A 72089-nucleotide genomic window follows, 5' to 3' on the forward strand; every position below is an offset into this window, starting at 1 on the left:
TGAGGCTGTGGCATAGACCGCAATGGTATCTCATGTCTGGGGGGAAATGTGTTCCATCCACATGGAGTACGGTAGAATGCCGGTGCAAGCACCTTAGCCCACTCTTCTGCAAAATTCAGTGCCTGGTCCTTCGGCACTGTGTGTACGAAAGCAGGGAGGATTTCTTCCTCCCCTCGTGGAGCTGACAGAGCGAAGGGTGGGGGTCATTCAGCCTCCACTAACAAAATGTCATAGGTAGTAGTCAGATTTTCCCAAAATACCCCTTTTATAATACGTTGTATGTCACCTTCAATTAAAAGGACTATTTCATAAAGTCTTATAGGGGGAGCCACTCTAGTGTCAGCTGTCTCAACAGTAACGAACGTGCCAGTTGCTGTCACCTTCAGAAACGGACGCAATGCTTCCCGCACTACTGTAATTTCTGCTGTGCTGCCTAACAGCATCAGCGCCCCTGTCAGGTTCCGAAGCTGTGTTCTCACTATCCGTGGCATACCTCGCTGTTAAAGCTGCAACTTTCTTCTTCTGAAACTGGGTTCTTTGACGCGGTGATTCATTTCACTTGTCTTTACTGTCGGTCTTGCAGGGCTTCTCTCTTCTTTGCTGGGCACCCCGACCTTTGCCGCAGTCTCCTCCACTGGTGGGTGAGACCAATGAATCCTGCAAAGAGCGAGGAGAACGTTGATCAGGAACCTGAAAACGATCAGGTGACCTAATACTAGTGCAGTTGCACAAATCATATGGGCGCTCAGTAGACTCAGGTATTGGCGAAGCAGGACGTGACCCGTTTCTGTTGCTTTTTTTCCCTGTTTTTTATTCTTATTCCAATTCTGCTCTGAAAATGAGCGGCGTTCATCTTTTTCACCTTAGTTTGCTTCTGCGCTGCTGTTTTAGCAAAAGGCTTAACACCCTAACTATTGTGGCCAATGGTTTTATAAGCATCAGCAATGATTTTCCGTAACTGCCGGGGCTTATCGGGGACTTCGCACAAAGCATTCGACACTTGGAAGTTCACTGCATCTCCCTTAACATTAGCAAGGACGAGATCGGAAACAACCTCAAACGCTCCAACGAGTCTCATTCCCAATTCAAAAGCCACCTCCGCCTCGTGTTCATCTTGGACACACTTAATGGCAGAGGGTAGGATAGCCATGGATGGAGTGCCGAAGCACTTAGTATAGACCGTCGCAAATATCTTACCCCACGTCTCACAATCAGCAACCTCTGGTATTAAGTCTTTCTGCAAACTAATCGTTCGAATCCTGTGTTTCTCAACAGGAGTCATATTAGGAAATACTGTTTCAAGCTGGTCAAATTTCTCAGCAAGCCAAAGAGGCAAATCATCCTTTTCTTGGGGTCGCTAGCCCATAACCGAATTAACCATGATGGGATTAATTTTCATCCGGGCCGGTCCAGCTGGTTGCCAAGCACCAGCACCTAGCAACTAGCACCAGGCGGCCCTGCCTGGACATGGCGGGAAACGTGTTGCACTAAAGCCTTAATATCCCCTACAGCAGAGGTGTAAAGGACTCTTAGTTCCCCAACAGGAACTGCCAGTAATGCGGCTGCCGAGTAAACCCGGCCAAAACAGACCAAGTGGCTCCAGGGATGGACAAAGGACCTAATCGAACCGCCTTTACGGAGTGGAGAAGGGCGCCATTAAACCAAACTCGATGCTGCCAAGCAGAAATCCGAATCTCCTGTGTCCTATAAGGAGTATACTCCATAGGAACGGCAGTGTGAGTGTAAACATGAAACGTTTTGCTATCAGCATTCACCGCAGGGAATGTAACCCATGAGTAGAAAATCTCAAACGCTTAAGCCGCCTCAGCACTCACCACAAAATCTACTGTCATGCCCTCCAAGGGGATGGCAGACGTCTGCAAATGATTGCAGACAGCCATCCGACTATGCTGGGGTATTTCAACGTCACCCATAACGACACAGTAGAGAAAAGTACAATGCAAAAGAATTGTAGCACAAATGGGTAGTAATTCAAAGAAGGAACCTTTTTAAATCATCAAGCTTGGAAGAACCTATGTAACTATATGTAAATGTATTTGAGCTTATATAGCGCACAGCTACCCGCAGTGGGTTTCCCGGCGCTTGCTTACGGAACCCGTCCTGGTATTCCCCTGTGAGATAACCCCGGCAGGGTATCCACAAGGTGAAAGCCAGGCATCCCGCCGCGAGGGGCCGTTGTGGAGATTAAGCAAGCTATTGCCCGGAGTCGCAGAGTGTGAACCTGTGAGTCGAGAAGGCACCGGAGCGAGAATTATCGAGTCCGTGGAATTTTTAGCCCAAGACCCGCCGAGGTGGGGAATTGAACCCTGGTCCAGGGCCGATCTCAGCTTCCGGGTCTGCCGCCTCTAACCCCTGAGCCACACTTCTCCTCTATGTAGGTTATTCCGTCACCAGTGTCAACCAGAAACAGTAACAAGGGTGTCGTGGACTGTTATAAGCACTACTCGAGAGTCTCAAAAATAAGACCACTACGTTAGGTGCACCATGTTGCAGGGATTCTGCTCATACACAGAACTGTGCACAGAGACCCAGGACATCAGTGAATTGTGGAGGACCAACAAACTCCCCTCAGTACCCAGAACCCCTTAACTGACTAGCATCAGTGTCACATTAGCTCTTCGTCCTATTGCAAAGGTACCAATGATTAGACAACCCAGAACATGCGACTTAGGTTACTCTCAGGAATGGTGGGAATCAAGAACACTCTTACGTTATATTCACGTACCAGTCCACGACATGGGTAAAGAAAGAGAGACGATAAAGTTTAAAATATGTATTTTAACGATGTGCTCTAAGATGCAGTTTTTTTGCGAGCGATTTAAAATAATACGATCAGCAATGTTACAATTCCATAAAACACAAAAGGAGAAATCATATTATAATGATGGTGGGAACAGGTTATTCAGCACCTTGTATGCCACCCTCCCAAGCTAGGAACTATGTATTATTATATATAGAAGGTCTCTTAGGCTTGAATGAGGAACCCCATACCTCCAAGATCAGTAGAAGTGAATCACATCTGGATCTGCAATAGCTGTCTGTCTTTTTGGAAACGTGCTTTCTTTAGAGTGTCCCAATCACGCATGCATGCAGTGTGATGTTAAAGACGCCAGAATTTCAGCTAGCTGCAGCTGCATGCATGTTATGAGCCGATCAGCCAGAACAACACCTAACATTGCTATGATAACTTTGGAGGCTTCAGCACTCACTGTGCAGACTAAGGTTGAGCTGTAAGTCTAGGGATGTTGAAAACAAGCCATTCTCATGTGAAGCAATTCACGCAACAACAATTACATATAGTGTTGTGTGCAAAAGCAGCAAAAGGGTAAAATGGCATTTAAACTTCTAATAAGCCTATGCTATCATAGCAATGTGCGCAAGTAATGCCCTGCCTTAACTACAGGATTGAATGCAGGACACCTGTAGTCCCACTGGTTGAACACTTCAAAGTGCAGAAAGTTTGAGGTGGTGGATACTGGAGAAAATAACTCCCAACCCGAGAGTAGGGGACTTCCAGTCTAGGCTTAATAGCTGTGAGTGTAGATGGATACATATGCTTGACTCAGTAACACAGGGTTTAAATTAATCTGAGGAAATCAACAGACAGAGGTTATTATCATGGTTCGATTCGCCGTCTTTTGGCTTTAAAAGTAAAAAAAGCGGCGATAATTTCATCTCTCTATTTACAATGCGGCGCTAACATGCATTAACACATGTTAGCAGCAGTTTTTGTACCACATCTCATTCCATCGATGAACATCGCTAAGGTGATACAAAGTAGGCGTGCTGTCGAAGTTACAACGTGTAAGAGAGCACTAACACAACAGCGCTGTATTAACAAGATTTGCAAGGCGATATTGAAACCCCGCTAACCGCGGGTATCCCCAGATCCATACGTCTCCTCAAAACCTGGATTAACCGTGTAGTGTATGGGAGGTGGATTGGCAGGTTAAATCCACACTCCCATATTTACAAGCTAATTATTAGCGCTCACAAATTATTGCTGTTTTTCACACAATATTGGCGCTTTTCGCTGCTATCTCTGGATTTCTTATCGCCTTTGGGAAAAGCGTTGGTATTACCGCTCTAACTCTGCGAAGAAATCCAGCGATAGCCGGCGATAGGAAGAACAGTAATTTGCGCGCTTTGCGCTCATTATCGCAATTTGTTGCTGATATGCCCCAGATTTCATTACTGTGAGGTTGTTTTCTGCATACTGAATTTGACCGACTATGTGGTGCCATGCTGACCATTGTATTTGTATTAGGAGTAGAGTTTCAGAAACAGTACTCTGTAAGGTGTAATCACTGATGTAATCATGCGCAAATGTTAAATGCACCATCATTAATATAACTCTGTTACAGATGTTGGTATTGATAATAGTGTTTTAAAGGAGGAATCTATAAGCTATAATGTTATGACTTTTGTTATAGTGTATACTCATCAATATAACTCTGTTATAGATGTTGTTACTGATTATATTGGTGGAAATGGTACATGCTGTAATTAGGCTTGGGCAGTAAATTCCGTTCCGTTCGCAGATTTTGCGGAATTTGGTTAATTTTGCGTTCCCCGGAGAACGCGAAGTTGCCCAAAGTTCTGCATTCTGCGGCTCTGCGAAATTTTCTGCTTGTTCGCGATCTCAAAATGTGTGTTAGTGGAGTATTTCCCCTGAGCACGCAACAGCGATTGCGAACAGGAAAAAAGCATCGCGAACAAGCAATTCCGCTTGTTCGCTGAATTTCTGCGTGTTTGCTGAGATTTTTTACCGTTTCGCAAAGATTTGCTTAACTCAATTACGCAAATTCCACCCAACCCTAGCTGTAATGCCTTGATTGTTGTTGTCTGAATACACACAGAGACTTTGCCGGTAAAATGTACTAACTATGCAATCATTGTCAAATCTTAACAAGCTGGCAAAATAAGCCCCACCCCTTCCCCCTTCACCTTCCCCCTTCACCTTCCCCCCACACCCCCACATCTTCTCTTGAATCACTAACATGAATATTGTGAAGTCACACCCCTGCTCTGGTCCTGCAGGGTCCATACTTCAACTTCTTGACTTGCACCTACAAAAGCACCATTTCATCGACACATACCAGGGATTCCATCGAGACGTGCATGCTAAGGGAGCGGCTGTCTTTCTTCCGGTTCTTTAGAAAGGCACACGGGCAGTCAGCATTCCTCCGATTCATTTTCCCAGTCAGTGCCAGACTACGAGAGGTGACTTCCAGTCTAGGCTGAATATCTTTGAATGTAGATGGATACACTGCCTTCTTGTCATGCATAGTCACCCATTTTTAGGTCTTGCGTATGCAGCGCGCATGCGCTGAATAGAAAAAAGACCTTTAGCAATCAATTCACTTTTGCAGGTGTTGCATTGCTTTGAATGGCAACGTGTGCACGGTTGGCGATTCACTTGCGGGAGCGAGCTTTCAAACCATCTGTTTGTAATTAACAGATGTTCCTGCTCTCTCCCGCAAGGGAAACAAGCGCAGGCCCCCTCCTACTATCACCATTACTACTGTTATTATGACCGCTAGGATTTGGGCCACTACTATTGTTTTACTACTACTGTCATCAGTGTTACTATTTTTACAATTAGCGCTACTATTTTTCTGTCCCCGATTTCGCTGACACCATTACTACTGTTAATATTACTATTCCTAATTGTATGACTACTACATACAACTACTACTATTGCTGCGTTTACTGGTACCTCCTCTGCTCTTTTTGTAGTACAACCACTACCACGCAACCAATATTACACAAGTTGTTAATAATGACAACTTTTGTTTTCTATATAGCGCCTGCTATCACACTCGAGCTTTCACTGCACTGCAGTGAATTGCTTCTACAGTAGTAGCCTGCATTCCACAGCAGAGCAGTAACAGTGATTCACCTACCTGGCTGAGGCTCTTGCCCTTATTGTGCGTGGCTCCATGGAAGGCGCCAGTGATTCTGTTGGAGACATCCGGGGTGGGGGGGTGCCATTTCAGGATAGACTTGATGAAATTGTCCTTAGACCTGGTGCTGCCCAGCTGCGAGCCCTCCCCAGGCAGCATCTGCAGTGTTGACTGCACCCGCTGCCTTCGAACCACAGCATGGTCTTCGCCTCGGGGGAGGTCACAGAGCAGAGTAGACAGAGGGAGAAAATAGCTCTTTCAGGACTAGCACGACACTCACACTGCCCAAGGAGTCCACTCCGTGTGAGGACGGGAGAGCGCCGAAAGCTCTGCGGATGGTAGCTTAGAACATTCCTACAGCTGCACATTTGCCAGTAGGATAGCACAGCAGTTTGAAGGCTAGATGAAGTGATTATGGCGCATTTGCAGCTTTGCAGGTCTGAATGCGAGCCATCTGACTCAGCTATTCATCTTTCCAACTTGAATCAAATGCGGGCCAATTATGATTGTACGTAAGTGTATTTACAAATATTCTATGTGCAATACTTTTGATGAAACCGCTGTATTAAGTATTGTTTTCACAAATTCTGTTCAGGGTGCTGGTAAATCTGGGGGCACAGCGTCAATAAGTGTCTTTAGCCAAAAGGAGCACTGTGACTCCTGTGTTTGACAAACGGGGAAATTCTCCAGAGGTTGAGGTCAATGAATGGAGTCACACTGTAGGCGCTTTTACGCTGAAGTTACCCTGCACATTCATCACAGGTCCAAGGGAGATGGTCCACTTTGGATGTCTGCAGAACATATGTGGACAAGATGCAGACTTGGTTTGGCGTCTTCCTCACTGCTGCTGCCCTGGTCCCCTCCCTTCCTCTCTGCATAATTGTCACTACTTCACTTTTTTCTTTCTCGTTCATTCTCTCTCGCTCTCTCTCTCATTTTTCTTTTCCATCCTTTCAATTTATCTTCCCCTTTAACCTTTTGCTGTTCTCTTTTTTCTCCTTGTTCTGCTCTCTCCTCTTTTTAGGTCTCGCCTGCCGATGCGCTTGTGCATTCAAGCTGGCGAGAGTATAGGGGCTTTCCAGAGTTTAACCAGACTGGCGATTTGATGCAGTGCATGTGCGCTTTTAGCTCAATGCGCAAGCGCAATGAGTTAAAATGCGCGTGCACAGCATCACATATCCAGCCATCGCCATCTGTTCCCCAGCTTGGTGCCGCCAGCACCGCCCCTCTCTCTCCCCGCACACAGCCTTACTCGCATTTCTCCTCCCCCTCCCCAGTCGCCAGCCGCCAGCACCTCCCCTCTCTCTCCCTGCACACACGCTCTGACTCAGTACTTTAAGTTTCACGGCCGCCAGGCCGTGTCTCCTTTTATTTTTTTCGGTCTCAGTATCCAGCTCTTGTTTTTTTAACCTTTTTTTTAATTGATCCGCCTCTTCTCCCCGACGCTTCAGATCGGGTACTTTCAGCTTGTTATTTCCATCACACTGTGCCCAAACAGTTTTCTTGTTTAAAAAAAACTCGGCTGCAGAGAACATGACATTCTCTTAAACTTGCGCAGTGCTGCACACCACCACTTTAAGTTTCGCAATAACGTTCTGATTAAACGTACCCCAAACAAGTAAGGTACATGGGCCATTTTGTCACTACAGAACGCCACCCCGCCCTCCCACCTTTCCTTCCCCGGAGCCCTCGTTGAATTCCGGCTGACACTTCAAAGGAATGCGCCCCCCGCAATGCCGAGGGCATTTCCCATCCGGCTGCTTCTACTTTCATTTCGCTCCAGTATCCTGCTACACTTCACGGCCGCCAGGCCGTGACTCGCATTTCTTTTTGCTAGCAGCTTGTTATTTCCATCACACTGTGAACAAACAGTTTTATCGTTTAAAAAAACCCTCGGCTGCAGAGAACATGACATTCTCTTAAATTTGGGCAGTGCTGCACACCACCACTTTAAGTTTCGCAATAACGTTCTGATTAAACGTACCCCAAACAAGTAAGGTACATGGGCCATTTTGTCACTAGAAAACACCACCCCGCCCTCCCACCTTTCTCTCCCTGGAGCCCTCGTTGAATTCTGGTGAAAATTATGAAGCTGTTCAATGCTCTTTTAATACAATCATCCACTGAGGCCTCTAATTGAATTACTTTGTATTTGCTCAGCCAGTGCCTGCCCATTTTGCAAACTGCAGTTTGGATGGATGCACATGTCTTTTTCAGAAGTTGAAAATGTTGATCCATTTTACCCCTGCACCTTCCATTATTTATCCAACTTCACACTTTAGTATAGCGCCAAGTATTCTAAAGTAGAAGGCGCTTTTCTAAAATTCGTTATCGCTAGTCCGCATTTTGGAAGACTTCGGTGTCTTTTATTATTAAACTAAGCAAACAGTCTCAAGTCTCGTCACCCTTTCAGCCCAAACATGCCTTTCCATTTTCCTCTGCTTTCCTTAGCCCAGGCAACTACACTTACTGGCTCGTAGCTCCCTTATGTGCAACAGGTACAGTGCCACCGTCTATGACTCACTCTCAGACCCACATTCGGCTGTAGCAGTCACTAATGGAAGTTGCTTGTTTTTTAAAGCAACCAAAACTATATGTAGCAATATACGGTTCAGTGCCATTTCCACTTTAGGGACAGGTCTATTTTTTATTTCTATCCCACTGTGCCCAAACAGTTTTATCGTTTAAAAACTCGGCTGCAGAGAACATGACATTCTCTTAAACTTGCGCACCTAGTCATCCGGTGACTTCCCCGTGTGTTCTTGTGGCCGTGTTTGGTAATGAGCCACTGTAATGAACTGTTCACAATAACACATAGACCACTACACAGATCTTTCTGTGTCATGCAAACAATTGTAAATCCCGTGTGAGCCATCTCTGCATTTCATCCTTACTTGGTAGTTGCTTTTTTGACCGGTTATTTTGTACGGCAAGCAGAATTATGCTACATAGTCAGCCTGTGTTAAATATTCTGTCCGTATGCTGGTGATACACACATCTGGCTTCATAACCTCCCCTGAGAAGTTAAAATTCTTAATAAATCTGCAAAAATTGCAAGACTGTCCGACCGGCCACCCCTTGAAACACAATATTTTAAAATTAGAGTTTCTCCTCATCGAGCCGTCTCAAACGACATTGCCTGTACGATATTGGCTTGATTAATGTGTCGAACTGGATTGCAAACAGGCAGTCTTTGGCAGGGTTTCCTCCAGGGCAAAAGACCCCATGTGCAGTTTCAAGTGAAGGATTTCTAAAAATCTGCACTTTTAGCTAATATTTCTCTGGAGGCTTCGTTGATGTATTCCTTAGCAGGCCCTCCAAATCCTCGTCCAATCTCTTGTGTTACAAGATGCTTCCAATGGGAATTATCCTCTGACTGGTCTTCCCTAAATATATCTAGCCCCTTAAGGCAGTTTTACATGTAGTGGTTTGCTTCCGCAAATGGACCAAATAAATGTGGTTTCACGGCCGCTTCTCCATCCCACAGGAAGCCATCTGTTTGTCCCCCCACCCCCCTCAGTTTCCTAGTTCTCTTTCTTCCTTTCCCCCACCCAGGCCCTTGCGTAATAGATATAATCACACCCTCATGCTCTCCGGTGACTTCCCCGTGTATTCTTGAGGCCGTGTTTGCTTTAGATACTTGTTTTCTTCTTCATTCTTTTTAGCATCCTATGCCCAATTGAAGCGTAATGCAGCGTGGCTGCGTGTGCGTTGTATGCACCCGGTCAAAAAAACACTTATGTTATGGGATGGAACAAAGCTAGAGGCCGTGTCCAACTTCAAGTACTTGGGCTTCTACTTTGATAATCGACAAAGCCATCAGCAGCAAATGTCGTACATTGCTCAGAGATCAAACTCTCTCTCATTCGCTTTTAGATCTTTGGCCAAAAAGCTCACGGGGCCATCATATAAACCTCTACTGGCAACAATAAAAGCAAAAGTTCTTCCAACCCTATCATATGGCAGCGCAGGAATGCATGGGAAGGATGCGGACCTGCTTAACAAAATACAGAGATCTATCTTCAAATCCACCTTCCAAATACAACAGGGAGCCTCACCAGCTCAGACGAGGTTAGAATTTGGAATAATAAATGAAATACTGGGAAGAAAATACGCAAATATCAAGTACTGGTATACACTAAAACAGAATACCTCTGCCTCGGAACTGCACCAAGCACTATGGGAAGAAATAAGATCCGATGCTAAGTCCCCATATAATCAGTATCTTGAAAAGGCCATAACTGAGACTGGAACAAGATGGGAACTCAATCTGCCTTACCCGGCGTTTAAACACGCTATAAACAAGTCGACAAAACTCCACTCCCTCTTAGTTGATAAAGCGACGTTCAGTACCAGAAAACACGCATAGATGGTCATATCAAACTACAAATCACTCGTGGCAGCCCCATACCTAACAATCACATTCACAGCTCATAGAAAACAAAAATTAATGGGACTCCGTTTGGGGAAACTTCCATCGATTATGGACCAACCAATCTGGGTGCACGACGGACCCAAAATATGTAGACTATGTGGGAAGAGCAATGAGGACTTTATTCATCTTGTCTGTATCTGCCCGAACCTAGCTCAAGCTCGAATCTCTCTTTTAAAAATGTCTATGAACAAGCGGGGGATAAGAACGTGCAGATCTGCAATCATGGCAACCTTAAACCCAACAGACACGCGATTGAACTGTCTACTGCTAAAGTTCCTTGCAGCCCACTCCCAAGCGCTAAAACATAACTTGGCACCCTGTCCACAAAAGGATAACACGACAGTGGTAGCTCGGGGAGAGGGCTCTCCGGAACCTAACAGAGGAAAAAACCAAGAACTTTTGAACTAAGTTAGACAGACTGTATTTTAATTTCACTTCATTCTATTTTAAACACTGTACTAGACTGAGAATGTTTTAGAACTTACTAACAGAGATTGCACTTATATATTAAGAAACTTTGAAAACATTAGTAAATTCCTTGAAATGTATTGTTGTGGTTTTAATAAACTGAAACAATAAAACAAAATTCATTTCATAATAATAATTTCATTTCACTTATGTTATGGTGTACATCAGTGCAGCGCAGCGCATTATGCAGACTTACAGTTCTTCCCTGTCCTTCTATGAAATCATCTAAAATGGCACGTCATGTACTGACTTTGTTAGGCTACTAGGGTGAATTAAGTGTTGTAAATAGTTAAACAAATTAGAATAATTAGCCAGCATGAAATGTGTTCACATGTCGCATGGCAGTGCATTGTCACAAAACTAAACGTTTGTATACAAGCCTGTTTCTTTTTATAGTCATGTAAATACAACACATATTACACTACAAATGCTATAGGTGTCACGTTTGCAAAAAGTTAAAACTATTGGCATTGTAAATGACAAAGCTATTAATATTGCTATTTTCAAGACCAACACATAAAAAAAATTGTCATATGAGAAGTTGGCCTGATATATGATGTCCACAGTTCTGTGGGCACCTTGTATCAGTCCAAACAATCCCTTATGGTGGTGGTTGTAAGACAACCTTATAGACAAGCTATCCTAGGGGTAGCATGGACTAAGCAGCCTTCAGGCTAAACTCAAGAGGGCATGTGAAGCCAGCTGTTTTACCAAATGCAATCCTGTAATATCAAATGAAAGGACACCACACAAGTTGTGCTGTTTAACGTTCAAAGACAATTATGGGGAAGGGACGGGACCTCAAGTGTTCGTTCCACCTTCAAAAAACCTTTGTTGAAGAAAATGAACCCTAGCCAATGATTGGGTGTTATTAATAATTCTGTGTCTTTAATAAAACCGTAAACCATTTTTTTTTACAAGACTCACCTCAAGCCTCAGAGGTCACAAGTCAAATCACTGTATTCATATGAGAACAAAAACCAAACACGGGGATAAACCTCTGTTAGCAAAAAACAATTCCATTAATTATTAATTATAAATACGACCTACTTCCAATCACTGGTTTCAGATATGTCAAAAGGTCCCACACCAACTATTAATTAAATCTCCTCAGAACACCGACTTCATCTAGGTGCACACTGAGCTTGGGCGTGCTCGTTCTGCCATTACCGAGCCTAATTAAATACAAGAAAACCGGGTCTCCACACCTTAACCATTCTGTTTATATGCGTACAATTACCTTACCTACAGCGTGTATTCAGTCTATGGGAGCACAAACATCAACTGAGTGCTTCGAAAAGATCAAGCGTACTCGTCCTAATTGCTGTGAAGAAAGTAGTAAATCCAATTAAAATCCATCACCAGCAAATCAGGGCTCAGTGGATATAGAAAGACCCATATTGAATCTAATCCTTACCTACAACATGACCGTTATTTGGGATTAATGGTAAAATGCCTCTCTCGTCAGAGCCGGCGTCCCGAGTGAAAAGCTCGATCAGCTTGTGAACGTGACTGAAGGCGTGTACCAAAGGCGCAGCCTCAGTGGTTCCACGGAATCATTGTCATTTCTTCTCACATTTGTTAATGTATGGAACCACCCCATTCACTGTATATATTTGCTGACATTAGCACATTGCGCAATTCTCGTCTGCTGACCACAAATTGTCACTTCGGTCGCCAATATTTGTGTCTCCTACACAACCAAGCACCAAGTTCAATTTGGATTGTTCACGCATTCTTGCTTACAGTGCTGTTATAACTGTATCTTTATTTCTGTTCTTAAATACATGGTGCTGAATGCACATTCCTTAAAAAATCAGCCCAGAGTCTTCCGGTCTCTCCTTTCGTGTAAAGTACTGTACTTGCATGCCTAAACGTCCTCCTTAACTATACCAGTTGAGATATTGTTTTTTGCTTTACGTACCTACCCTAATCTCAACATGGTTTACAGGTTACACTCCTGTTGTAAAAGACTTGCTAATAACCCTATCATTCTGTTTCAGAGCTAATTAGCTCATTCTTTCCTCTTTGGTGATATTGCGTTTTATATATTTGAGCCTCTCAAATAATTGAAGCACATCTCTGAGGACAACCTGTTCAAAGGCAATAATCTTATCTGACATCTAGTGTATAGGTGGAATGAAAGTAGAGGGTAACCTGAGTGTTGTGGTTGGGCTCCTCATTTCATGCATGGGGTTAGTATTCTTAAAGAAAAAATGACTCAGATTTACTTTCCTAAAGAACCGCTGAAGTTCAATTTTAGTGTCAAAGCTACTACACGGAGAGGTCGGTACAAAACTCAGCCCCTTAGAGCACAGAAATTTCAGTGGATGTTAATTCATTATTGGAAAGATTTATTATGGGGTTACTAGTATCAAGAACACCAGTGTGTTCAATTGTCTGAGATTGTGGTTGAGGCAGGGAAACAGTTATGTCCAAAAGGGGTTCAGTTACCACCTGTATGTTTGTCTCCAGGTAGATATCTCCCCATGTGTCTGGGGATAAAATTTCAACTTCAGGTTGTTGAGAATTACACTCAGATTTCAGGTGATCACACCAAACAAATATCTAAACTCATACATCAACTGACTATGAAGGGTCTAGATGAGGGATACCTAAGTGATTAGGAGTTTGGATATTTGAATCAAAAGGAACCACAGATTCCTACAATATATACCCTGCCAAAGGTTCATAAGAATCAAGATAAACCGCGGGGCAGACCTATTGTGTCCGGTTGTGGTTCGATTCTCAAACCTCTATGTCAATACATAGACATTTTCTTACAACCCTGGGTACCTTTGACTAGATCTTTCATAAGGGACTCCATGGAAGTAATTAATTCAGTAGAGGACTTCCCATTTGACAAAAGTAAACAACTGCTTGTGACTATGGATGTGTCCTCTCTGTACATGAGCATTACACAGAGAGAAGCTTTAGAAGTAGCTAGCAATGTCCTGGAATGCAGAGACAGACCACATGCTGTCCCCACTGATTTCATAACAGATTTATTAGAAGTAGTTATGACCAAGAACCTCTTTGTGTTCCATAAGAAACGTTATTATCAGACTAAGGGAGTAGCTATGGGGGCTGGCTTTGCCCCAGACATAGCTAAACAATACATGGATGACTCTGAAGCTAAGTTCATCTATAACGTCGATAACCCTTTAACAGTGAACATCACACTGTGGAAGAGGTATATTGAAGATGTTTTCATGGTCTGGACGGGAAACTCTCAGACAGTAGAGGAATTCTGCAATTGGCTGAATGATAGATTCAGAGATATCAACTTTACAATGAAATACAGCTGTGAGTAGATTGATTTCCTGGATCTAACCATTAAACATGATGGGAACAAGCTATATACCACACTATATCGAAAACCTCTGGAACTGAGCACTTTGTTGGGTTATGCTAGTCATCAACCCCGCAGTTTTAGGGATAATCTCCCCTGTGGGCAGTTTCTCAGATTGTGGAGGAATTGTTCCCATAGGGCAGATTTTTTCTGTGAATCTGATTCACTGATTATGAGACTCAGAGAACATGGTTACCCGCACAGTCTTTTGAAAAAATCTAGAACAAGAGCATGGTATTGTAACAGGGAAATAATACTAGAGGTCAATACCAACAAAAATAAAATCAATGAAAGGATAGTCTGTGTTTCCACCTTCTGTGACAGAAGTAATGAAATAAAGAAAATCATAAACAGGAACTGCTCTCTAATAACAGATAAAATAGGAACACAAGATCCTCCTCTATTTGCTTTTAAGAGGGGTCGGAACATAAAGGATCAGGTGGTAAGTTCATATCTGAGATCACCTTCACCACCAGACTTGCGTACACAACTTATGTTGCCACCACTACAGGGTCCCTATAGGTGTAGTACCTGTAAAGCTTGTGAGTTGACTATTGAGCAGAAGGAGTTTACATATGAACAGATACACTATCAATTGAAACACCATACCAATTGTAACTCTACTGATGTTATTTATATCATTAAATGTCCTTGTGAAATGGTATATGTATGCCAAACTAGACAAAAGGTAAAGGCTAGAATACTTCAGCACTGCTCTCACATTCGGTGTAAGGTGTAAAGGGCCCGCTAGCTGAACACTTTGGAGTTAAGAATCATTCCTATGATAGCTTACGTTGGTGGATGTTCGAGAAAATTGTGCCCAAAGCGAGAGGGGGTTCTGTATCTTCTTGACTCAGCACTCCATGGTCTTAATGAGCAGGAGGAAATTTCGAGGAAGATCTCCTTATTGAATATTGGTTGATTCTCATGTCATATATGATTTACAAAATGTTCATGACTTTACTTGTACATCATATCTTATATCATTTGGTTCATAACATTATGAACCAAAAAGTTCCATCTTGTATATATTATTGTATATCCTGCACCACACTTCTCTGCTTCAGTTGTCCCAAGTGCCTTCCACCTTTTCACGAGCACATACGTGCACAGGTTTTTGTTACTGTTTACTTTTTTATTAATTGTAAACAGTGCTGCAACTGCCCTTTTTACCTTATTTGCTCTAAAAGTAGAGTTTGTTACTTGCATTAATCAAACTACCACTCAAGCCTCCCTGTCTTCCCATCTTCAGCAATTTTTGTGCATTCTGTATAAAAACGTCCTGTGAATAATTCCTGTGGAGACACTTTTATTTGTTATAAACTCTAATCACCCAGGTCCCAACTGGGTATATGGGTAAAAATCCTGTTGTTACTTTTAGAAAGTTGGCATTTTCTTACTTGTGTTTGCTTTGTTCACCATGCGTTGGCAGGGTAGGCCCAGACATGGGTCCCTTGCTCACTTTGTCACTGTATTCAAGCTAGCCTGGCTGATGAGGGGCGTTACCCTGAAACTGGTGCGAGGATGCTTGCTTTACGGTCCAGGGAAGACCTGGCTTGACAGTTTAGGTTGGACTGTTCCCATGAGCAACAGGGTCAAGACTGATTTGCTTATAGCTGGGTCTGAACTGGGGTGGTCAGGTGAGATAAAGAATGATGATGGATTCAACCCAGATCTGTGATGGGAGGTGAGTGTCTGTAAAGTTTCTTCGCTCCGTCCATCATCTCTTTGTGTTTGCTTTGTTCAACTATGCTGGCAGGGTATGCCCAGGCATGGGTCCCTTGCTCACTTTGCCATTTGATTCAAGCTAGCCTGGCTGATGAGGGGTCATACCCCGAAACAGGTCCCAGGAAGCTTCTTTCCGGTCATGGGATAATTTCTCCTGTGCCATCTGCCACAAGAGTCTACATACCCAAGGTTGTGGTGTTTAACTTTGTGGTGGGAGATGACATAAACAGAGGGTTTGAAGCCTATGAAATTGCACTTGTTAATATGGATAGCAATGCATTTATTGATAAAAAATTAACTGTCCTTCCGATGAATAAAATCACCTGTCCCGAACACCACATCTCCCTTGACCTCAAATATTTAGTGAGGCAGGCCCTGCAACCTTTGCCCAAGATCCCTGATTGATGGATCACAGATGGGAGGTTGCATGGCTGGCAGGCACACACCAAGGCAGGAAATTCTTGATTTATCCCACAAATAGGCACAGCAATGTCACTTTGGTCAGGGGAGATTGCTCCCAATAAAGCACACATAGCCTGAGCGGGTACACACCTCAAAAACCACCATAAAGTCAGATGCAACATGAGTTAGGGACACATAGCCAATCAGGGCCTAGCACATGTAGCTATTTTTACTGATACAGCTATCCTATATGGGCTGAGTTGGCAGCACTGTCTCTTAGTTTATTTTAGACAAAAAGGATTTCTCAGTGCCAACTGGATTCTTAACACCATTAGTATCTGAAAGAAGTGAGAGGTGTTGGTCACTTGGACCTTTAGGCATGACGCAGAGCATACGCTTGACCCCTGGGTGAGACAAATGGTGTAAGTAGACTTAAGGGAAAACTTGGACCCAGGAAACTGGTAGAAACTTTTGTGGGGCAAAGAAGGGCTGGTGATTCCAGAGTTACTACTTTTTGGTATCTGGGACTACCACATTTGTCTAGGAGCCGACAGTGGCAGACTATCCAGCTCACTTAGGAATATGTTCCACACTAGTCTTCTTTTTCTAGACGTTGAATTGCAATGAACCGAGTTATTTTTTACAAACAATTTTTCTTTTCTGTCGATCAATGATGAAATACATTCTTGTATGTAAATGTTAGTTGTATAGACTGTTATTAAAAATCATTGTATGGAAACTGAGCTTGTGCAGGTTTTGTGCTGACTAAGCATGGGCGAATTTTGCGGATCTCGCGTTCGCGAATTTTGCGGATTTGCGAATTCGCAATCCGCAAAATCCGCGAATTCCCGCGAATTTGCGGATTTTTTTTTTTTGTGTTCGCCCGTGTTTCTGCCAGTTCGCGAGGGTTTTTACAATTTCGCAATTTGCGAACTTACCTGTCGGGTCGCAAGTTTCGCGAACTTGTTGTTTCTACGTGTCCAGCCTGTTTGGGACACTCTTCTTCATCACTGCCACTCTCTGTCACCACTGCCACTCTCTGACTACTCATGCCACCCTCTGGCCCACCCATGCCACCCTCTGTTTCATCACCACACCCTCTGGTTGTCCAGTGTACATTATTTTCGGCAAAGCAAAGCACACCTTCCCTGCCTCAAGTGACCTGAATTAATTTGGGGCTGATTAATATGTCACAGAATATTTTTTTAGCTGGCACCTGCTTCCTTAGTGCGCCCTGATTAGTGATCTTTTGCACTTGCTAAGTGCTTTCATTGTTGCAAAATTAGTTACAACACCTGCCCTGCCCCAACTGACAATAATGAATTAGGGGCTGATTAATGGATTTTAACTTCCAGCCTGGCTCCTGCTTGTCTCCCTTAGCTGTAATTCAGGACCTTTGTGGCATATGTGTAACTATTCTGAGGTTCAGAGCAGGGTCACATAATAGTTGCAACTGGCAACTGAACTCTGGAGGGGCCCCTCAGGAAGCACTACAGGAAATGGCTACTAATGATGAGCCTGAACTTTTGAACCTGGCAAGTAGTTTCAGTTTTGCTAAGATCGTATTTCTGCAATTTAGCACTTATTCGCGGGGCGCGAAGTTGTACTGGGAAGCCGCGAACTCACGCGAACAGTGCGAGCAGTGCGAGCAAAATCCGCTGCTCGCGGATTTGCGGATTTTGCGGGAGATTCGTGAATCTCGCGGATTGCGGATTTCCCGAAAATCCGCAAAATCCGCGAGCGAAACGGATTTTCCGCCCATACCTAGTGCTGACCCATTCCATTGTCACCCTAGGTTACACTACTATGTATACAATCTTGTCCTGTTTAAGTAAATGCTCGTAAATGCTCATTTCAACAGTTTTTGTAAGAAATTGCAAGTGCTGAGCTCATAGTACATAAAATTGCATGAGCACACTATGTACAAAATCAAATGCCCTGAAGGTCGCCTTGTTAAATAGTAGATCCCTCACCAAGCACAATCTTGAAATTTGGACATTACTGCAGGATAGAGAGTTGGACATCCTAGCACTTTCAGAGACATGGTTAGACGATATGTCAGGGCCTGACTTCATAGCCACCCTTCCTCTTGAGTTCACGGTTTTGACTCATAACCGGCAAGGTAATAAAAGAGGTGGAGGTGTTGCGATTTTCGGTCGCAGGACACTTGCCCCTGAGAGAATAGTGGAGGAGAGCCTGGGTGGAGCAGAAGTCCTGGGGATTAAACTCGGAATTACTTCCTCCTGTTTGATAGTGGTAGTGGTCTATCGCCCTCCTCGGTCCACCCTCCTATTTAATTACTTGTTCTTTGAAGTGATGAGTGATCTTCGCTCAAGATATCAACAAATCCTGGTCCACGGGGATTTTAATTATCACTGAGATTCGACCCCGAGAGAGGGTGCAAGTTTGAGGATGTTATGACCATGTTAGGGTTACATCAAATTGTGGAGTCTCCCACACATGAGAAGGGTCATATTCTGGATCTGGTGTGGACTGCATCCTTGGCTAATTTCCAGGCCTCCTGCCCACCGTGCAGCTGGACTGACCAGTTTTTGTCAGGCTCTCACTCCCAATAGATAGTCATGTTAAGCTTGCGCCAACGGGATGGAAGGTAGAACGGAATTGGCGCAAATTAGATGCCGCCAATCTAAGGGACGCTCTGAATAGAACCTCAGCTCCCTGACCTCTGTTCAAGGACCCAGAATTAGAACATGAAGCACTCTCACATCGGTTGAGGCTAGCCATCGACGAAGTTGCTCCCACAGTGACCAAAGTGAAATCTGGGTCACCAGAGGACCCCTGCCCTCCGAAGGTGTTTAAAATGATTATTCCTCTGGTTGAGGCTGAGGTGTTGTCTGCTTTGAACCTTTCCTTGATAACGGGAACGGTACTTCAGGAATTTAAGGAAGCTATAGTGATCCCCTGCTGAAGAAAGCTGGGGCTGACATTAGGAATTTGAAAAACTTTCGCTGCATCTCTCAAATCCCGTTCCTGGCCAAAGTACTTGAACAACACATACTCAGAGTTCTTTCGTCGTATGTGGAACAACATTGCCTGTTACATTATTGTCAAGCTGGGTTTAGGGCTCATAACAGCACTGATTTCATTATGCTTTCAGTTTTGGATGATCTGCGACTCGCCGCCGACAAGAAGACCCCCTCTGCAATAATCCTACTTGACCTCTCAGCAGCCTTCGATACGGTGAACCATGAGCAGCTACTTGCTCGTATGCGGTGGCTGGAAGTCACTGGGGCGGTCCTCCATTGGTTTACTTCCTTTTTGGAGGATCAATGCCAGAGGGTCCAACTAGGAGATCTAGGGATAGATGTAGGTAATTCTATTTTACCACTTCTAAAGTACCGAATTTTACCGATTCGGTATTTAAGAAGTGGTAAAATAGAAGGGGGCACATGTAGGTATTTCAGAATCGGTAAATACCGAATCTGTAAGATTCAGTATTTACCGATTCGGTAAATACAGAATCGGTATCCCCCATTGATTCCTATGGGCCTTGAAGCCCATAGGAATCAATGGTGAATACCGAATCGGTATTTACCGATTCGGTAAATTCTGATTTTTGCAAGGGTGCTGGGGGTGTCACCTAAGGGCATGTCTGTGTGTCACATTGCACAGGTGTGCATGCACAGATGTGCATGCACACCTGGATTCGGTATTTTACCACCCAATTGGATTGGGTGGTAAAATACCGAATCTGAAAGGCCTGCGGTACTCAAAGATGTGCTACCTACATGTGCTTTTACAGAATCGTTATTTATACCGAGTCTGTATTTACCGATTCGGTAATTTTACCGATTCTGTAAATACAGATTCAGTAAAATACAGATTCTGTAAAGCATGCTCCTACATTAGAAAACCCTAATACCGGTTGGAAACGGCCGAAATCGGCCGTTTCCGACCGGTATTAGGGCTCCTACATCGGGCCCCATATGTCTAGGCAGGGTAATGTTCGCTGAGATGTCCCGCAAGGTTCGGCACTGTCCTCCCAGCTTTTTAATATATACCTCCAACCCTTGATTGAGGCTTTGGCAAAAGCAGATTGACAGGTGTTTAACTATGCGGACGATACTGCGCTTTGATAACTCCCACCAATTCTCAGTTGAACGTCCAGAACATTCTTCGGTACACCATGAATTGGATGACCTTGAATTTCTTGAAGGTGAACCCAGATAAAACCGAAGTCTTGGTACTTTCCTCACGTTCCTCCCCCTGGTCTAGCCTTTTTTGGCCCCAAGAGCTGGGCACTACTCCAACACTGGCACCAGCCGTGAAGAGTTTGGGCATCAGGCCGGACACTGGACCTACCTTGAAGACCCAGGTGTCTGCGGTTGTGGAAATCTGCATCAGATTAATGCACCAACTTAGGAAATTATCGATCCTGCTGTCACCCGCTGCCATGCAGGCGGTGGGGACAGCATTGATTCTATCTCACCTTGATTATGGCAATGCAGCATATATTGGCCTCCCTGGTATACTCCTGACGAAACTCCAGATGGTCATGAATGATGCACAAGGCAGATATATAAACTTACCTGTAGAACGCATGTTACCCCCTTGTTGCATCAACTGCACTGGCTACCTATCAAACAAAGGGTTAGCTTCAAGGGCTTGTGCATTGCACATAAGTTCCTGTTCGGTGAAGCACCCAAATATATCAAAGACCGTTTGAAACCCTACGAACCGGGCCCCCACCTTCGCTCATCACAGGCTAACCTCCTTGCCTGCCCTTGCTTCAACAGGGCCACACTCAGAGGTAGGGCCTTTTCGGTCTCCATCCCTCAGATTTGGAACAAGCTACTGGATGGTATGCACAAGGAAGCCAGATTGCTCCCGTTTTAGAGGAGTCTTAACACAATGCTGTTAACAGAGGCATTTGACCAGGTCTTTACTGATCTATGTTGAGCTCTGGGACGTGAAAGAAATTCGGACTGTCTGATCTATGATGCAGCGCTTAGAGACCTCTGGTGATTAGCGCTTTATAAATGCAAGTTAACATTAACATTTGACAAACCAAACAAGACAAATGTCATTTGAATTATATTATACATATTATTCAATGACCATGGATTCACCACAAAAACACATGGAAAATAAGATCCCCATGCAGGTAAAATGACTAAATAGGTTTTTCCCTGGCTTAAGGAAGGAACATTTGACATGAGCATAATTGATTACACTAAAACACAAATAAAAACAAATATACAGGTCAAAAGAAAGACAATAAAGAGGGATTATTAGAATTCTGGGCCATCTTCCAGGAGACCAGCGATTTCCTACAATGCATTACCAAATCAACCATGAGCACATTTCCCACCGTATGCAGGGATGGACATGCTCGCACCCACTCCCTTTCAATAGGTTACTCAAAGCCAGTAGTAATTGAAGACGACAAGCCCCCCACCAAAAGAAGGGCAGTCATAAATAAGTCAGAGAAAAGTAAAACTAAGGGGTCCCAGACACCTACAACACAGCTCAAGTTCTTAGGCAGGGTCCCCAAAAGCTAAACTCCCCATCCACCACACAGAACACATGTCAACCCAAAAGCAGGAAGGATATGCATTCCCACTGGGGCATGCGAGAGCAGGCATGTGTCATTGAAGGTTGTGGTGGTCCTCGACAGTGATTCACCAAGGTCAGGTGAGAACGGGAGTACAAGTCCCCCTGGGAACTGAGGAAGAAGGCGGGACTATAGGATTTGCTGAGGTGGCTGGGGAAAAAACGTAGGGTGAACTCGTAAGTGAAGCTAGGTCGCTGAAAGCAGTGCGTAGTTCAAAGCAAAAGAGACAAGCCAGACAGTGTGAAGAAGAGAGGCTTGTGCTCCTAGTCGAGAGTGAAAGGGCACAAAACCTGAATTACACCAAGAGCACAGGATGTTGCATTCCCCTCATGAGGGAAGTGGAGTTCGGGATAGAGGGCAGCGATGGGATGACATGCTAGTAAAAGGAAAAGGGCTGACCAAGAAATCAGGGATCTAGGCAATCTAATGCTTACACGCTCGCGAGACAGGAAAAGCAGGATGGGACAATTACTTTCACAAGAGGAGGGCAGGGATGAAGACATGCGCTTGCTGCACATGAGTACATGCTAAAGAGAGATCTACCCCAAGAAAAATAATAGCAAAGGAGGAAGGCAAAGGTTTTGTATACCTGTTAGCGGACTGGACTGAGGAGAGGGTACAATATTACTGATCTTGGCCTAGGGAAGAGCATTTGACCCCGAGGACATGCCAGTAGCATCAGGCATGAAGAAGGAAATCCAAATTGGAACTTTCCCTACATGTAGCAATGCCTCGCAAGGTGGGAGCGCTATGTTGATAATAAACCTGTAGGGCCACTTAGGTCGAGAAGGAGCCCATTACTGCAGAAGGTTGGGGTGGGATCATAAATACGTGCTGTGGCCCCAGATGGACAAAGAGGGACTAAAAAGATGGTGTGATTAGAAATTTCAGAGACCCTGCAGTTGTCTATGACCTGTTATGTAATAATACATTTGCCTACTCGAAGGACACAGTGGTGTCGCTACTCCCCCTGGGTTATTTTTATAAACCCCCACTAACAACCCTGTCTCAAATGCCATGTGCTGTTAGGAATCCATGTGCTGCTCCATAGAAGTATACTTCCATAGAGCAAACATCGCAATGATCTTTATACAAACCTCCAGTTCACAATAGGTTTGACTCCTTAGACCTTGAAGATTCACTTGAAGGAACTGGGTGTTGCTTGCAAGCTTATCCACCTTTTAAGGCGACTCAAAAGGGCATGAGATGCCAATGCCCAAATGGTAGTAACTCCGGTTTGGGTCCATTATATTCCTCCCAGCCCAAAAAACAAAGAAAATTACCTTGTTCCCGGAGCGATGTTAGATCTACCCTCTCCGGTAGAGGACCACTTTGCACCTGAACTTCCACTAAAGGCAGCCGCTTTGTCTAACATCTTTTTTATAGACCCATGCACAATAAATACCTTTAAGCCAATTAACCCATTTCTACTACCAAGTGAAAGTATTAGGGAGGTCCCTGGGGGACTGCTGCCAACTAGATCTATGGATGGGAGCTCCAGAACACTTAAGATACTCTCCAGGAATGTTGCTGGACTTGGCCCTAAACTGATGGATCCTGAATGGGCCAAATAAATTAATAACTTTGATATTTGCCTCTTTCAGGAAACGTGGCAAACTCATGAAAGTAGCTATTTCAATGTTGCTACTTATTGTGTTAATTCCAGGACCTGTGGGAAAAGAAGGTCATCAGGAGTCTTAATTATCTGGATTGGGGTCTATGTGGGTTGTGTGGTATTGGGGCCCGAAACAATGGAGGATGACATTCTCTGTGTGACTGTAAACTTCAGAAACGGATGTCAAATAAACTAATATAATGTATTCCTGAGAGCCTCCTAAAAACAACAGGATTTGCCTATGGTTGATAAGCCAATTGTGCACACAGCAGGTCTCCATCCTAACATGCTAAACATACTAGGGGGCCACTTCAATTGTCAGTACTGACAACCGGACCCAGCAAACTACCACTCCCTGGCTGAGGATGACAGGATATGATCATTCCATATTCCCACCATTCCCCCTATTATGAGGTGATCTCCTTGGCCCCACAATTAAATGCCTTATCTATTAATAGTATGGCCCGTGCTTGTAACAGACTAACACAATCTGATAGATTGGGTCGCTATACCTTTAATAGGATAGGAAGCCTTAGACTTATTGACTATGTATATTCCTAGACATTATAATGTGGCCATTCTGAAAAGACATGGTAGTGGTAGGCAGGCACGATAGTGACCACAATGCTCTGGAATTAGCCTTAGAGCTTCCAAATAGCCGAAACAAGCAATCCAGCCTCTAACTCCTGGATGGGAGGTGTAGACATCCCAATAGAAAATGTAGAATTCACTGGCAGGCAGTGGCTAGGTTTAATGGGGCTTTTAGTTCCATATATGGCAAGGTGTGTAAAGCCATAGAGGAAAGTACCTCTATCAGGCTTGGAAGTAACAACAAAGTAGCTGTAAAGAAAGTAGAAGAAGTTCACAACTCTGTTTTTAGCCTAGTGGAGGATATTTATAGAGAAGCTACTAGCCATAGACCAAGGAGTAGTGTACCATTGTGGTTCAATAAAAAATGCAGCCAGGCTAAAAGCAATCTGATTATTGCCATTAAGAGCTGTAAGATGGATGTTGTCCAGGAAAAAAGAAACAAATACAAGCTAGATCTAGCACTGGCCAAACAGGATTGGGACAGTCAAAATTGGGATCTCCTGTTAGCTGCCACTAGGGGGTACAATTAAACCTTATTTTGGAACCTAATTGCCTCTGGAAATAGGGAAGGGAGTTCCGAAATTGACAATAGCTTGGCAGCAGAGGCATGGATAGCCCATTTTGCCAACTCATATCAACAAAAGCCTAAGGCAACCCTACCCCATGAACTTTCTGATACTCCACTGGGTAGTCACAATTTGAGGGATGACAAAAGCTTTCTGCAGTTAACCTGTAAGGAAAAAGATAGTCCTTGGGAAAGCACCCAGCATCAATAAAATACCAGGAGACGTATTTTCAACAGAATTAGAGGTGTGGGCACCATATGTTACAATGGTTTTTAATGCTATTTTAAAAGGCGCTAATATACCAAAGTCATGGGCTGATGACGAGATCCTCCCCATACGCAAGAAGGGTTGTCCCCCAGACCCAGCTATTTACAGACCAATTAGCTTAATTGAGACAGTGCAAAAACTTTTTAGTAAGGTCATATTGGGCAGATTGCAGCATTACCTAGAAGAGAAAAATATTGTTTGCCCTCTCCAAGCAGGCTTAATACAGCCACAATGGCCCCAGCAGCGCTTGGATGCCTGGCACCACCTTTGGGGTGCCCAGGAGTGGACATCTCATAGGAAAGCCAGGAAGGGTGCCACAGCAGTATGAATACAGCGCTACGAGACCTCTGGGTAGAAGGCACTATATAAACACAAATACATTTACATTTACATTTGATGGACTTAATCGATCTTGTTCCCAGATGCTTGCTGTGGAAACGTCTTTCCGAACTGAGTATCCCAACTTATTTGTGCAATATAATCAAGAGATTGCACCAGAATAACTATGCGCAAATTAGATGTGGGAAATTGGGTGAAGTACACTGACAGTATCCCAGTGAAGCATGGCTTAAGGCAGAGTTCCATTTTGGCCCCCACCATTTTTACTTTGTTTTTAATTGGCCTGGAAGTTTTCTTGAATAGCTGTGATAATGATGCCCTCCGCCTTGCCGGCCTGAGGGTACTAGCCCTCTTGCTTCCAGTTGACACCCTTCTGCTGTCAAAAACAGCCAAGGGGCTACAGAAAGTACTTATTGTTTTTAATAGATTCTGTGGGATGAGTTTTTATTCCTCTGTGCCTGTACTTGCTTTCTTGCCCTGACTTGTTTTTATTCCTCTGTGCTTGTACTTGTTTTCTTGCCTAAACTTATTTTTCCTTCCTTTGCCCAGTTATCCCGGGGCCCCTGCCTGTTTTTCCCGCCGCTGCTTCATATGGAGGCCGCGCATAGGCCGGGCGCAGCAGGCACGCCGAAGGCCCTCCTAGGCCAACCCATTCTGTGCCCGTCCGTGCCTGAACCGCGCCCAGCGCCAGGACCGCTGGACCCCGCGAACACCACGATGCCCGACACAGCTACGATGCCAGAACCCTCCACGCACTCAACACTGGACAATTACTCACCTGCTTCCTGGCCGTCCCGAAGCGCACCCATGGAGCTTTCACCTGCCGGAACTGCAGCTTCACAAGCATCCGCCCCACCATGCTACCGACCAGGATAGAACCCAACCACCTCAGATGCATCCTTCTCAACACCCGCTCCAACAGCAAACATGCCATTGAACTCGGGGACCTACTCGACTCAACCTCCCCAGACGTTGCCTTCCTGATGGAGACCTGGCTGAACCCCGCCTCAGCACCCAACATAGCCATAGCCGTCCCCGAAGGCTACAAGATCACCCGCGGGGACCGCACCAATGGAGCAGGAGGAGGAATCGCCATCGTCCACAGGAACACTCTCAGAGTCTCGACCAACACCGACGACACCCTCAGCACCACCGGACACCTGCACTTCCAGATCCACACTGACCCCAACACCACCCTTTAGAGGAACCCTCATCTACAGACACCCCGGACCCCGACCACAGTTCAGCGACTCCATCGCCAACTTCATCAGCACACACGCCCTCGCCTCCACGGACTACATCCTCCTCGGGGACCTGAACTTCCACCTCAAGAACAACAACAACACCAACTCCACCACCCTGATCGACAACCTAGCCAACCTCGGACTCAGAAAACTCGTCACAACACCCACCCACTCCGCCAGTCACACGCTTGACCCCATCTTCTCTGGAAGCCCCCACGTCTCCTTCAACCACACCACCAAACTCCACTGGACTGACCATCGCTGCATCCACTTCACCTTCAAGAAACCCACCACGCACCACCGCACCCAACAGATGCCTCGCTGGTGCTTGAGCAAAGTCACTGAAGACCAGCTAAACACCACCCTCACCCAGAGGCCACCCACCGACCCCACCGGCCCCGACACCGCCGCCCGCAACCTCAGACAGTGGATCAACGACTGCGCCAACACCATTGCCAGATCAAGAAACCCTCCAACAATCACACCAACAAGAAATTCAGCAGGTTCACTGAAGACCTCCAGGCCTCCAAGCAAACCTGCCGAAAGCTGTAGAAGATCTGGTCCTTGAACGAACACTGGACAGCCACAGAGCCCACAAGAACGCCACCCGCAGACACCATCACACAGATTCGCCAAAAGGGCCTTCTGCAAAGACCGCCTAGACAACAATGTGCACAACAGCAAAGAGCTCTACAACATTGTGAAGGAACTCTCCAACACCAACAATGCCCCACCCTCACAAGACCTGTGCGACTCGCTGGCCACCTTCTTCCACTGCAAGATCGCAGACATCTACGACAGCTTCAACGCCACAACTGCCCCGACAACCACTGAGACCTCCGCCCCCACGACCACCATCCGCACGAACTGCCTGCTCTCTTGGACCAACATCAACAATGACGACACCATCAAGATCATGATCAAGATCTCCATCAGACCCATTCCCACATCACATCTTCAATAAAGCCAGCACAGCCATCGCACCCCATCTCCAGAAAGTCATCAACACCTCTTTCAAGACAGCATCTTCCAGGAGAGCTGGAAGCACACCGAGATCAACGCCTTACTCAAGAAACCCAAGGCGGACCACAAGGACTTCAAGAACTTACGGCCCATCTCCCTGCTCCCGTTCCCAGCAAAGGTCATCGAGAAGACCGTCAATGAACAACAGACCCACTACCTCAAGGAGAACAACATCCTGGACCCTTCCCAGTCCGGGTTCTGCAGAAACCACAGCACTGAGACTGCCCTCATCGCCGCCACCAATGACATCAAGTCCCTGCTGGACAACAGATAAATGACAGCCTTCATCTTCCTGGATCTGTCAGACGCCTTCGACACACACTACGAACAAGCCTCCACAACGCCAGGATCCAAGAGAAGGTTCTAGACTGGACCACCTCCTTCCTCTACGGCAGAACACAGAGCGTTCGCCTTCCATCCTTCTGCTCCAAAGCAACGGAGATCATCTGCTGCGTACCCCAGGGCTCATCCCTCAGCCCAACTCTATTTAACATCTACATGGCACCGCTCGCCCACATTGGCTGTCGGCACAACCTCAACATTATCTCCTATGCTGATGACACCCAGCTGACCCTCTCCCTCACCAAGGACCCCCACACCACCAAAACCAACCTTCACACAGGAATGAAGGCCGTCGCTGAATGGATGAGGAACAGCCGACTGAGGCTGAACTCAGACAAGACAGAGGTCCTCTTTCTCAATCCACCCCTTCGGCCTGGGATGACTCCTGGGGGACAACGGCATTGGAACCACCCCAACACCCACCAACCACACACGCAATCTAGGGGTCATCCTCGACTCCACCCTCTCCATGACTAAACAGGTCAACACCGTCTCTTCCTCCTGCTTCAACACCCTATGCATGCTCTGCAGAATCCACAAGTGGATCCCCACTGAAACGAGGAGAACGGTCACCCAGGCCCTGGTCAGCAGCAGATTGGACTACGGAAACGCCATCTATGCAGGAGCCTCGGCCAAACTCCTGTGATGGCTCCAAAGCATCCAGAACGCCTCTGCACGCCTGTTCCTCGACATCCCTCACCCCACCTGAGAGACCTGCACTGGCTCGCGGTCAACAAGAGGATAACCTTCAAGCTCCTCACCCACACACACAAGGCACTCCACAACACCGAACCAACGTACCTCAACAGACGACTCAGCTTCTCCACCCCCACCCTCCAGCTCCGCTCCGCCGACCTCACCCTCGCCACAGTCCCCCGCTTCCGAAGAGCGGCCTCAGTTGGCAGATCATTCTCCCACCTCGCCGCCAAGACCTGGAATACCCTCCCTATCCACCTACGGCAGACCCAATACCTGCTGACCTTCAGAAAACTCATCAAGACCTGACTTTTCGAGCAGTAGCAGCATTCCCCACTCCAGTGCCTTGAGACTCTTACGGGTGAGTAGTGCACTTTACAAATGATATGATATGATTGATTGATTGGTTGAAACAAACATCAGCAAAATAAAACACATGGTTTTCAATCCTCGTTCATACTCGCATGCAAACTCAACCCTAGATGGCGTCCCCCCAGAACACCTTCGCCTCTTTGAATATTTGGGGATTACTCTAGATGAGAATCTAGATTAGTCATCACACATCACAAAAATACAATTAAGTTAGCGCAGAAATGTAGGGGCTTGCTGAAGCTATATATAAATTATTTTTAAACCGTTAGCTCAATTGCATCAGGCACTGGCGGTAGCAGTATATGGTGCAGAGATCTTGGACCATAAGAATACCAAACCCCCCGAAATGGTAGAAAACAGATTATTTAGGCAAATTCTATGTCTACTGGTCAGTAGCCCTTCAGAACCTTTGAGGCTTGAACTGGTGCTTAGACTAATTATTGATGAGATGGAACTCAGTCCCCTATTTTTGGAGACCATTTGTGCCACCCCCAAGCTATTGCCCTATTGAACTGGGCTGGGGGGACGTTTTCCTACCAACATAGGGCTGAGGAGGGGAGCAGGCACACGCACTATCCCTCACCTGCTGCTGGGGCCCTGACGATGCTCGTTCCCCCTGCCGCCGTTGTTTCCAGCTCCACGGCCGCAGTTGGGGGGAACTACAGCTCCCAGCAAGCCTTGGGTGAAGTTCCGGTCCCGCCCACACATCCACAGGATCAGCGCGCCCGGAGGCGCTCAAATTGAGGAAGCTCCCACGGAGGAGCGGGGGACGTTTTCCTACCAACATCGGGCTGAGGAGGCGAGCAGGCACACGCACTTTCCCTCACCTGCTGCTGGGGCCCTGACGCTGCTCGTTCCCCCTGCCGCCGTTGTTTCCAGCTCCACGGCCGGAGTTGGGGGGAACTACAGCTCCCAGCAAGCCTTGGGTGAAGTTCCGGTCCCGCCCACACATCCACAGGATCAGCGTGCCCGGAGGCGCTCAAATTGAGGAAGCTCCCTCCGCGTCGCGGACGCGCGCGGACGCCGGGCGAAGCCCAGGCAAAGGGCGGGCCCTCTGTGCCCCTCAGAGGCACGAGGAGGATGGGACGGGCCCCCCCATTCGATTTGTGCCCCTTGCTCATTGTGAGGTAACAGTGTTCTAACTAATCCATTATTGTGACTGCCATTAAACTTTCATCGGCATGCCCTACTAGTCTACCTTTTTACCTCCCTGTTGTCAGAACATTGGTGTACATGCGTTTTTTGCTTACCCCTCTGTCATATCTATATATCTCCATATAGCTATCCACACTATGACAGATATTGGGCTTCACACAAATAACATCCATCAGGGGGGGCAACGGAAAGGGACTTTGGACAATTATTTAATTAGGACCACATCGTCCATCGAGTCTGCTATTGAAAGAGCAGAAAAGAGTCTCAGTATAGAATCCACATATAGCAACCACTCAGCTATGGAGTCATCAGACCAAAAACAAAATTTTTCTTTACTGGATGAACTAAATCTGCTCTGTAAGACTGGGTATACCAACATCGGTATTGGGAATAACTTAACAAACGCTTCTGTAGGTGCATTGCGAAATACTAGCCCCCTTTCTGCTACCACATTACAACTACACTTAAGCCATCCTGGTACTCCTCTGCTACCAACACCCACAGACTCCATACAACAACCAGCAAATGTTCAGGTACCCTATCTAAATAGAAAGCGTAAAGGGCCTAAACAGAGGGGAAGATCAGCTAAAATACAAAGATTGCACCAAAGCCCCCTTTTAGGCATTAACAACACCCAAAAAACATCTGAGGTACGTCCAAATCTGGAGCTGACCACACCACCTGAACTATTGGCCCAGATTGAACTCTTGGTCAGGTCTTTGATTTCCCCACTGGTAAAAAGAATTGAGGCTATAGGGGAAAAGCTCTGCTCCATAGAGGAAAACACTAGGGCTAACCTAACAATTATAAAAAAAATTGAAAACAAGAATCGAGTTGAGACCCTGGCGACTACTGATATCCCCATCCTCCCTGTAAAAAGAAATATAATACGGACTCATGCATTTACCCCCAATACATCTAACACAACAGTCATACCAAACTCCCCAATATCCCAGAATCCTGTACCTAGAGATGGGCAGATTAAACCAACAACGACGAAAAAGGGGAAGTTCCAAAACCATGGTAACATGCAAAGAAGGGCTAAACATATAGATTTACCACCAGAGGCAGCACCCTTTGTATCCATCCTCTCGGGCATCCCCGAGCTCAGTAATAACAAAATTGAAAGATCAGTAGACCTGGCAAACAAGGTGTCTTTTTCTGGTTGACAAAGAATAGACCCCTACCACCCAATATCGATGGGACGATCCTAAATGTTAGAAGGGTAGGGTGGTTGGGATCTATTCCCAAGGACATGCCGGGAGACCTGGTTTTGGTCAACTTTAGGGACCCTCGAGTCATCCAACACCTCCGAAGTTGGCAGCCACAGATGGGTGATGGCTCAATCGGAACATGGGAACTGCATGACTTTTACCCAAGGACTACATACATGCCCCATGCAAGATCACACAAACAAAATAACCTTGGGACGGGCAGTAGTGGTCATGGAGTGAGCAAGCATATACCCACCCACAACCGATTTCCCTTATTTTAAGGCATAGACCTGGTTCCCTGACTTATTAAATTATTAAACTAATTGAAATTGTTATGATCACGCCATGTATCAAAGCTGCTAGGGGTAGTATACGATGAACTGTAAAAATTATTTTATTGGTTTTATGATTTGTTGTTAACTTCGCACAGATAGTGACCTTGTAATGATTATAAATGATGTCTGTTTTTTAATGTATTTTTATTCTGTATGCTTTTATGAATTTTGACTGAATTCGAATAAAGCTTGTTGAACTGAACTGAACTGGGCTGGTGGGAATTCTTAAACAACCAAAAGCTACTGCCTTACCATGGATTAGATTTGTAAAAGATTCTTTAATGGGAATGGGTTTGGATAATCTGTGGAGAGACCCAGTGGCCAGCTGTACTCTCATTTCTGCTAAGGAACTAAAAAAATATATTATACCCACAAGAACATGACACACCCCTTTTGTTCTTCTATTAATGCAGGCACATGGCACTTTAACAACCGAGTTTTTAATGATAAAAGATCATTATAACTATGAACCCTTCTTTGATGATATCGAACCTAATTTAGCAAAACATTTGTACATCCAGTTTCGTCATGGAAACTTGCCTCTTAATTGTTTTATTTCCCAATTAACTATAAATTAAATAAGGTTATGCTTTTGTCCTTCTAGGGGATATAATAATATCAATTTAAGAAATTACCCCAGCGCTCTGAAAAGCAAAGGCAGCTTACTCCGCCACCACAACCCCTCTACAGCGAGATTTTTCCGCTGCAATAGGTAAGACTGCTCTCTCTCTAACTGAGCAGAACTTGGGCTTGTAATCATCTAAAACTAGCCCTCGCTACATAGAATTGTGCTTTAAACATGCTCCTATATTGTCATTATTTCTTCTAAGAGAGATTCGCTCTGGCACTTTGAGGAAATCGCCATTGTACTCCATCCCCGCCATAGACCAAGAACAGCGAAGAAGTAGTGGCATAGAAGTGTCTGAAGATTCACTGATTTTAAAGCTTTCTAATCCTTAAGGGATAGGATACTCCAAGAAATTTCGAGGTACGTCAAGCCATGGGCTAAAATCCACAAGAATATAATAGGGTTAACTCCACCATCCCCTTACTTAGTGGTTGCATATGCTTTTTCCTTTAGATGGAAGCCGTTTAATAAGAACAACTTTATTCATGTTGAATGTAATTCATTACTTCCAAATAACTAGGAATCCCATCTGAGGATACAGGTAACATCATAACTTTACCCACGCAGTTTAGTATTTAGTCCTTGCCCACAACTTATAAAACAGTTTCCAAACCTCGATAGCAGAGAGACTGTCGTTATATGCACACATAGAACAGAAACTAATGTCTTTTACTATATTACATTAACCATAAACTAATATTAGCAATAGTTTAGAATGGCATACACCCAGCATCTTAAAAAAGCTCACCATTCCTCTTTAAGTGGGAAGATGCCATTTAGGTAACTGGCCCCTCCTTGCTAGCGCCTCCACATTAAGGCCACCAGATTGCAATATTACAAATTTGTGTTTAAATCTATGTTTTTTAGTAGGGATATTTCCAAGATTATAACCTGATTAACTCCTCAAGTTTCATTTCTTTGAGTGTGCATGTAGAGACAAGTGTGAAGTCACAGAATATATAACTCATGTATATACTAAATTAAAATACAATACTGTTTCTAATAGGATAGAGATGAGCTAGCTAAGGAATACAACATTGATAATGTACCTTTGAAACATTGTTATGTAGAGTGTTCTTTTAACTTAGATAATTAATTGTATGTACATCTATTGTAGGACACCTATAAGGATCCAGATACAAGACAGACAATGAAACAATAGTCTTGATAAAGGTGGCACACAAAATACGCAAAACCACCGAAATGCGTCGACGCAAGTCTTTGTACAATTCATGTCCTTTCCTCCCCAGTTTATATACGATTGTGAGGTTATAAAACCAGGGAGTGATGAAATATCAATATTGAATGTACACTTCGTAATTTTCAATTTGTATGTTTTACAATTAAGTTTTGTCTGTCCCCTATTTTGTGCTGGTCACAAAGTTTCACAGTATTAGTTAAATTTTAACTGTTTTTTAGCATACCCCCCATGTGAAATTGTAAATTGTTTTTTATTATCGTTTCAATAAATTGATATGTAATTCATATTCTGATTATTTTTTAGCTTGTGAGTTTATATTTAAATGTGTCATAGCTAATTCTTAGCTTCTCCTGTACACGTCCCAAGGGAATCATTTTGTTTGTGTATGTACGCATGCCTGAGTGTATCGCGCGCACCGCGATACACGTTACAAGCAGCCAAGACGCCAAAGCACGCCCACGAGGTCAAATCTCCGGCACGAGAAGCGCGTGACAGTCTGCTGTCCACATTCCCCCAGAAGTGATAACATAAGTTGTCTCGCCCTAGACAGCAAAAGCTTTGCGTTTGCTTTCGTCTAGGCTCGACCTAAAAAAGAAGAGTGCGCGTGATTGCTTTTGTCGGCCCCAGGCCAACAAACAACAGTGGGCAAGCCCTAGAGCAGAACCGTCCACCACTACCCACAACCAGGCACTTCTGCTTTCTCTCAGTGCTTGTGAGTTTATATTTAAATGTTTCATAGCTAATTCTTAGCTTCTCCTGTACACGTCCCAAGGGAATCATTTTGTTTGATTTAGGCCTAATACCCCAATTCCCTTGTTTATTTCAAGGGGTTCCTCTCTCTACTCATAATGCGTACATACACAGCCACGCGCATACACAGACACACACACACTGCATACACACACACCCCCCCTTAAACAGACCCACGCGCACACAGACAGACACACTCGAACACACACAGACACACCCGCGTACACCCCCCACTCACCGGGCTCTTTCGGCGTGTTCCGTGTCTCCTCCGCAGCGCTGGTCTTCACCCGGGCCCCCTCCTGGGACCCGGGACTTCAGATGCCGCACTCCGCACCTTCTAACGCTGCCTGCTGCGGGGTGCCGCCCTCCTCCTCCTGCTCCCTCTGGCGGCATCGTTCCGGGAAGGTCCGGCGCACCCGCAGCTCCCGGTCCACCAGGGTCTTGTCCCGGCTGCGAGCCCAGTTGGAAATGCATGTGCGGCAAAGCGGGCAGCACTGGCTAGCCAGCTCCACGGTGCGCTGGAAGCACAGCAAGCACATGGAGTGGCGGCACGGCATGGTCACCGGCCGCAGCAGGATGTCCAGGCACACCGGGCACATGGCCTTCTCTCGGGAGAGGGGCTCCAGCCCGCTCTCCGAGGCCTCCCCGCAGGCAGCTGCAACGCTGCCTGGGTCCCCACAGGCGCGACTTACCACCGCCATTTTACGCCCCGCTCAATGGCCGGCAGACATCAGCAGGGCTTCAGCGCGCCCGGCTCCGCCCCCGTAGTTAAACGCGCGGGAGGCGACACCTGGCCCTCTAAATAGGAAACAGAAAGCACAGCGCGTGACCCGCAGGTCGCCCCACTGCACGCGAGCCAGCCCGAAGCAGCTGACCGTTAAACAAGTACCAGCCGTAGTGATTGGAATATTCCCTGTAACAACATGGGGGGAAAAGTAAATGCAATTTTCATCTTCCGTTTAATACAACTGTTGTTGGTGATACTCAAATGCACGTTATTTTTTGCCCATTTTAACTGGCAACTGTATATATTTAATGCTAAATTTAAGAGTTGCTGATTTTTTTTAGAAGTAATTATAAAAGTAACCATATTTTTTGCGGAATGTGGCTGACGATGCTCAGTTTGCAGGCAGCACTTCACATTGTATTGTGGCTATCTCGTTCCTGCACCGGCTGGATGCCACGTTTTGGGACACGTCTGACTTCAGACTAGTGAGTTCCGGACCGCTGCCGGTTAAAATAAATACATTTATGTATTTTATTGCGGTTTTATATAGCGCAAACTCGACCCGAAGGTGTTAGAGCGCTATGCATGAGCAACAGTTATGTTACACAAGGCCACATTTATTTTATTTTGATAGGAGATTGATTTGCCTAGAATCACAGGCTGTTGATTGCACAATCCACAAATAATACATGTGGCGATAAAAAAACGAATACGTTCTTGCTTTTTAAGTTCGGTTGAGTCGTTTAGAAAGCAATGGTGATAGAAACGATTATTTTTAAAATGAGAGAATTTCTTTTACATAATTGACACACTCGTGGTACATTATTAATCCCAACAGAAATTGTTTTATTAATGCGTTCTTAAAACGGAGTAAGTGCCCAGTCCCCCACTTTGTTGACACAGGTCGGTGTTCTAAACGTTCTGTCAATATAGGATTGAACACGACAAGGGTTCCAATTTCCATAAAAAGACAGGGTTGTCCTTTTCTTGTGTGTATTCCCCTCGAAAGTAAACGTGATCTTCATATCAGGTACGTATCCAATATCAACCGAGCATACTGCTAAAAATATTCAGGTAAACAACCTATTACACCCTTTTGGGAGGGAGGGGTGGGGGAGAGTGAGCATACCATGAAACCAAAAGAGTGTGAAAAAGGCCGCTTTAATGGAACAGGTGCACATTTACAAAACACAAAACCTCGGCAACAGCCTAACAATCTAAAACTTTACCAATTTTGTTTGTATATTTTCAAATCCCCAAACCCTGCCCCCACCCCTCACCCTCCATCAAACCCGCCCCCACCCGTACATACCCAATCACATAATCAACCATACCAAAAACCCCAACAACATTATAACATCAACATTACCCAAACCATAACTCCAAACCCCAATTACAAACCAAACCGATCCAGATCCCCCAACCCATATCTCCGAACACCACCTCAACCTGTACAAAGTTTCCCCAACAAAATCCAACTTCACAACTAACGGGTCCAATCCTGGCCCAACAACTGACAATCCAAAATAATCCGCCACGCACCTGTCCCAAGCGACAAAGATAACACAGAAAAGACCCCTATGCCCACCTGTTGCAACCAGCCGCCAAATAAATAAATAAATGAAAAGAAAAGAAGAAAAAAGAAGGACCCAGAAATAAGGGAGGGAGGGAGGGACAAAAAATAGCTGAGAAAACAACCGGCCACCAGGTCGCCTAAGCCCAAAATGGTGCCCGGGAGAAGGAGCCCCGCCCATTTATATGCTGGGCTCCAAAAACAACCAAAAATAGCCCAAAAGAAGCCCAAATGGAAACTGCTCGAAGAAGCAACCCCACCCAGACCTCCCAAACAGCCCGGGGGAGGAGACCTCCCAGGGGTCGGCTGCCCTCCCCCAAGCCCCCCTTGGGAGGGAAGGGTGGGGGAGAGTGAGCAGACCATGAAACCAAAAGAGTGTGAAAAAGGCCGCTTTAATGGAACAGGTGCACATTTACAAAACACAAAACCTCGGCAACAGCCTAACAATCTAAAACTTTACCAATTTTTTTTGTATATTTTCAAATCCCCAAACCCCGCCCCCACCCCTCACCCTCCATCAAACCCGCCCCCACCCGTACATACCCAATCACATAATAAACCATCCCAAAAACCCCAACATTATAACATCAACATTACCCAAACCATAACTCCAAACCCCAATTACAAACCAAACCGATCCAGATCCCCCAACCCATATCTCCGAACACCACCTCAACCTGTAAAAAGTTCCCCCAACAAAATCCAACTTCACAACTAACGGGTCCAATCCTGGCCCAACAACTGACAATCCAAAATAATCCGCCACCCAGAAAGCAGTGGGGGGAAAGACCGAAGGGGAAAGACCCCCACCTTTCTGCCCCCCAACAAGAAACCACAAAACCGGGGGAACACACAAGGGGGGGAGGAAAGGAAAAGAAGCAGCAGAAACACCAACCAGTACACTATTCACCTAAAAAATTCTGAATCGTCAAACAACGAGACAAAACCTCGCGTAACTCAAGGAGGTACAAATCCATCCCCATCCTGGACAAATGAACTCTATCGCCTTTAAAAAATTCCACCGCATCGTACTTAATATCACTGTGCACAATACGCCCGAAACCCAGGTCTCTACAAAACCTAGAAACTTCCAGATTAAGTTTCCTACGGGATTTATCAATTGCCTTCGGCTTCACAGCATTCCTCCAAACCCTCCTGGGAACCAACTTGGTCCACAAAACATGACATCCTGACCATTGCTGGTGTAGCAAAGAAAGATCTTTCTTCATCGCACGAAGGAGAACCACGCCCTTCACCAAATCCAAATCATTCTCACCCAAATGAAGCACTAATACATCAGGACAAACCCCCCCTACCAACCAGGAATTAAGGGCTGGGATCAAGTCTTTCCACAACATACCCCCTTTACCCTTCCAAACAATATTAAATAAACGATCATTGAATCCTAACATTACTCCAAAATAACTCAGGCGAGCTTGAATTTGCGCCCGTTTTATGAACGAATGGCCCACGATCCACACTGTTAAGAATTCAGCGCGAGGACCAGCCACGGAACCTGAAAAAGAAAACAGTATCAGACAGGTAAAACAGAAGAAGACGCAAGCGCTCCACTATATTCGCTTCTGACATAACGCTGAAAGCAGTTTGAAGTCCAGCGCCCCAAGCCCATGATGTCTTCCCTCGACCAACCCCTGATAAATGCCTCGGTGGCCGCCCCAATCCTAAAAGAGTGCGTACCGTACAGAGTATCGTCTAGGCCAAGATGACGCAGCGCTTTTCGCAGTACCATGCGCAATTGATAATTGGAAACCAGGGAACCATTCATATGACGAAAAACCTGATGTTACAAAACCCCACCCGACAGCTCCCTCCAGCAATGAGCCCACCGTAAAGGGCACGTCTCCGGAGGGCCTCCAACCAAACACCCTTGCCTGAACTCCTCTGATCTGTCTTAGAATGAGAGAGCCAAATATGGACTCCCCGAACCGACAACTGAACCTCCCCCCACAAAAGACCTCTCGAAACTTTATTTCCCAGCAGCTCAGACACCCAAAACGCACCAAAAAACATCCACACCATCAATGTGGCAAAAAGACAAGCTGCCACCCGATCTGTACACACAACAGGCAACACAACAATAACATTGAACAGTTTCTGCCAGGATAAGGGGGACCGAAGGGCCCGAACACAGCCCCGCTCCCGGGACCACCCTTCCAACATTCTCCTACCCAACTCCCCAGCCGACGAAGCATAGCCCCATAACAACTTTCCCATGAAAGAAACACCTGCCAATTTACCAGCAATGGTAACTCTGGTCAAACCCTTGTCCATTAACCGCAAAATGAACTGAATTACATCTTCAGACCTCTGCCAAGAAAGCTCTCTCTTACAGGCTCCCGATGCCAAAAACTCATTCCAGGCCAACTCATATGCCAACTTAGTAGAAGGAGCCAGAGAACCTAGAACCAATTGAACAACCCTGTGTTGCCTACCGTCCACAGATGCTCCGGCATGGGAGTCGGCTCCTCGTCTGCCTCCAAAGCAAGCCCACGGAATCTCTCCCACTGTGAACGAGACAAAGCATCCGCAATGTCATTGTCCACTCCAGGAACGTGCAGGGCCCGAAAGCAAATGTCAAATTTAAGACAACCCAGCACAAATACTCTAAGGAGTTTAAGGATCTGTGGGTCCCTAGCAGACTGTTTATTGATCACTTGCACCACAGCCATATTATCAATTCGAAAAAGCACCTTTTTGTGGGCCAAATCCCGACCCCACAAAGTAACAGCCACTACAACTGGAAACAGTTCCAAGAAAGCAATGCTCCTGCCTCCATTCTTCCAAGTCTCCGGCCATTGTTGCGCACACCATTTCCCCTGCCAGTACAAGCCAAAACCCTCACTGCCAGCTGCGTCAGAAAAAATTTGCACATCCCACAACCAGTCCACCTCCCGACATAAAGGTACACCGTTGAAAGAATGTAAGAAAGTGACCCACATACGCAAATCTTCCTTGACCCCTTGCCGACAGGCGCACTCGATGATGTGGCAAGTAAGGACCAGAGAGAGCTCTTCCCAACCTCCTACAGAAAGTCCTGCCCGCCCTGACCACCCTACATGCAAAATTAAGGTGACCCAGCAAAACTTGAACCTCCCGCACCAAAACCTTCTCCTTACACAACATTGCACCCACCAATTCCAGCATTTTCTGTTTCTTTTCGAGTGGGAGACGAGCCTGCATTAACTGTGAGTCAAGCTCAATTCCTAAAAAAGACATGGTCGCGCAAGGACCCATGGTCTTTTCAGGAGCCAGTGGTACACCCAAATGAGTCATCAGTGACTGAAACGTTGTCAGAGCATTTTGGCAGTCCAACGAATCCGCTGCACCCACAAAAAAGAAGTCATCCAAGTAGTGCATGACCAACGTATGCCCACTTTGTTGAGTAAAGAACCATTGCAGAAACGTACTGAAGGTTTCAAACAATGCACATGACATAGAGCAACCCATTGGCAGTGCCTTGTCCATGTACCATTTACCAAGGAAATGGATACCCAGAAGAGTCCTCAGGATGGACTGGAAGCAGCCGAAATGCTGATTTAATATCGCATTTTGCCATTAGAGCAGAAGGGCCTGCAGTTACCACCAGTTGCATAGCCACGTCAACAGAAGAGTAAGACACAGAGGCAGCTTCATTGTCAATAAAATCATTCACCGACCCACCCTCCGGCCAGGACAAATGTTGGATGAGCCAAAACTGCCCAGGCTCCTTCTTGGGGACCACTCCAATAGGGGACACAATCAGATTCACCAAAGGCCAATCATCAAAAGGACCTGCCATCCTGCCCTCACACACTTCTTTATCCAACTTCTCTTGTAGCACAGCAGGATGTTCACTTGCCGACTTCAAGTTCTTAGACCAACGCCTCAAACGAGGACCCTCGTAACCCAAATGAAAACCATTCTGAAAACCTGATAACAAAAACGACCGCAGCTCCGGAGGCTCGTAGTCCTGCAAAGCGGCAGCCAGATGAAAAACATTACCCAGTGTACGAGCCTTTGGGCCCAGAACCGGCTGACGATTTCCCTCCCCTGGGATCTGGAGATGGCTGTGGTGCAACATAAGATCCTGACCCCTGCTGTGAACCCTGGGGACCCCCGGAAGACCTAGGACCCCAACATCTAGACAAAGGGTGATTTTTTCTGCCACATTGGGAACATTCATGCCGGAACTTGCAATATTCTCTATTACACGCCCCTTTATTGAAATCCCAACACATGCCTGAACTGGACTGCGCTGTCGAACTGGCTCCCACCCCTCCCCGGGTGGGCCGCCCCTGAAAGGGGCGATAAACTAAAGGAAAACCACTAGCCGTAAAAATAGTTCTACCACTAGCGGATGAACCCATGGTATGCTGCCAAAGGTCAGTGTCCAACTCCCCCCATTTTGCCTCTGGGTCCCAAGCCATGCGCGCCCTGAACTCTTCGTCATACTGTGCCCATGCAAAATCATTTCTGGTTATCTGCGCTTTCCGAATAACATCCATATATTTAAATAAGGAAACACAGCGCTCAGGGAACTTTTCACAATAGACGCTGGCATAGATTAAAAAGGCCGCCGTCCAGTTTTCAATATTCAACGGAACTTTAGGGCGCTTGGCCAACTCATATTCCTCTTCCTTAGAGCCTTCCTTGGCCCAAACTTCCCTGTGCAACAATTTCAACAATTCCACATACTCACCATTCCATATCTTTTCCTTAGTGCTGAGCATTAGATGAGCCCCCAAGGGCTTAGTGACACCCATATATGGCAACTTTTTAATTTTCAGCTCTTTACTGTGCAAAAAGTTTTTGGGCGTGTCCAAACCAACTGTGTAAGTACCACTATCCACTTTATTACTTATTCCTTTATCCTCCTCATTTGTACCCACACCTTGGTCTTTTACCATATGACCTTTATACAATTTACCGTCAGTTTCACCAGAGACCAAGTCCACACCAATCCCAATAGATACCATTTTAGGTTGCACAGAATGTACCACATTCTCACCTGGGCGCAATAAAGGAGGCTGACTTGGCTCCATCCTCCATGTCGTACGTGAGCCGTCACCCGCCCTCCGAGGAGCCCTCACCGAGGGGCCGAGCACTCGTGGCCTGGACGACTCTGCATGACTCCGCACCACTGGTGCCTGTAACACACTATGAGAGACATTAGAATGCCCCCCCCCAGGCACAACTTCCCGCACTTCGCCCTCCTCAGGGCTTTCTTCGTCATAGTCCTGAATTAACAACTCCTCTAACTGGGGAGGAGCAGGCAAAACCACAGTACTTTGCACATTTGTAACCGTTTGAGAACGACCACGGGCCTTACCAGCCCTCAAACTTGACCTTGGCGGGGAGGCCGACTGTACGCGCCGGTACCCTCCTCCACGAATACCACTTACAACCGCCTGATCAACCGGTAAAAACAAAGTAGAATCTCGAAAACCTTGAGGCACAAGAGAAGTCGTGCATGACCTGCTCTCATGCACAGCGCTGGAATCCCTCGATGAGGCTAGTAAGGTCGCGCTTGACCTGCTTAATCCGCCTATGTTGACTTCCCTCATTGGGGCCATCGAGGTCGCGCTGAACCTGCTTGCGTTGGCCACGACGGGATCCCTCGATGGTATGGGACGTGCCGCGCAAGGCTCCACCCGCACTTCACCTTGGCGTGACTGGGCTGCCTGCCGCCCTGCCAAGTCAGCTGCTCCCGGGTGAACACCAACCTGCGAAGAAAAAGGCCGGACTGATGTGCCGGGTCCCTTACTACATAAAACCCCAGGAACCGAAGACAAATCACCTACCGCTCTACCGAAACCCTGACCACTCTCCCGGAAAACCACAGAACGAGCCGCACCTTTCCGTTTTAAAGCAGCGCTCAGCCTAGGGGGAGAAGGGGAAGGAGCACATACCTCTTCCTCAGAACTAACATCTAACAGAGCCTGAATAAACTCCGAAGCAGGGCCCTGAACTGGGGGACCCTGAATCCCTGGCTCCCCCAAGGCACCCAAAACCCTATCCCTCCTACCCACGTGCAAATCTGGAAACTGTAGCTCACCAGACACAGCAGGCAAAAGACCAATGCTCCCACACCCTTGCCGAAAAGCGGCGTCCCCACGCCCCTCCCCCAAGAAGGTAAACCATCTGAACCTCCCAAGGACCGAAACCTAGCTACAGAGTGACCCACACCAAAAGAATCCCCTGCAGGAAATGAACCTTCCCCACGCCCAGCAACCTCCACACCCCCCATCTGCGCCCACTCACCCTCACCCAAAGAACCACTGAAAACAGAAACTACTTCACCCCTAATAGAAACAGTAGGAGAAAACAATAATGGGCTAACTTGACCCATATCCGCAGCACCACTCCCACCATAACCAGACAAATCAGGAATTGCAGAACCAGCAGGCAAAGAAATGTGTTGCGGGAGAGAAGGAGTACACACAATGTCATTTGTAACTGCCACAGGCGCTGAAAATTCAGCCTGCCCGAAACCACTCTGAGGAGCGAGCACTTCAGACACAGTATACACCCGACCGCCCTGTAACGGTCGCGACGCCACTGCCTCGCTCTCCAAAATGGCCTCCGCCCCTCCCTCGCTAGTGACGTCAGTAACCGCCACCGCGGAGGCTGAGGCAGAGCGGCGCGTGCAGCCACGCTGTCTAGAGGCACGACGACCACGCAAAACAGGAGCAGAGGCTGCCCTGTCACGTAGAGCTACCGTTGATACCTCACCCGGCACCATCTGAAAATCACCCACCAACCCCGATCCACCCACCGAAAGGCCCATACCACTCGCCGGGTCAGAGGACCCTGAGCCACTCCCACAGCGCGACCTCGCGCCCACTCTCCTAGTTCTGGAGCGGCCCCTTTCACTTACCACCTCCTGTCGCCGACGTTTAGGGGAAAAACATGCCGCCACCGCAGCCGACACCCTTGCCGATGCCTCCCGCTGGGGACGAGGGGGCTCGGCCTGCTCTCGCTCGCCTATAACCAGATCTAAAAGGCCCGCTTCGCTAAGCAGACGAATCGCCTCAAGCACTCGATAATCTTCACCAGCCATCACTAACTTGAAAGATAATCACTACAAAAAGTAGAGACTAAAAAGACCTAACGAATAACACTGACAAAAAATAGCTGAGAAAACAACCGGCCACCAGGTCACCTAAGCCCAAAATGGTGCCCGGGAGAAGGAGCCCCGCCCATTTATATGCTGGGCTCCAAAAACAACCAAAAATAGCCCAAAAGAAGCCCAAATGGAAACTGCTCGAAGAAGCGACCCCACCCAGACCTCCCGAACAGCCCGGGGGAGGAGACCTCCCAGGGGTCGGCTGCCCTCCCCCAAGCCCCCCTTCTAAGAAAAGTTGAAATGCTTTTTTCTCGATTGGCCTCCCTGGCCTGACGAAAACTCCTTTGAATGGTTGATGAGCTTCAGCCAATCGCAGAGATGAGGGATAATTTCAAAGAGACTAACAGTGAAAACGGACAGAGGCCTGGCACGATCAGCCGCCATCTTTGTAAATGAAACTGAGCCCATGGGTTGAAAGGAAAAATTGTTCAGCTATCAATAGAGCGCGATACCGTACGCTCGTATTGCGCACATCTGAGCCGTCAACCATTATATCAAAAACACATCTTTATATGTTTAGTATATATGAATAATTAACATCATAACATTGCACCAATATTTCACTTCTGTTCTTGGATTTTCGTCACAATAAAATACACTGAACATAATCTTCACAAAAGGTACTTACACAAATGTAAGCTATTACCATTATAAATGACAATAACTTTTATTTAAGTATTAATTATTAAAGAAATAAAAGCCATTGTTGTTTGTAATTTCAATACTTCTAAGTCACGTAAGTACAACACATATTGCATTACAAATGCTATAGGTGTCACATTTGCCAAAGTTAAAAATATTGGCATTGTAAATGACAAAGCTATTAATTTAGCTATTTTCAAAACCAACACATAAATAAAAAATGTGTCATTTAAAATACCAATAGCTCAAACTTTCCTAATGCAAATCCTATTGCATTGCAAATGCTTGTCTCTATATAGGTTGCATGCAGTCTACATAGATAAAAAGGCCTCCCAGTAGGCATCCGCCGGGGGGTGTATGGAATCAGTGTCTTCTGCTTTAGTGGCAGTATCAGACACGCTGGTGTTCTTTTGTGTGTGGGAGGCATCAAGATCTGTGCCTGCTGGCCTGCACACCTATACTGTCATGCAGATACTTTTAGGAGCCATACTAAGTCAACACCATACAAGTGAGGTGTTTAAACAAAGTGCTAGGGCACTCAGACCCTTAAAAAAGAAAAAAACGAATAGACACTCTGCTTGAGTACACACCTTGGGAGGGCTCTTGTGTGAGGGTGTGGTCCACCCGCCCCTCCCACAAGAACCGGGCCTGCTTGATTCTAACCAACTGATGTTTTGTGAAAGGTTGCTCCACTTTTTGGGGGTACCCCAAGCCTATTTTTGGCCCTAATCCGACCCTGCCTGGATGGCCAGTCTGGCCCTGTAAAATATCTTTAAATATTTTAGGCATGGAAGTTTATGACTTTGTCTCTAAAAAAATGTATAAAGGCATAGGAACTACAGCAGAGATGTATCAGTGTGAGAAGAGGCATGAGTCTGATCTGCACGCCAACCACTGGCAATCCCTGCATGCATGGTTAATTTTTGCTGGTGGTAGCCGGTGGACCCACTGGTACTCTTTATGCAGGACCAGAATTTATTTTTACTCATCAGGCTTTGACCCAGAAAAAGAGAGCAGAAAGAGGAAGAGAAATATGTAACAAATGTGACAAAATAGAGATAAAAAGAAACCTATCTGACTGAATGAGATATAGGGACAGCAGAGTGCATTGATGGATCAAAGCGGCATGAGGTGAAATAAAGACAAGACACCCACCTGCTTCTGAGAAAAAATTGGGGCACACACCTTTATTCTGTTACAATGGGAGCACTGCCTGCATTAATGTTGTGTATCATGTACAAAAGGAAACTGTTCCTTTAATAAACCCAGAATGATGCACGTGTCCTGGGTGTTGTCCAAAGTGTTGCGTTTCTGTCCTGGTAGGGAGTATGAAACAGTGAATTTTCTATTATGATGTTGGTTAGTCTCGAGCAGGCGAGTGTTTGTCGATCAGCCACAGAGGTTTTGGCTTTGGCAAGTACCTCTGTCAAGATTGTGCTGGTCGGAGGGAGTGGGTTGGGCGGTGGGATCTTGTTATGCAAGAGGACACACTGACTATGCATTCAGACCGTGGAACTAGAGAAGTCACACCCTCACTTACACATTGAGTTCTCAGACACAAGTTGTTTTCTCTGCCTGTAATGCATGCAGAGGCGAGTCTTCCGGCATTCAAGGGAGTCTCTGAATTTTGCAGCATTGTTTGGCTATCCCAGAGATGTGTTCCCCAAGCCACCTTACTCAAATTTGCTTGAAAATGCACAATTTGCCCACTCTTTTTTCAACATTTTCTCATGGGGAGGGAACCCCCTGAACCTTCCGTAGGTTGTTCTTGCTCGCTCGCTATGCTCTCTCGCTGCAGTGCAGTATTTACGCCTCACCACTTTCAAATGACACCAGCTGCCACTGTTTACACGGACATGTATAGTCAATGAAAGTGGCTTTGCGTGGCCTTGTATATATGGGCCAGTACACAGCGCCACTGGAGTATAAAAAAAATGATCCTCTGATGGCACTAGGGGTTGTAAATATGCCCCATAGATGAGCAGAAAAGGAGGAGAAATAAAAATATTTATTTTCGTTGCGCCAAATTAACATCGCCTTTTGAAAGACAAAAGTTCATGCCTCTGCTTCAGATTTACAGATCCTTGTAAATCTTGAGCAGTGTCAAAAAGCCATGGGTGGTGGTGGGAATGCCCACAACAACACCTATTGCATGCCCCTTTGCTGCAGAAAACTGCATTGCAGAGGGCTATATTTACAAGGCTGTGTTAAGGTATGCAAAGTGGCTTTGCAAGGCTTTGTAAATATGGGCTTTAATAAGGTGCCACCGGAGCGTCAAAAAAAGTGACACACCAGTGGTGCTAGCGGCTTGAAAATGTGCCCATAGATTTAAAAGATCAAAATCTATATTGTAGTTTTCATCTCAATAAATGCTTATCAAGATAAGTAAGTCACACACACCCTAATCAGCACATATCATCTGATGAAGATGATATACAGTGGTTTAAGTATCCACCCTTCCACTACCAGAATTTTGAAATTTATAGGGCCAGAAATGTTTAAAGGAAATTTTTCCATAGCGCTTTTAGAACATTTAACACACTTTTTGAATGGTTTACCTAGAGAAAATATTAGCTTTTTTGGAAGAACCCCATTTGTTTATAAGTGCATTCCCAGCATGCATAGCTATTTGCTTCCTAAAGATATAGGAAGAACTTGAAGTGGTTTCTAATTTCTATAACAACAATGTTGAATATGTTGTTGTTTAAGAAAAATGAAGAACATATATGTAGTCCATAATAATATACAATAAAACGTTGTTCTTTGTTGGGAAGTGACAATGAATAAATAAAAGGTATTTTCTTATGTGTTGGTTTTGCGAGTTAAGAGTGGGGAATAACACACAAAGGGGCAGATTTATGTTAACTGGCGCATCCCGAGGGATGCGCCAGTTAACATGCGCCACAGTGCGCCACAGCTACGCCACCCATGGTGCGCCGCATTTATGATGCGGCGCACCATGGGGCAAAAACGGCACAGATGCGTGACGCATCTGTGCCGGAAATGTGGCGCATTGCTGGAGTTGCGTCGCAAGCGCGACGCAGCTCCAGCAATGCTCTGGGGGGCCTATTCTTTCAATGCTGCCTCAAGCCTTACGCCTGCTTCAAGCAGGCGCAGGGTTTTGACGCAGCATTGCCCTGAAAGTGACTGAGTGAAATCTCATAGATTTCACTCAGCCACTTTCAGGAGGCGTTCCTGCGCAGGAACGCCCCCCCTGCGCAGGAACGCCTCCTCATGGCGCAGTGCTGTACAACGTGACGCATCTCCTAGATGCGTCACGTTGTAAATAGGGCGCAGGGATGCGCCACGTTTCCGTGCCGTTGCGTCACGCAACGGCGGCGTAAACGTGGCGCAAGCCCTTCATAAATCTGCCCCAAAGCCTTTTTGTTTTTTTGATAGTCCAAGGAGTGCTTTTGAGACCTAGTATCAGTGAGTGCCAGTTTAGGTAAAAGTGGTGGGTGGGGAGGGGGAGTTAACAGATGACAACGAGGAAAAATCAAAAAAATCAAATGAAAACCACTTACCTTGTACTCGTCGCATCGCCGACTCACACCCGCAGTACTGATTATGTGACAGTTTGTGACAGTAGACCGTATACCATACTCTGAGATCAACAAACACTTTAAACAGCTCCAGTGCCAAGTATGCCAAGTTTAAGGTGGGAGTTGAAAAAGGAAACACAACACTTGGGTAGCCAACTGTTGGACCTGGCCCTCTCTGCAGGGCCACGGACAAACCTTTTGCATTCACCCTCCTGTTTTCTGAATACATTTTATTTTTAATTTTGTTGCACTTTACCACTGGTAACAGGGCTACCTTGCTTGTGCTCTCTATTTTAAACATGGTAATGTTGACCTACATCCATTTGCCACAACCCCCTAGTAATGAGGTGCTACATGTACCCGGGAAAGTAATGTTAATATTACTAGTGGGATTGCAGCAGTCATTGAATCACCCACTTAAGTAGCCTTTTAAACATGACAGGTCTGCAATTGCAGCCTGAGTTTGCAGTTTATGCTCTCTGGCCACAACTTGTAACTTTTGCTGCTAGAGACTGCTGGGTTTTGTTAGATATCCTAATTGTGTGTTGTTAGTATCTTTTGGTATATTAAAGTCATTTTATCATTTTAAGAAAATAATTGACTGGATATTGATCCTACTGAATGTTACTTCCCTGTTACCTGCATTCATACTATCTATCCTCACAGCACTTATTTGAGTAGTAAATGTTGACTTCTACACCTCAGTACACTGTAAAAGTCAATTGATAAAAGGGAGCAATTACCCAACCAAAGTGCATTAGTATGGTGGCACCATGACACCAGTGGTAAACAAATTCAATATGTCATCTTAAATATTATTGTCAATAATGGGAGTCAATAATGGGAGGGTAGCACACTGCTTGGCATACCAACAAACATTTCTCCGAGATGCATTATGGTAAATGCACAGCATGATTACAGTCTAAATAGTGTTTGCCATTATTGACACAACCCATGCTGGAAATCTTTGGACATGCATTTCTGTTAGTATGGAGTTGCTTGAAAGTATTGATAGGTTATCTGAGGTTAGTATCACTCCTAGAGTGTAGGTATGTTCAGATGGCTCATCAGTCCACTAACTTAAAGGAGGAGCTAATTAAAAGGGTCAGGGGGATGCACTGCCTGGCATACAATCATAAATTTCTGCCAGACACGTCATGGTAAATGCAGTATATGCTAACAATCTCTTTCAAATAGTTGCAATTGAGATCCAGTAAGTCCTGACTACCTCACGACCCGAAAAAAAATGCCTCCAAGAAACCACGCAATGTTGAAGGACAAGACCTAAATTGGACAATAATTGCCTATGACCTCTGATACACCATTGTCTACAATTGAGTTCCCAACATTCCTGTGCCCTCCATCTGAACAACTACATGAGAAACCAAATCTATGTTAGAAGTAGTACACTGAGGGGGTGGCTTGATGCCAGCAAAGAAGGTCGTTTGCTAGCACAGCACTGTGGCATTTTGGGAGAGGTGGCACACTCACCTGACAATTGAAGGCGCTACAGTTATGGGAATTCCCTTGACCTCGGAGTTTTGTTGAATTCGGTACAGTTGTAGGTATTTAACTGCATTTTCTTCGTAGGTTGTGGCAGGCGAGTTACCTGACTAGAATCGTGCTCACCATTTTGTTTTTCAAATTTTCCTTGCTGCTGTTGACACAGTAATTTTCTATTGCGGTTTTGCCTCCTGTTTGTTCTTTTTTAAGTTTTCGCCTGCATACTGACTGAAGAAACTGCAAGATTTGTGTTGGTTATATGCTGTAGCCTTTTCATATTTACAGTTACAATAATTACCTGAAGGGGTTTACATCACCACAACCATCTAATAATGGGACCATTAGAGAACCAACAAGTTTAACCTTATTCATCACAAATGACGCTATATACCTCTTCATGTTACTCAACATATTGTAAACACTAGGAGTTTTTCTTTTGGTTAGCAGTGGGACCCTTATGCTGCCTTATTTGTCACAATGTCTCTCTATGCATCTCAGCACTCTCCTTCTAGTGATTTCTTGCCACTAAGTGCCTCTCCTTTAAGTTTAAGGGGAGAACAAAGACTTTCAAACATAATCCCACTCACATCCACAACCTGCAACTCCTGCATTTGAAATATAAATCCTTTTTCTATATTGTCTTACACTATGGATGACTCACAACTTACTAGCCAATCTTCCTGTTCACCAGTTAATCCTTCACATATATCAATTTCTATCACAAACCCTACATCCAAAAATGAGTAGTATCAATGTGCTTTCTTCAAACAAGAGGGTTAAAAAAGATTATCCTTCTCCTACTCAGTCTCCTTCACCTTTATCCATGGAACTACTCCTAGAGGAAATAAGAGCTCTTAAACCAAATGTGGAGGAAACAAAAAGATGCATTCAAAACCTTGACAACACATAGTCCATCTTTGACAATAGAGTCACACAAATAGGGTACAAAGTGGAATCCATTCAAACTACTACTCAACAAGTTAATCTTCTACACACAGAATTTTCTTAAACTGCCCGAAGAAGACCTTGAAAACCAAGATAGACAGAATAGCCTCTATATTTATGTTTGGCAGAGGGTTTAGAGGAATCTAATCATATTTAATTTTATCTGTCATTTCTTCCAAAAGTTGTCAGAGTCCCTGAATCACCTATATTGAATATCCAAACAGCTCATCGACTAAAGTGCAGTCCACAAACTACCTCTTCTTCTTATTAACCAAGGGGTATTATCCTCTACTTTTTTGGAATACGCTGACTTATCAAAAGTACTATAAGTGGCTAAACTTAGCAATATAATATCTTGGCTTGGATCTTCCTTCTTCTTTTCGCAAGACTTCACAAGAACTACAGCAGACAGAAGAAGACATTTTTGGCTAGTCAACCAGCTCTTCCAAACCTCAATGCCAGGTTTGGACTATTCAATTCTTGTCTTTTAAAAGTGACTTATAAAACCAAAACTCCAACCTATGATGGTCCTTCTTTATTACAGAAAGTTTTAGACAATTGCAAAGAAGAAGACATGGAAGTTGACCAATGCCCTACTGCTTGATTGTTTTTTCTTCTGTCTTTACCAAGAAGTGTTTTTTGTTAGGATGCTATTCAACTAATTTGTATGTTCATAATATGTTTATACTTATATCTTTTTTTCCTCTTCATCATTCATGTTAGGTGATGTTTCACTGTCTCAGCAACATTATTCTACATCCGTTTGTTTGCACTACCCTCCTCCCTGATTTGTCCTGGCATTTCAGTTGTGTCGTCTTTGCCATGTGGCTTCACAACCCTCGATATATGTTTGTTTCTTTAGTATTTCCAATTTTTTTAAATATGGTTTCTATTTCCTTCTTTCCTTTCTTTTTCACCCTTTCCTCTTGTGTTTTCCTTCTACCTTTTCTTTCTACTTAATTTTATTTTCCTTTTTGTAGAGCATCTTTTCATGTGGGTCACTATATTTTTTAAACTTTTTATCAAAAGTGTAGTTTGCATTTCATATTGTTGATTCTCTTTAGATGGTGTTACGCATTATTTTCTGGAATGTTAAAGGTTTAGGTTCACCTACTAGGTGAAAAAAGATACTAACCCACTTATCCAGACTAAAAGCTTATGTTGTATTCTTACAAGAACCTCATGTTGTGGCTTCAGAGGGTCAAAACTTAAATGTCAATGGGTGGGAAATGTTTTCTCTTCTCCTGGTTCAGGGAAATTGAATGGTGTTGTTATTCTCTGCAATAAGAATTTAAACGTTAACCTCCTTTCTCAAAATTCAGATAAACGAGGTAGGTTGCCAAAAATGCATCTTCTGATTAAAAAATTCCTATTTCTTTGTTCACCATATATGCACCTTCCAAGCCTGATCACACATTTTGGCCTACTATTTATTTATTTTAAATGTCTTTATTTTTCCATAGATTATAATGTATTTGGAAGGGACTGCAATCGGGTTTTTGATCCATATATATATATATATATATATATATATATATATATATATATATATATATATATATATATATATATATATATATATATATATATATATATATATATATATATATATTCACAGAAAAACCATAGGTTTTACACACGTTATAGTTAGGAAGTAGCATTTAAAAAACCTATGAAATTCACTGAAAAAACCATAGGTTTGACACATGTTATAGTTAGCTGGAAATTTTACTGACATAAAACCAATGAAATTCCACGTTATAGTTAGTTGGACTCACTATAACTTGCGCGTGCAATGCACTGCTGATGACGTCACATATTACATCACTCATGACATGGTCAGTGACATCACTCATGACATCACTGATGACACCATCCAGTGAATATGTGTCATTCTGAAAAATAAATATTAGTGAGTAATGTTTAAATATTTAAATATATATATTAGTGTTTCACTTTGTGTATAAGTGGCTACATGTGTTGGTAAATAGCTACATGCGTATGTATATGGGTTATTAGATGTTTCTCTTAGTATCAGTATGAGTGTCTATATGGTTTGGTGGGGGTATTACTTAGCACATAGATGCATGAGTGACTGACTCTCTGTTTGTATGTGTTTTGAAGACAGCATATGTGCAGGACTGTATGGGTGGTTGAGTGTGTATATGTGTTTGTTAGTGAGTGAATGACTGTCTCACTAGTGTCTTTATCAGTAACGACATATGTTTTAATCTAGTATATGTGAATATTGATGTATATAAGTGAGTATATGTGAGAGTAAGAGATTGAAAGAGTTCCTGTTTAAATAAGTATGTGTTTCTATAAGTGATTGTTTAAGAGAATAAATATGTGTAATTTTCAATAGAAGTAAGGTGGAAGTGTGTGTATAACTCTATATTCAAATAAATGGATGTTCAATAGTTTATTTGCACGTGTGAGTATGTGTGTGAGTAACTTTTCGATGATTGTCGGTGTGTAACAGGATGTATAGGTGTATCACTTCATATGATGAGTGAGTGTATGTATGAGTGGATGTGTATATAGATGGTGGAATTACTGAATTACTTGTAACTGATATGGGTATCTGTATTTTTTTTTAAATTTCAGTTTCTATTTTTGAATATGTGTTTCAAGGGTTACATTACAGTGAAAGGAGGTCTGTCACTATGTCACAAGGATGGTGTCATCAGTGATGTCATGAGTGATGTCACTGACCATGTCATGAGTGATGTAATATGTGACGTCATCAGCAGTGCATTGCACGCGCAAGTTATAGTGAGTCCAACTAACTATAACGTGGAATTTCATTCGTTTTATGTCAGTAAAATTTCCAGCTAACTATAAAATGTGTCAAACCTATGGTTTTTTCAGTGAATTTCATAAGTTTTTTAAATACTACTTCCTAACTATAACGTGTGTAAAACCTATGGTTTTTTCTGTGAATTTCATTGGTTTTTAAAATGCTAATTCAGAAAAATGTCGTGTATGCAACCTATACTTTTGGCAATAAAGTTCTGGCAATATTTTTTTCGAAAACAAGCCGTTTTCTTCACTGTTCAAGTTGCATAGAGACTCCTTGTAAAGCAATACAGAATTCGAAAGTCTGTACCTTGCCTTTTTTTGAACACATTAAAATTTGTCTGTAAATAAAAATAGCCTTACTAAACTTTCGTGCGCGACCCGGTGTGCGCACTCTCGGCAACAGTTGTTAATAAAATGGATATCGCATTTCCAGGCTTTCGTGCGCGACCGAGTGTGCGCACCGGCCTATATATTTCGTAAAAACCTTGCGATTTGAACTTATTGAATTTCTACATACACCCCTCAAAGAACTTATAGTACGTCAAAGAGACTGTACCTAGACTTCTTTTTTATTCTTATGAAACTTTTCAGTAAATGGAGCCGAATGTCTTTTTAAGCTTTCGTGCGTTACCGGATGTACACACCTTGGTATTTTTTTTAGAAATATAAAACGTTTCATACTTTAACAATTGTGTGCTTAAATCCAGCTCAGAAGATATACAAAATCAGGATGGTAGTTGGTTCAATCCGGACCGTTTATTAGAGGTAGATCGTCCGACTCCACCGGAGGACACCCCTAATAAAAAGGACATATATATAAAATGCGGACTAGCCGCTGTATCGTGCTAGCAAACTATAACATATAAATCGTTAGAAAAAACAAAAGGAATCGAGCAAAATCAGTAGGCCACTGATGAGATCTTTTTTTTACCTCGCTAAAATAGAAAAATTAGGAACAACCCCTCATGAGAAATATGAAACTAGTGAGAGAAACCGAGCTCGACGCCATGATGGCTGCAAGACAGCTCGGCTCCGCCGCCCACCCCACCCAAAATAACGACAAATATTATAAAGATACACAACACACCAGCAAAGTAACAGGGTAAAACGTTTTATTAAATAACTATTTACATGGCAGCCTACTGCAACATGAAAACAACACTTTCAATTGGTTCTTAATAGTTTCAATTCTGGAATTTACACGCAGCACTCCACCCACTTGCCTCACTATCTTTTCTACTCTCAAGAGAGAACAACGTCCTACATCTTTCGGAAGACTTTGGTGAAATGGCTACCGTATCTCATTCATCTTCCGAATCTGACCAAAATGATCGACTACCTTTAATAAGAAAAAATAAATCTTTCATCTGGCAATTTTTCACTTATCCTGAAGATCAAAAGAAAGTGAATGCACCAAAAGTAACCTGCACGATATGTGACTTGGTTCTCTCAAGAAGAAATCCAGCAAAAAAATATTCCTTTTCCATACATACCATGGTGCGGCATGTCAAACAAGTGCACCCTCTGCAATTTGCAGAGGCAACGACAAGAGCCCTGGCCACGCTATTACCATTAGAGGTGGCCAGCACATCTTCTGATCGACGACCTGTATCTCCATCGAGTGCAGAGATGGACTTCAGATATTTAACTATATATGGTCTATAACCTATGGTTTTTTCAGTGATTTTCTTTGGTTTTTTAATAGCAAATATAAAAAGCTTTTTTGTGGAAAATGACTAAAATTAGGTATACATATGCGGCGTTCATTTATGTTCACCACAGCCATTGTTAAAAGTAAAGTGAAAGTCGCGAAACAGTGGCCACGCCATCTAGTCCCTATTAGGCCCCATCATGCACGTAAGTAACAGCCATTTTCTGTGTCATGGCCTCTCTGCCCACTGCCAATAGCCTATGATTGTTCGAAATTGGTTCTCTTTGGGTCATTCTCTGTTCACAAATAAGCATAAAGTCGCAATACTCTGTTTAGTTTTTGCAGATAGTGAAGGATAGGTAGTGCACACTTTTGTCCCCTTTGTAACCCGTCATGCCTATCTCTGCCCCGTTTGTTGGTAGTTGGTTCAACCCGGACCGTTTATTAGAGGTAGATCATCCGACTCCACCGGAGGACCCCCCTAATAAAAAGGACATATATATAAAATGCGGACTATCCGCTGTATCGTGCTAGCAAACTATAACATATAAATCGTTAGAAAAAACATGAAACTAGAGAGAGGAACCGAGCTCGACGCCATGATGGCTGCAAGACAGCTCGGCTCCGCCGCCCACCCCGCCCAAAATAACGACAAACACTATGCAAAATTATAAATATATACAACACACCAGCAAAGTAACAGGATAAAACGTTTTATTAAATAACTATTTACATGGCAGCCTACTGCAACATGAAAACAACACTTCTAATTGCTTCTTAGTAGTTTCAATTCTGAAATTGAACACCCAGTACATCCAGAGGACATGTCTGACAAGTTGTGGTGGGGGATGCCTTGCTAATGCCGCCACCCCCACCACCTTCTGTAGGAAGGACTCTGGATATCCTTGGTCCCTGAGAGGCTTCGATGTCCCTGCCTTGCACAAATGTCATAAGTTCTGGATGTTGAGAGCCATACTTCAGGGTCCGACAAGTTGTGTGGGGGGATGCCTTGCTAATGCCGCCACCCCCACCACCTTCTGTAGGAAGGACTCTGGATATACTTGATCCCTGAGAGGCTTCGATGTCTCTGCCTTGCACAAATGTCATAAGTTCTGAATGTTGAGTGCCATACTTCAGGGTCCAAGAAACGCGGACTCGGAGGGGGCGCTTGTCTCCTGCCCCCTCCCCAAGTCTTGTTCCCCTGGTATGGCCTGAGATCGCCCCCGACATAGGCGGCCGGCTCCCGGGGTCAGGCGGAACTTCTTGCCTTTTGATGCCTCTTCCATTCTGGACCTTGTCCCACAATCCGTTTGACCTGAAGACACGTCCTGCGGTGCCTTGGTCCGACCATCACACATACCTGCGCCAGGAGACGGCGTGGGGTGCACTGGAAGGAAGAGGCGGCGCGAACGAGCCTCTCCCACCTCACCAGGTGGAGGTTTCTTAGCTACACCCCAGCGCTTCACTCGGCCAGCTGAGTTCCGCCTGCTCCTGCGGCACAGTGCCTCGCTCGGCCAGCTGAATTACGCCTGCTCTTGCTATTACACCGTCTCACCCGCCATCCGGCTGAATTGCACCCACTCTTCCGATACAGCGACAGGCGGCTGCCACGGAGCTCAGGAAATGGCGGTCGGCTCCACAGACTTGGGCCTGACCTGCAAGGATGGCTCTGGGCAACCCTGGAACTCGGACGCTTCACTGCTAGGGCATGAGCCCCATTCCTAAAAGCGTCCCCTCAGCCTTGAAGATTCTACAAGAGTCACCGAGGCCCCAGACTCCTGCAGACTTCCGGTGGGGAGCGACTGCCATGATTGCTCGCGGAATGGCCACGACGTAGCCACGGGGTGCTCTCATGCTGACGCCAGCTTCAGTCTGAAACATCCAGAAACACTGTAGACTAATAATTCGATCAGTTCCGGTGGAGCCCCAACGACGTATCGCGTTGTTGCGTAATCCGTCATATGACGCGCCGCGTTAGCGCACCCGGAAGTGCTCCGGTGCGCGAGGCGCAGCTTCCCGGAAGCAATGCGGAGCGCGTAACGTAAGCATTTACATTTCAGTTGGTTCTCCCTCACAATATTTTCAATGTCACATAAAAGTCACCCATCACCCACTGCCATCTCTGGCTGTTTCCATGGTAACACCTCATTCTGCACCTGGCTGAAGGCACAGGTCAAAAGTTCATATCTCAACGTTCTACGGCAAAGTAACAACACTGTTTTCCCTCCAGAAACACCTGCCAATCCACAGCTCTGTTACATGTCTTTTTTTTCCACACCCAATAGTACTTTTTGTTTAACATAAACATTAACATGCAACGTACTGTTCAATCTCCACTTCTTACAATCAACCAATCATTTTTATTTTTTAAACCACACCCAGCCTCTTCCTTTTTCTTTATTTAGAATTTCAACTTCTAACTACCATTCCACTTCCAGAACCGATCGGAGGACGACTACAAATCCCTTGAAAATGAAGGTCTGGCTAATAGGACACAGTTATATTCACTGGAGTGAAAAATATGCAGTAAGCAGACGAATTTGCAACCTCAGCTTACCAAATGTACACATAACATGGATTTCCAAAAGAGGATTGAAATGTCACCAATTGATTCCATTGGTGAAAACTTTTATGCATCTCCCAGAACCAGACCTTATAATTGTGCACTGTGGTGGGAACGATCTAGGCACAATCACTGGGGTAGGTCTGGAAATGCTTCTAAAAGACACCTTTCGACAATTGATGACACTTTTTCCTCGATCTGCCTTGGTATATTCCAATATATGCCAAAGACAGAAATGGAATTGGTCCAATCAACATTGTGCACAATTTGAGAAAGCAAGGAGACATGTAAATAAATCTGTTTCTGCTTTTCTCAGAGATTATAGCATGGGTTCTATTTACCACAACAACTTGCGATACCACATGCAAGACGTCTATAGGAGAGACGGTGTTCATTTCACGAATGAGGGAAACAGAATCTTCCTCTGCAACATCAGGCTCTGCATCGGTACTTACTTATAAATGCAGAAAACACTCAATTAACACAATGGCTCTTTTCAGAGCCACCTTATATCTAAGCACTCAAACTTCTAATTTATCTCCATTTTCATACTCTTGTAAAAAAGGTGTGCGCGACCGAGTGCGCGCACCACGCAACTTTAAAAAAATATATATATATATATTTTCGCCTTTAAGGGCCTTACTGCACACCCTGAGAAAACCTACGCAGCAAAACAATCTCTACCTTCTCCCCTTTCCATATTCCAACGCTTTAAAATCAACAATATATTTACTCGCAATGACAAAATGGCGGTAAACACTTCCTGATTTCCTTCGAATCGAACGTTAACAGACGTCACGCAGCAAAATTCCGCTCGCGCACGCAGCCGTTTGGGTGCGCGCACGTGTGCGCGCGTATAGATATATAATTGACTTTAACTTTAATTTCCTCAGCAACTACTGAACGGATTTACACCATTCCAAAAAAAGCGTAATCTGCGAGCCGGACTGTACAGTTTTGCCAAATTTCTTATAAATCCATTCACCCGTTCGACCTGTAGCCGAGTCTAAAGGTCCTATGGAAAATAACATGGAGAAAACACGTTTTGGGACCCCCCTTTTATCTCAGCCCCCACTTGACCAATCCCCCCCAAACTTTTAGGGAAGGAGCGCAGCGGACCGAGCCATCTTCTTTGAGACATTCGCTAAGATTCTTCAACCAGGGCCAAAGTTATTCCAAATAGAATGTTGAGGATTTCCTATGGAAACTAGGTCCTAACTATAACTACCTACTGGCGACCGCCAGTAGGTAATATATATATATATATATATATATATATATATATATATATATATATATATATATATATATATATATATATATATATATATATATATATATATATATATTCACTGAAAAAACCATAGGTTATAGACCATATATAGTTAGGAATTAGCATTTACAAAACCTTGAAAATTCACTGAAAAAACCATAGGTTACAGACCATATATAGTTAGGAATTCGCATTTACAAAACCTTATTTTACTCACACAAAACCATTGAAATTCCATATATAGTTAGTTGCACTAACTATATATCGCGCACCCGCAATCCACTGCTGATGATGTCACATATTACATCATTCATGACATGGTCAGTGACATCACTGATGACATCACTGATGACATCTCAAATGACATCACTGATGACATCTCAAATGACATCACTGATGACATCACTGATGACATCTCATTTGACATTACTGATCACATCACTGATGATATCATTCATGTGATAATACGATGAACCTCTTCAGACTCTAATATAACCTTAGATACAATCAGTGTAAACAGACACTCACAGACTGTCACTCATCCATGGAGTTACTCACACACCTAGTCAGTCATGCAAAGAATCAATCACACCTCCATTTCCTCAACTATACAGTTATACAAACTTTACTTATTCAAACATATACTAACACATATTTACTCTCTTATACAATCCCTGATACAAGTTCACAATGATCCATACAGCCACTCACACATTCACTGGCTCTTATGCACAGTTATTTATATATGTCAACTCTCACATGTACTGTGTTTTACATATGTACTTACTTTGACATGTAGCACTGAGATATCCATTCACTCACCAATACACTCATGCACACAGTCAACCGCCCATACAGCTGTTTCCACATGCACTTTTGAAACCATACATCTAGTGAATCAACTGCTCACACATCTATGCACAGAGTCGTACACCTCCCAGCCACCCACACACTCAGTCTCCCATACAAATACTTGGGCAACCAATCAATAACCCATATAGTTACTCATATAGCTACTTATCAACACATGCAACAGTTTACAGAACAACAGACATAATGATGCACAAATTAAGACAGTTTAGTCACTAACCCATGCACTCAGTGAGACACATTTAATCACTCACTCATACAGTCAGTCATGCACCTACTAAATCCTTCATCCAGACACTTATACATCCACTCATTCTTCAATATGTAAGACATATTTTAACTTTACAGAAACATACAGTCACTGGATGTTGTCATCAGTGATGTCATCAGTGATGTCATTTGAGATGTCATCAGTGATGTCATCAGTGATGTCACTGACCATGTCATGAATGATGTAATATGTGACATCATCAGCAGTGGATTGCGGGTGCGCGATATATAGTTAGTGCAACTAACTATATATGGAATTTCAATGGTTTTGTGTGAGTAAAATAAGGTTTTGTAAATGCGAATTCCTAACTATATATGGTCTGTAACCTATGGTTTTTTCAGTGAATTTTCAAGGTTTTGTAAATGCTAATTCCTAACTATATATGGTCTATAACCTATGGTTTTTTCAGTGAATTTTCAAGGTTTTGTAAATGCTAAATCCTAACTATATATGGTCTATAACCTATGGTTTTTTCAGTGAATATATATATATATACATACATATATAAACATATATCATCTGTATATCTATATATCTATTGCATTTTCAATGCTTGTTTACTTTGGTTCCATCAAGAAGGCATTCAGATGTGTCGCACATTTGCCATAAATTCTGAATGTTAGCACTCTAGTTGCACATTAGATCACTGTAGTAAAGCTACTGCTCACCAGGGACGTCTGCTGCTGGTATTCAAAGTGCATGTTTCAGTCTGCATGTCAGAATTTTTTTAATGAAATAGAAGAGGATTTGAGAAGTCACTCAAAATGATCCCTAATTTTTCTTTCTGAAGCACTAATCATACTTTCTATGGCAAAATTAACCCCCTCATGTTGTTCCTTTTTAAATTGAGTGTTTTCAGACTTACCACTTCATTCCAATCAAGATGGCTTCTGGTGTGCCATACTTTTGTCATAAGTAAGACTGTTAGCGCTCTAGTTGTTCTTTAGAACACTCTGGGACATTCTGTCATTGGGCTATACTTGGGGTACATCTGGGTGATATTTGGGCTACATTTAGGCTCTTTTGTCTCTGGTGGCCATCTTGGGAGACTGTATGTCAGAATTTTTTAATGAAATTGAAGAGGGTTTGAGAAGTCACTCAAAATGTGCCCTAATTTTTCTTTCTGCAGCACTAATCATAATTCATATGGCAAAATATACCCCCTCATTTTGTTCCTTTTTAAATTAAATGTTTTAAGAGTTACCACTTTATTCCAATCAAGATGGCTTCAGGTGTGCCATACCTTTGTAATACGTAGGACTGTTAGCGCTCTAGTTGTTCTTTAGAACACTCTGGGACATTCTGTCATTGGGCTATACTTGGGCTACATCTGGGTGATATTTGGGCTACATTTGGGCTCTTTTGTCTCTGGTGGCCATTTTGGGAGACTGCATGTCAGAATTTTTTAATGAAATAGAAGAGGATTTGAAAAGTCACTCAAAATGTGCCCTAATTTTTCTTTCTGCAGCACTAATAATACCTTCTATTGCATAATATACCCCCTCATTTTGTTCCTTTTTAAATTAAATGTTTTAAGAGTTACCACTTTATTCCCATCACGATGGCTCCAGGTGTGCTATACCTTTGTAATAAGTAGGACTGTTAGCGCTCTAGTTGTTCTTTAGAACACTCTGGGACATTCTGTCATTGGGCTATACTTGGGCTACATCTGGGTGATATTTGGGCTACAATTGGGCTCTTTTGTCTCTGGTGGCCATTTTGGGAGAATGCATGTTAGAATGTTTTAATAAAATATAAAAGGATTTGAGAAGTCACTCAAAATGTGCCCTAATTTTTCATTCTGCAGCACTAATCATACTTTCTATGGCAAAATATACCCCCTCATGTTGTTTCTTTTTAAATTAAATGTTTTAAGAGTTACCACTTTATTCCAATCAAGATGGCTTCAGGTGTGCCATACCTTTGTAATAAGTAGGACTGTTAGCGCTCTAGTTGTTCTTTAGAACACTCTGGGACATTCTGTCATTGGGCTATACTTGGGCTACATCTGGGTGATATTTGGGCTACATTTGGGCTCTTTTGTCTCTAGTGGCCATTTTGGGAGACTGCATGTCAGAATGTTTTAATGAAATAGAAAAGGATTTGAGAAGTCACTCAAAATGTGCCCTAATTTTTCATTCTGCAGCACTAATCATACTTTCTATGGCAAAATATACCCCCTCATGTTGTTTCTTTTTAAATTAAATGTTTTAAGAGTTACCACTTTATTCCAATCAAGATGGCTTCAGGTGTGCCATACCTTTGTAATAAGTAGGACTGTTAGCGCTCTAGTTGTTCTTTAGAACACTCTAGGAGGCTGCAGTAGAACACAAAGGAATCAACTGACAGTCTCTGTCCTTGTTGGATGTACATGTTTTACTGAGAATGTCAGACTTCATTTTCACATGACTGAGAAAGATAATGTGAATTTACAGAAAATATGCTTTCAGTTTAGCTTATAGATCCCCTTCCAAACCACTGTGGGAAAATCATGAGATATTAGTTTTCTTTCAAACAATATTCATGATATCACAGCAGAAGGTTTTTTCACATGGTAAAATCACCTTAGAACCCACCACAATTCCTGAAACGAGTATGGTACCATCAACAAATGATTTATAATGTAACTAAAGTCCTAAAACCCTCTATTAACTACAATGCTTTTTAATGAGGTGCTATCATGTATATTGGTCCCAAGATGGCTGCCAACACTTCTTGGATGAAGTGCTGACAGCCAATCAGATCAGATGTGTGGCTAGGCTCCGCCCAGATATATATCTTTTTTTGAACCTAAATTACTCAAAATCCACTGGAGCACATATATTGAGACCTAGCAAAGGCACATTGGGCTAACAGTCCCTACAATTTTGCCAAGTTTCGTGCAAATCCATTCAGCCGTTCGAGCTAAAAGTGAGGCCAACCGCCCTATGGAAAATAACATGGGAAAAACGTGTTTTGGGACCCCCCTTTTTTCTCGGCCCCCCCTTGATAAAACCCCCCCAAATTGTCAGGGGCTGCTCAGAAACAAAATGTTCCATTTTCCTGAAAATTTCAGCCAATTCCGTCCACAAACGCCAAAGTTATTAGACATAGAATTTTCAAAAATCCCATAGAGAAAAAATCCTAACTATATATACCTACTGGCGACCGCCAGTAGGTAATATATATATATATTATATATATATATTATATATATATATTTATATATATATATATATATATATATATATTTTTATATATATATATATATATATATATATATATATATATATATTCACTGAAAAAACCATAGGTTTCACACCAGTTATAGTTAGGAATTAGCATTTAAAAAAACCTATTAAATTCACTGAAAAAAAACATAGGTTTCACACCAGTTATAGTTAACTGGAAATTTTACTGTCATAAAACCATTAAAATTCCACGTTATAGTTAGTTGGACTCACTATAACTTGCGCGTGCAATGCACTGCTGATGACGTCACATATTACATCACTCATGACATGGTCAGTGACATCACTCATGACATCACTGATGACTCCATACAGTGAATGTGTGTCTTTCTGAGAAATAAATATGTTTTATATATGTATATGTAAAGGTCGATGGAAGAATAAATGTTTAAATAAGTGTATAAAAAGATATTTTAAAAAAAAAATTGATTGGTTAACTGGCTTATTAAGTGTATCTTAGTGAATACATATATTAGTGAGTAACGTTTAAATATTTAAATATATGTATCAGTGTTTCACTTTGTGTATAAGTGGCTGCATGGGTTGGTGAGTAGCTACATGTTTTATTTATTTATTTATTTATTGACATTTATTGAGCGCGGCGAATACCCGTAGGCGTCTCGGCGCTGACTTGAGGGATGGATCAGTGTTTAAGAAGACCTTACAAAAGTAAAACTATTGGTCAAATAACCAAGTCTTAAGTTGTTTGCGAAATATGAAGAGGGAAGGGCTAGTCCTAATGTGAGGAGGGAGGGTGTTCCAGAGTTTGGGGGCGGCAACCAGAAAGCGCCTGTCACCCCAAGTGACTGTTCTAGTACGAGGCACTACTAGGTGATTGTGATGAGAGGAGCGAAGAGAACGGGTTGGGATATAGTGATGAAGATTGTGTTTAAGGAAGTGGGGGCCTTGGTTATTGAGTGCCTTGTAGAGAATACACAATGATTTAAATTTGATACGGCTGCGTATCGAAAGCCAGTGAAGGTCCCTGATAGTGTTTGAAACTGATGCAAACTTGGGGAGTCCCGTCAGCATCCGGGCGGCAGCATTTTGGATTGACTGCATCTTGTTAGTCACCCGGGATTGTGCATTTAGAAATAGAGCATTACAATAGTCCAGTGCGGACAGGACTAGTGAGCTGAGCAGAGTTCTCCCAGCAGTGTCAGGTAGGTAAGGTAGTATTTTCCTGATCATTCTAAGTTTCATATGAGCAGTTGCAGCAGTCTTGTTGGCGTGTGCCATAAAATTTAGACCTGCATCAAAGATGATGCCCAAATTTCGGACTTTAAGAGCTGGGCTGGGAGGAGTTCCAAACGATGTTGGCCACCATACTGGTGACCAGCTCGGAGAAAGGTGACCGAAGATGACCACTTCAGTTTTATCTGATTTAAGTTTGAGACAATTCGTGGCCATCCAGTCACCTATGGCCACCATTCCCCTGGTGAATAACTTGGCCACTTCTTCCCCATCCCCTTTGATGGCCAGTGCCAATTGGGTGTCGTCGGCGTAGGAGGTCAGGCTCATCCCAAAAGCTTTGATGACACTAGCAAGGTCCGACACATAGATGTTGAAGAGTGTCGGACTTAGGGACGAGCCTTGGGGGACCCCACACGGCAAGGACACCTTAGAAGATTGGTATGGTCCAAGGGATACCGCCTGAGTTCTGTTAGCCAAAAATGATACAAGTAGGTCCAGTGCTGTTTCATGGACCCCTAATCGTTCGACACGGTCGGCCAAGATCTTGTGGTCGACCGTGTCGAAGGCTGCAGAGAGATCTAGCAGGACCAAGACTGCTGTCCCCCCCTGATCTTGTATGGCTCGGATATCGTCTGCCGCTTTTAGGAGGGCGGTCTCCGTGCCATGACATTTGCGAAAACCAAACTGAGTGTATATATAGGTTATTAGATGTTTTTTTAGTATCAGTATGAGTGTCTGTATGGTTCGGTGGGGGTATTACTTAGCACATAGATGCATCAATGACTGACTCACTGTTTGTATGTGTTTTGAAGACAGCATATGTGCAGGACTGTATGGGTGGATGAGTGTGCATATGTGTGTGTTAGTGAGTGAATGGCTGTCTCACTAGTGTCTTTATCAGTAACAAGATATGTTTTAATCTAGTATATGTGGGTATTGATGTATATAAGTGAGTATATGAGAGAGTGAGAGATTGTAAGAGTTCCTTTTTAAATAAGTATGTGTTTCTATAAGTGATTGTTTAAGTGAGTAAGTATGTGTAAGTTTCCTTAGAAGTAAGGCAGTAGTTTGTGTATAGTTGTATATGCAAATAAATGGATGTTTAATAGTTTATTTGCATGTGTGAGTAACTCTTGGATGACTGTCGGTGTGTAACAGGATGTATAGGTGTATCACTACATATGATGAGTGAGTATATGTATGAGTGACTATATAGAACGGTTGGTGAATGAGTGGATGTGTATATAGATGGTGTAATTTCTGAATTGGTTGTTGTAACTGGTATGGGTATCTCCATTTTTTTGAAAATGTTAGTTTCTATTTTTGAATATGTGTTTCAAGGGTTACATTACACTGAAAGGAGGTCTGTCACTCTGTCACAAGGATGGTGTCATCAGTGATGTCAGGAGTGATGTCACTGACCATGTCATGAGTGATGTAATATGTGACGTCATCAGCAGTGCATTGCACGCGCAAGTTATAGTGAGTCCAACTAACTATAACGTGGAATTTGTGACAGTGGAGTTTTATGACAGTAAAATTTCCAGTTAACTATAACTGGTGTGAAACCTATGGTTTTTTCAGTGAATTTAATAGTTTTTTTTAATGCTAATTCCTAACTATAAGTCTCACTTTATAAGTAAGACTGTTAGCACTCTAGTTGTTCTTTAGAACACTCTGGTACATTCTGTCATTGGGCTATAGTTGCGCTACATCTGGCTGATATTTGGGCTACATTTGTATTTTTTTGTCTCTGGTGGCCATCTTTGGGCTACATTGGGCTACATTGGGCTACATTTGGGCTACATTTGGGCTCTAACATATATATAGCCCAATGTAGCCCAATATATATTTTTTCAAAGTTAATTTTTTTAAAAACCACTGGAGCATATATCTTGAGACATAGCAAAGGCACATCGGGCTACCAGTCCCTACAATTTTTCCTATTTTTTTGTATATTGTTTTTTTTTTTTTTGCCCTGGAGCGCTCCCGGTGCGCGCCCCGGTGAGCGCCCCGGAAAGCGTAGTATTTTGAAGCGCCCCGGTGCGCGAACCGGGAAGCGTCCCGTTAGCGCCAATGTCACGATCGAAAACAACATTGTGACGCGTTGCGTAAGCGTGACGTATCGCGTAGCCGCACGATGTGTCTTATGACGCGATGCGTAAACGCACCCAGAAGTGCTCCCCGGCGCGGCCCGGTGCGCGTAACGTAAGCGCATCGGGTCATGTGACTTGAAAATAACACTTTTCATTGGTTCTCATAATTTTTTTACTTCAAATGATGAAAGCCCCTCCTTTTTTCCTCATTCTAACTTTCTTCATTGAGAGAGCAAGAGCTATTTTTGATCAATCAATGGCATCACTTGTAGCTGCAGCTGGTGCACCCCCACCACCACCACCACCACCAAGAAAAGAAGGTCCACCACCACAGTTTCTTGGAGGACAAGAAGTAGAGGAGGAAGAAGAGGAGGAGGAGGAACAACCAAGGCGCTTCCTGCCTGAAGAACCAAGGCAAAGGCACGTTAAAGTGCACTTTATTTGGCAATTCTTTTCTTTTCCTGAAGGCCAGAAAAAGGTGAACGCCCCCAAAGTCACCTGTCTTATTTGTGGCAAAGTCCTCTCATGGGGCAATCCCAAAATGAAATATTCTTTTGGTAATTTTACCATGATCTGCCACATGGAGAGGTGGCATCCCAATAACTTAGCCCAGGCTGAAGTACAGGAACTTCAAAACAACCCACCCCCTGTGGCCAGCACCTCCTCTACAGAACACTCACTTTCTGGTCCTGAAGGACGCCAAATGGTGCCAAATATTCAACAAAAATTTGGCACCATCAAAATTGTTTGCATTTTCTGTGGCAAAACATTATGTTATGGTGAACTTAGTGTCACCTTAAGAAATAATGCTGTGGACAACCACCAATGCAGCAAGAAAAGGAAGCAGTAATTCTTTTCTTTTTTTTTTGCTCCTGTTGAGCCACTTCCAATTCCCTGTTTTTTGTTTGTTCCCTTAAAAAACACAAAAAAAATTCTGAAAAATAATAAAAAAAAATATGAAACAACAAAAAGAATAAAAAAAAGTTATTTTCAGAACTACCTCCCATTTATAAAATATTGCTAAAAATGTTAAACTCTGGCATTCTTTTTTCTCTTTTGTGCGCTTCCTGGTGTGCTCCCTGGTGCGCGTACCGGGCGCTCCCTCCGCGAAAATCGGAAAAAAAATAAAAAAAATGTTTTGCCCCGCGGGGCCCTTTTATAGCCCCCACATCAAACCTAGGGGGTATGGGGTGTCTATCCCTGCCCCCTTATGGTCATTTCCCCCTTTGTTTTGGCCACCTCTTGTGTCTCGATCCTACCGAGACACAAGATGGTAGCCGCTCCGGACTGTTTTGAATGTTTACAGACACCCGAGAGCCAATCAGTTTTCCGTGCGCAAGTCACGTGGCGCGCCCGGAGCGCTCCCTGGTGCGCGTACTGGGGCGCTGCCATAGATATATATATTTTTTTGAACCTAAATTACTCAAAATCCACTGGAGCACATATCTTGAGACATAGCAAAGGCACGTCGGGCTACCAGTCCCTACAATTTTGCCAAGTTTGGTGCAAATCCATTCAGCCGTTCGGGCTAAAAGTGAGTTCGACCGCCCTATGGAAATTAACATGGGAAAAACACGTTTTAGGACCCCCTTTTATCTCGGCCCCCGCTTGACGAATCCCCCCGAAACTTTCAAGGAAGGACCGGAGCTCCACAAGGCAAATTTGAGGAAGTTTTCAGGCAGATTCGTCAACCGGCGCCAAAGTTATTCCAAATAGAATTTTGAGATTTTGCATTGAAAAAAATCCTAACTATAACTACCTACTGGCGACCGCCAGTAGGTAATATATATATATATATATATATATATATATATATATATATATATATATATATTGCCACCAAGAAATTATACTCGCACTCCTCCAGGATGTAGTATCAGCAGGTTTTAATTATTACAATGCCCTTACAGCATACAGCACTTCAACCTACGCGTTTCGATCTCACGATCTTGCTCACGGTTTGCGAGTATAATTTCTTGGTGGCAAATTAATAATCAGGGAAAGCACGTCCCTGTAACTCGCACCAGCTGCGGAATAGTGTGCCCTCTGTACCGGGATTACCTTGGTGAGTAAAATATATTACCTACTGGCGGTCGCCAGTAGGTATATATCGTTAGGATTTTTTCTCTATGGAACTTTTGAAAATTCTATGTCTAATAACTTTGGCGTTTGTGGACGGAATCGGCTGAAATTTTCAGGAAAATGGCACATTTTGTTTCTGAGCAGCCTGAAAATTTGGGGGGGGTTCCGTCAAGGGGGGGCCGAGAAAAAAGGGGGTCCCAAAACGCGTTTTTCCCATTCATTTTTCCATAGGGCCTTTGGCCTCACTTTTAGCTCGAACGGCTGAATGGATTTACACGAAACTTGGCAAAATTATAGGGACTTTTAGCCCGATGTGCCTTTGCTGGGTCTCAATATATGTGCTCCAGTGGATTTTGAGAAATTAACGTTTAAAAAAACAGATATATCTGTGACAGCGTCCCAGATAGCGCACCAGATTGCGTACTTTTCGCGTAACGGAGCTTTGCGTAGCGAAGCTGATTGGCTCTCCGGTGTCTGTCAACATTCTAAACAGTCCGGTGCGGCCGCCATCCTGTCTCTCGGTAGGATCGAGAGACAAGAGGAGGAGAAAAACGAAGGGGGAATTTAATGAAAGGGGGCAAGGTAGATCCTTCTTGACCCCTAGGAATGATGTTGGGGTTATTAAAGGGTCCCATGGGGCAAATAATAAAAATGTGATTTTTTGCGGTAGAAGCTCTTCTCGGTTCGCGAACCGGGTCGCAAACTGTTAGCGAAACGTGAATTCGCCATTTTGTGTTTCGATTTAATTAAATTACTAGGTATAAGGGGGTACGGGAGACGTATCCTGACCCCTTATGTTTTCTGAGGGTGGCTGAGGAGGCTCATATATGTTGATACATGTCTTCCAGCGGCTGTGCGTGAGCGTTTTTTTTTCTTTGCTGCGTGACGTCTGTTAACGTTTGTTTCGATGGAAATCAGGAACTGTTGACCGCCATTTTGTCACTGCGAGTAAATATTTTGTTAAAAATAATTGTTATAAATTAATCCTTATTGATAAACATTGTCTGCGCCATCTTGCCTTTTTTGCAATGCCACACTTTTGTTGAGCACGGCAGCCATTTTAGATGCCTTGACCAGACCCACTCTCTGCACGCCGCCGATCCTCAGCATGGCTCCCCACCCTCGCAAGCATCTCCCCCACGCACTGGTCACCCCCGCTCTCTCTCTCATGCATGGGCCAGAAACCTCCTCCCATCTGCGCTGTTCTTCTCTGAGAATCACACCCTGTGCCCGCCCGACACCTCCCTTTCACCCTATTCACTACCGCACCCTCTGACACTGCTCTTCCTCTGTGTCCGATTGTCCAGGCCGGTCCCAGGCTATCACCTAGCCCTGCAGGTGTAGTTTATGGCCCCAGCTGTAGAGAATCACCCCTCTTCAAAGGAGTTACAGTAGATCAAGGCCCCCACCCGATGAGATCCGTCACACCACACGCGTTCCTACTATCTGATAACCATCCTGTATTGTGCTTGGGGAGGGGATTCTCACTGTGAGTGTGTGTGGGTCCGAGCCTGAAGCGGAAGATTCCAGGGATGCCTCTTTGTACATCAAAGTTTTTACAATTATGTGTCACATTTAAAATATATAGCACTCCAACAAAGTAGTAGGATTATAACATTTTAATAACTTATAAATATATACAACGCAACAAAAACAGTAAATACATTTAAAATTTTTTTTTAAAAAGAAGCAACAATGGTCAGTTGCTGTGTTTTGTGCGAATAGTCCCAAGGCAGCACAACGTGCTGAGTTCTGGACGGCACCCAGGTGATGTTACCTGGGTGCCGCACTGGTTTTTGGTATCCTACAATGCAGCTCCGAAAAACGGCGTGGGGCGTCCCGGGTGGTGCAGGGGGAGGCCTCGTCAGTAGCGGTCTGTTGTGCGAATAGTCCCAAGGCAGCAGAACGCGCTGAGTTGTGGATGGCAACCAGGTGATGTCCAGTAAGTTGCCGCACTGGTTTTGGCATCCTACAATGCTGCTCCGAAAAACGGCGTGGGGCGCCCCGGGGGGGGGGGGGGGGGAGGCGGCGTGAACGGGCCTCTCCAGGTGGAGGCTCGTCTGCTGTACTGGGGCGCCCCTTTACCGTTTCAGTTGTCATTCCGCCCGCTTTTGCTACACTGTGCCTCATCCTCCATTCAGCTGTTTATCGCCCGCTCTTGCGGCTACAGCGTCTCGCTCACCATGTAGTTGAGTTGCGCCCACTCTTGCGGTGCAGCGATAGGCGGCTGCCACAGGACTCTTAAAATGGTGAACGGCTCTTCGGATTTGGGCCTGGTCCACTAAAATGGCCCTGGGACACCTTGGAAGTGTTATTTTTAGGTCATATGATCAATCCTTCTATCATTAGGAAACCAAAAGTAAAATGAACCAATGAAAAGTTTTATAAACAAGTCACATGACCTGTTATGCTTACGTTACGCGCTGCTATAAAAAGCGTAGAAAATCCGTTGGCACGTGAGGCGGCGTCAGTAACGGACCGATGTGCGAATAGGCCGAAGGCAGCACAACGCGCCAAGATCCAGATGGCACCGAGGTGGTGTTCAGCAAGTTGCCGCACTGGTGTGGCCATCCTACAATGCAGCGCCGAAAGTCGGCGTGGGGCGCCCCGTTGGCCTGTGAGGTCGCGTCAGTCAGTGGGGGCTGTTTGAGGATCTGACTGCATTGGAAAGCAATGTGATGCTGTGCGTCACCCCCAAGATGGAGGCTCCTCGGCTGCAGTGGGGCGCCCCTTGGTGTTTCACTCGCTATCCAGCTGAGTTGCGTCCGCACTTGCGGCTACAGTAGGCCGAAGGCAGCACAACCCGCCGAGATCTGGATGGCACCGAGGTGGTGTCTAGCAAGTTGCCGCACTGGTGTGGCCATCCTACAATGCTGCGCCGAAAGTCGGCGTGGGGTGCCCCGTTGGCTTATGAGGTGGTGTCAGTAGCGGACCGATGTGTGAATAGGTCGGAACCAGCACAAAGCGCCAAGATCCGGATGGCAAGTCCTGGATGTTGAGTGCCATAGTTGAGAGTTCTGAGCAGTGCTTGTAACACTGTCTGAAGCTTATTTGCACCTGCTGCAGCTTCACTATTGCCCTGGTGTGGCCAAAGATCGGCCATGACATAGGCGGCCGGCTCCCGAGGTCCGGCAGAACTTTTTTCCTTTTCCTTTCTGCATCTTGTCCCACAATCCGTTTGACCTGAAGACACGACAGGGTCCCTGAATGTGTGCAGGGTGACGCTATTGATTGAATCAAAATGGCGGCTTCACACAAAGCTGACTCAAGCGTTGCTGGTGATGTTATACAGACAAAAACTGGTTTTCAGTTTGTACATTCTTCAGGATTTTTCCATCCAAGGCTGGTTGAGAGTTTGTAGAACAATGGCTTTAGATCTTGCCCTCCCCTCTTTTGACTGTTGGTTCTTGTTGCCTATCTCTTCTGTTGTCATTTAACTGAACCTTTTTTGACTGCCGAAAGGGGTTCTGGTCCGACCGCTGGTTGGTGGAGACATTTTGACTATATCCTGGACCTGCCCGGCCTCGCCCAAAATGGCACCGGTATAAATGGGACTCGTAACTCCTTGTTGTGTACTGGTTGCACAACCTTGATATCACGAGATACGTATGCAGTTTTGAAGCACATGGCGGGCGGGGACAAGAATTGATTGAATATTTCGACATCCTTATTGATATTAAGTTCTGATGTGTTATTGATTACTGTACTATTGTAAGTTCGAATTAACGTCACCCATGGTACTTGCCCGCAAATGTATATCTAGAAAATTTTATT

Source organism: Lissotriton vulgaris, chromosome 1_1, assembly GCF_964263255.1.
Source record: "Lissotriton vulgaris chromosome 1_1, aLisVul1.2, whole genome shotgun sequence".
NCBI lineage: Eukaryota > Metazoa > Chordata > Amphibia > Caudata > Salamandridae > Lissotriton > Lissotriton vulgaris.